Raw genomic sequence first — 72,089 nt, 5'->3', positions numbered from 1 at the left:
GTAAAATATAACACTGCAACATTTCCTACAGTTCATCTTTTGAAATATTCAGTGGCATAAAATACTTCTATTTAGAAAAGCAACTCTGTTTTTTTTCCTTTTTTCTGATTAAAACAATATTTCAAATCCATAATTTCCTTGACACATTATCAAGTCCAGTAATTTTCCCTGTATTTCTCTACAATTTGTATTTGACATTTTGACTTCATGTAAAACATGTTACCCAGAAAATAAATTGTTGCCACCCAAGGCAGCATACCTTTGAAAGACTTGAGAGGACAGAGGGCTGCTTAACTGAATTCATAACAAGAGCTCCTCCTTCTTCTTCAGATAAATTTCAAGGTGGTGCACATCTGTAATCCCAGCTATTTGGGAGGTTGAGGCAAGAGAACTACAAGTTTGAGGCCAGTCTAGTTTTGCAAGGTACTAAGCAACTTGTTTCAAAATAAAAAATAAAAAGGCCTGGGGATGTGGCTCAGTGGTTATTCACTGCTGGGTTCAATCCTTGACCAAAACAAATAAACAAATAAAAAAAGATTTGTGAACTGTTGTTATGGCTCAGTGGTAGAGTATTTGCCTAGCACATGTGAGGCACTGAGTTTGATCCTCAGCACTACATAAAAGTAAATAAATGAAATAAAGAAAATATCTCCATATACAACTAAAAATATTAAGAAAGGTAAAATTTTGGATCTGATTCACTAAAATGCTATAAAAGTGTTAGAATATTCTAAAAATTATATTTTGGCATCTTTAGAATCACAACATGTAAAATTCTTTTTATTTTAGAGAATTTTTTCAAAGTAGTTATAAGGTTACTAGAAACCTCATTTTAAAAACATATTTTTACATATGTATTTTTATGGAGTACATTATAGTAAGTCAGTACATGGATATAAATTGTAGTAATCAGACCATAGTAATAAGGATTTTCATCTGATAATGGTTTTTAATATTGGAAATTTCATTTTAAAACACAATTTAGGTTGTTTTAACTAATAGTTCCCCTACTGGGTCAGGGAAGTACCAGAAGTGATTCCTCCATCCTGTTTTTGGTGCCCCTCACTGAACTCATTCCATGTGTCCTTTGCCTGCTCTTCCCATTCCATGCTGATCACCATTCCATTCTGTTCTTCTATATTTACTTACTGCTTTCTACAAAAGAGTAGGAACATGTGCTGCTTGTCCTTCAGAACGAGGCATGTTTCTCTTAACATAAAGAAAGTCATGGGCCACTTTTTGTTATGGTAAGATGTACATAACAAGAAATTTACCACTTTATCCTTTTTTTATTCCAACAACTTTGTTTTATTTATTTGTTTTGCATTTACATGACAGTTGGTAGTATTTTGACATATTATGCATTCCTGGGTTGCAACCTAAAATAATTTTGGTCCCATTCTCTGGTTGAATATTTTGATCCTTTCTAAGAGTGCAGATCAGATTTATTCCATCAAGAATTTATTTATTTTTGTTTCCAGCTGAATAATATTCCATGGTATGCCAAGGACATGTTTTGCTTTTACATTCATATGCTTTTGGGCATTGAGGTATTTCTGACGTGGGCTACCATTAATAATGCTACTTTGAGCACTAGTGTACATACAGTAACTTGAGTACTTACATTCAGTTATTTTTAAAAGATCGATAAGAGGACAATTGATGAATCAGGGGTAATTTGTGACAATAAATATGTCAATATTTATTGGGAAGAATACAGCTCACTTAAACACTTATTGAAACCTGCTGTATACTCTCAATATGTTCTCAATGACTCACCCAGGCCATGAAGGTCCCATTTCATAACAAGCACTTGCTGACACCAAGCAGATATGTTGGGCCCTTGTGTTAACTCAAAAAGTAAAGAATTGACATTTCTATAAATCTGTTATTCACTTGTTTTAAAGTAACATATTTAACCAAACATGCATTTCTCCATATTAACTTCCTCCAGAAGGCATATATTCTATGCTATAATTTACTGTTCGTAAGCCAGTTTATTGGCATATTAGGAAAACTTATCTATCATCACTAGTAAAGTATGCACTATCCTCACCCACAAAGATTTCAAAAAGTTAATGATTTGTTTTTCAGTGCAGATCAGCAGCATAGGACTGGTTGTGGCATAGCCATTGGCCACCATCATATGGATATGATAATAAACTGGGTCATTGTTCCCTGTAGTTCTTGAGGAGGAGAAGATGCTGTCCAAACAGTACATGAGCACAAATAAACTCATGAGCAACAGGATGGTCCAGGTGGCCCTCTGCACGGGGGATGCCTTTGGAGAAAGCCTGGTGTTGTGAAGGTGCTGGACGTGCCTCCTATGCCTGCACAGGAGGGCCACCATGTACCCACTTGAGAGGGCCATTAACCCTATGAGAAAGACATCCCGGAATACACCTAATACAGAAAATAAATGCCTGAAGAAGTAACTCATTTGAACAATTTTGCAGGGTTCAGTAATAAAGACAATGACATTTGAGGTCACATTGGGAATAGCATTAGAGGACAAGGAGAAGTGAGCACTCAAGGACATGTAGAAGGCCCACAGGAAAACAAGGACACACAGGGTCTGCTGTGGGGATTTATGTTTGAACTTGGCCAAGCAGGAGCTTCTGGGGCTGAGAGTGATGGCCTGGAGGACACTCAGCAGGCAGGTGGCACAAATGGAGAAGCCCCTCAGAAACCTGTGCACGAAGATGACCGATTTACACTTGATATCATCCCAAAAATCCTGAGAAAGAGCAACATCTGTAGCTATGTACCCCAAAATTGTCATCATCCCTATGTGGACTAGGGCCAAGAGACCAATTATCAGGTCAGTGGGCTTGAGCCTGTGCTGGAGGAGGAATGTGAAGATGTGGAAGAGAAGGAGGATGGAGTTGGCTGAGATCCCGAGGCCAACTTCGGAGAAAAATGCATTTCTTATGCCAATATAATCATAGAGTTTGTTGGTGATTTTCATCTTTTGAGCAATGAATCACATAGTATATATCTTAGGAGAAAATGAAGAAGACTTTATTTTGAATAGTATAACACCCATTAATCTCAGCCTCTCCTGTTACCATCAGGACATGTGTGGATTCACCCCAACACACTCTTTTCTCACTTCAGCATTCAAGTTTCTCTGACACTCTCCGGGTGCCATTTTCCTGTTATTACCAAATCATGTCTGGATTGTGTAATGATTTGGGGGCTGTCATCTTTCCTGTGCATTCAGAATTATAATGTGCTACTGAAAATAGTTCTAGTTTATAATATCATCTTGAAGTTTTTGGCATAGTGCCTTAATTGGTTTCTATATCTTCTCAATTCAGCCTCAAGTACATATTAAAAATTGTACAATTATTGATGCATTTAAATGGGAGGCTTGCATAATAATAGAGAATTCCAACTCTCTCAAGAAATATATCTTGATGGAGTAGTTGTATACCTGCTTATATTATTGGAGTTTTATCTTTAGTCTAGTTTATTACCAGACCTAATATCTTTAATACATCAACCAAGCCAACATTAACAACTACACACTGTAAGACATGTTGTTTGAATATGAATTTAAAATTTACCATTTATTTAAGTGTGATCTTGAGAGTCTCTGATGCTTAATTCTTATCATCTCAACTATAAATATGGGCAGGCATATTACCTGAATTCAAGAGCTATTGTGTGTGCAAGAGGGTGAAGTACCAAATGTTGAAGTGTTTTTAACATATAATGACATTAAGAAATATTGACCATTATTTTTAATTATGTGATTCCTCACATGTGACTGGAAGGACATTTCAGTTTTTTAATAATAACTACCTCTGTTGCTGCCTCAAAAGAGTTCCATAATTTTGGAGCATTTTATCACTATCTGTAGAAAATTCTTTGGTGATATTTTAAGACAGTTTTTGAATCACCATTGTACCTATATGTCTTATATACATATTATTATTATCACCAGAATAATTGCCCTAAGTGTCCCATGTCCAATTATCAATTATTATTAGAAATATATTCTATTTTTTTCTACTCAGTCATCTGGAATCAGGGTGGTAATTAAAGTCACAGTGAAAGTGATTCTGAGTCATTCCATTGTAAAGTTTTCATTAAAGTACAAGAAGTTGAACTTAGTCTGAAAGAAGGACCTTCAAAAGAGTCCCATTTGTCATCTCCTAGAATTAAGCAATTTCAGTTCAGAGGCCAAGCATAAACTTGAGACAGAAAATTTGATGTTGATCTACCAATGAAATATTTACTATACAAGGCATGTTTGTGTTTTATTTCAAGTGTCTGAAATTGTAGGTGTATATTTCAAATCATTTCCAGTCATATTTTAAAAAGAAATGTCATTAGAAAATTATGTATGTGAGGCTAAATCATTTCATGACTCTTTAGAACATGTTAATGTATAAGTCAGTATACTAAACATGGGTGCAGTGGGGCACGACTCTAAATCCAGCAGCTTGAGAGGCTGAGAAAGGACAATTTTAAGTTCAAAGCCAGCCTAAGCAGTGGTGAGGTGCTAAGCAACTCAGTAAGACCCTATCTCTAAATAAAATATAAAATATGGCTGGAGATGTTGCTTAGTGGTTAAATTCACCTGAGTTCAATTCCCAGTACTAAGAAAAGAAAAATACTAAGAAACAACAAAAGGTAAACATTCATGAACATAGGATGCCATGTATAAATCCAAGGTTATGTACATAATTGGTTAAAAGTGGCATGCTATTGCTTGTTTTAATTTTTATTTGGAATATACCCTTTGTACTTGGATATGGGGCCCAGTATTACAATTCAACATATGTATTTAGTGCTTTGGGATCAAAGTGTGTCAATTTCCATCTTCCCCAAAGTTCTCATTTTTATGTTGGAAGCTTGCAAACACTTCTGTGGATACTTTAAGTTTTATAAGTAACTACTAAGGACTGTAATCACCCTATTGTGCTACAAGTCCTGGGCCACTTTTCTCTCTTAACTCTTTTTGACACTCCACAACCACCATCTATCTCATTTTCTAATCATATATCTAGAAAACTTTTCTCTTCACAGCTTCTGTGTGATCAACCTTTTCAGGTTCAATGCATGAGTTTTAGCATGCAATATTCGTGGAAAATGAAAACCCTCTACTACAACTAATAAAGGACAATATTTTCCCCAAGTAATGATCAGGTAAAGTGACAAAATTTTCTGCATTCACTCATTCAGTGTTTTGGGGTTGTTCTCATAATAAGTCCAGAAGAAAGATTAGAATATAGAAATAAAATGTCCATATGTTTCCAAACTTTTCTGAATTACATTTGATTATCAGTCCTACATTGTTTGTGACATCAATGGATATACAAATGGCATATGCTCATTCTTATAAATTGATTTCATATAAGTCAAATATTTATGGGTATTTTTATGGTATAATTTTAAATATATTTACATTAGCATGTGATAAATAACTTTTAAAATGTTTTAGGCCAGGGAGAGTAGTCTGAGACAGGAGATTTCCAAGTTAAAACCCAGCCACAGTATCTTAGCAATGCCTTAAGCAACTAAGTGAGACCCTGCCTCAACATAAAAAAAAAATGATTGGGGTTGTGGCTCAGTGTTTAACATTAATGTGAGTTCAATTACTGGTGAAGAAAAAAAATAAAATTGCCCTCTTTCAACAACAATAATAGAGTGTATTACGAAACAAAACGAAACAAAAATGCATTATGTGACATACAGGATCTGCTTTAAAATTATTTAAACATTTGAACCTTGTAAAAAACAAGCATGAAAACACTCATTGAATGAAATGTTTTAATCACCTGTGTCTCAAGGCCATTGGGTGACTTTAAGTTCAGTGTTACTGAGAAATCTGCAGTCCTCCAAACAGAAATAATGAAAATCAGGAGTGTATAGTGCCATGAGTTTGCAATCATACTCAAAAATGCATGGGTTTTTTTGTTCATTGCCTTAAAGCCAGTGGAAACTTGTTTTCTGAAAGTGAATTTCTGTATTAGTAACAGGAAAGCTTAGACTCTTTCCTGATGTCTGCAAGAATTCAAGGGACACAATTTGCTGTAATCCTAAGCACAATTATTCTCTCTCCATGGAGTGCCCAGAGAAACCCCAGAAAAATGCTTTTCTAGTCATCCTGCTGTCTCCAGTTTTGAACCACGATCATATCAGCAAATGCTGCACATCAAGTATATATGATTGAAATTATGTAAGTATATCACAGTGGTAATGTAAAGAATGTTCTATAGTATTGTCCACGCTGATTAGCCATTGTTGTGGGAAAGCATCCTGGGGAATGAGAACCATTCATAAAGGGGAGCTAAGGAAAATCCTGTGGCACCAGGCACCAACCTTCCCTTCTCTGGTCCATCTCAATTACACCTGGCACAGCATACCTTAGGTGATCAGGGGACAGAACACAAGCTTTTTGCCATCATTGGGGTGATTGGAGAACCCCTCATCAATAAGGGTCTTAAGGTTGATGCTGCCAATTTGGTATCTTGATGCCCTCTTGTATCAGCACTAATATTGTACTTTATGCATTTGAGAAATCAAGCTGCCCCCAGACTCGACATTCTCTGGGGAAGGATGTATAAATCACAGTGACTATAACTTGAATTTCTGAAATAGGTCACCCTTGATGAATCCACATCTGGTAAGAGGAAGGAAAATCTAAGTAAGTAGATGAGTAGAGCACATTACACATTTTTTTAAAAAGAAATGTCTACAAATTACAGAACTTCCATTTGTTAGTGCTCATAGTAAAGACTTGGGGTCCCTCAGGTGAAGACTCCCTCTAAGATCCAGATCATGGAAGCAGTCCTGTTAGACAATGTGTAGTCAACAATACCATGGGTGGCTCATGATACATACATCATCATACACGTTCCCTCAAACTAGTGATAACTTCTCAGGCGGTGGATATGAGCTGGAGGTCAGGACAGAAGTGAGAGAATAACAGGAGGAGAGTACCCCTCTGCAAAACTCACTGCAAGTTTGTCTTCTTAGGATGTTCAAGTTCCAGGGTGAAGGATTGAAGGGAGCACACATCTGTTCTCTCCTCTGCAGTGTAAGCATCATCCTGCCTCTCTCTCAGGGGTGAGATGACAGAGGAATCCTTTTACTTACTCACCTCTAAAGATTGCATGAATTTTCATGATCACACAGCTCCACTTCATTGTTGCAATCTTCCCCATCCTCCCTTCTATTCATTAAGGTAAAAATGGATAAAAGGGGATGAAGCAGGTGAGATTAGTCCTGCTTCAAGCAATTGGGTTTGGAGCTGAGGTCAATGTAGGCAGCACTTTCTACCTTGTGGCACTTCTTGTGCTGGAAATCTATGAAGAGCACATGGAGAGATGACTGGCACCTCAGGGAGGGCAAAACCATTGCCCAGCAGATGTTAGTCCTGTGAGCACATCTGCTGTGAGATACAGAGACTCTAGCAACATGATGAGCAAAACCCTGCACAGGGTTTTGGAAAATGGATGTCAGCTCTTTGTGAGAAATAGATATGAGAATCACCAGTTTACTTGTGAATTGTCAGTGTTGTAAAGGACAGCCTGGGATTCACAATTAGAGCTATGGGGTTTATATTACCCCATTTTAATTTTCACCTGAGAAAAGCCACTAGAAGTGAAAGTGTTCTTTTAAACTAAAGAAACAGTAATCCCCAGAGGTGCTTCTTCACAGACCCCAAGCTGTCTGTCACTACTAGAAAACCCAAGCAGTCCTGCAGAAGAGTCCTTCTCCCTGATCGATGTAGTGATGGAAGATTCAAGTCCTGCTTTCCTGCTCTACAGTGTTGGCTTTCCTGTCTGATTTTACCCTTTGAGTTTTAGTAACAAGAAAATGATATAGGTTGAAATTTAAGTAGTCATGCTACAGATATGAAAAAGTGAGTTTTGGAAAAAAATCTAAAATGTAGGTACTGTTATCATGGTAGGGTGGAATTTGACTGACCAAAATGTTCCTCTAAACAAAATTAGATTCAAATGTTTCCAATCTAACAAAAATTGCAAAAGGTATTTCTCTTTAGTGACCAAATCATAAAGGACTCATGAACACAATTATTTTTCCTCCAAACTATTCTGAATTATATTCCTAGGTGTTTTGGAGCCAGTAATGGGAAACAAACAGCATGTTCATTTGATTTTTTTAAATATTTAATGTATATTCAAAACTTATCATCATTGCCCTTTCCTAACTGATAGAGTACAGCATAGGGGAATTTTTAAGTTGTGAAATTAAATTGAATGCAAAGACAAACTGAAAATGTTTAAGTAGATATTTAATACTAGTGTGAGTTTTTCTTCTATAAAATGAAGTTTTGAACATAGTACCTCACTTCCTTCTAAAGATTTTAAAAATTTAAATGATTCAAACTTTGAATGTCACTTGCTGATGCTCTATTTGTTTATGCACATGACAGAAGCAAAGGTATAGATAATAAAATGTCCAATTAAAACTCATGGCTTTCCTGATTTTTTATATATATATATATATATATATATATATATATATATATATATATATCTCAGTAAATAATATATAAAGAATCTAGAATAGATAAGTTGTCACTAGATATCACTAAATTACAAAAATAAATGGAAAAATTAAAATTAATTAATATTCTCTATGAGAAATTGAGTAACTTTAGGAGTATCTAAATTGAAGAAGCAAACATTCTTAGAAGAGAATATCCTCATTGCACCATGAGAACACAGTCCTCTGGGCTCAGTAGGGCTGCTGAGCTGATGTCTCCTGCAGCGACCAGACACTTCACTAAAAGGCACAGATTCCCTCCTCCCACAGCTTTTCTAGGGCCACCCAAACACTAATTCTGTATCTGAGGACACAGAGACACTTACCCAGATGTCTGAGGCTGGGAAGGACTCAGAGAAGTTGAGAAGTGCCGAAAGAGATGTGAGGTTTTAGGAAAGGATGTTTTTAAGTCCTGTCTCTTCAGGGATGTAATTTTAATGTCTGCAAAGGTGACAAGATCCCACTGGAGAACACAGAACTGTGGCTTCCCCAGTGGAACATGTCCCCTGTCTCGTAGTTTTACTTTCTTCTCTGGTGGATAACAACAGTCTTGGGAGAGCTGGGCCCCAAACTTTTCTCTAAGTTCCCTGGACACTTCAGGAGAGAGATCTTGATTGGGTCCATGTCCCCATCATATTGACAGGCCCAGTTACACTCATTCTGATCCTGAGGTCAAATGAGTTCAAACCATTCCACAATTGACCATGCTTCTATTTTGGGCTGATGGATTCCTGGCACCCATCATGGTTTCCCAGTGGCTCTGAGGGTCCTTGCCATACAATGTGTGATGGGCTCTTTCCCCCTGGTTTGTTCCCACATAGAGCACCCTGTTTCTGGGTACTGCTGGTTCTTTGTGCCTTCGTTTTCTGTTAGGCACAGGGTCTCTGTTCTAATGCTTAAGTCCTTGTTCCAACAGTCTGTCATGATATATATTTTTTCATCACAGGTTTTAGTAATTTGAGTTTTTTTCTCTCTTTGTTAGCTTGGCTAAGGGTTTCTCAATTTGGTTAGTTTTTTCACAAACATTTTGTTTTTCAATTTGTTGAATTTTTCTTTTGTTTCAATTTTATTGGTTTCAACTCTGATTTTAATTATTTTGCCTCCTACTGCTGTTGGTGTATATTTGTTCTTTTTTTCTAGGGGTTTGAGATACAATCTTATTTTTTTATTTGGCTATTTTCTATTCTTTTAATGAATGAGCTCAATGCAATAAACTTTTCTCTTAGAACTGCCTTCATAGTGTCCCAGAAATTTTTATATTTTGTATCACTATTCTCATTTCTAAGTATTTTTAAAAATTTTGTCTCTGATTTCTTTTGTCATCCATTGGTCATTCAATAGTGAATCATTTAGTCTCCAGGTGTTAGAATATGTACTATTTTTATTTTACACTTGATTTCTAATTTTGTTCCATTATGATCTGATAAAATGCAGGGTAGTATCTCTGGGATTTTTTGTTTTTCTTTTTTTTTGGTATTTGCTACTATTTGCTTTGTGGCATAACATATAGTTTATTTTGGGGAAGGATCCATGTGCTGCTGAGAAGAAAGGGTGTTTGCTTGTTGATGGAGGGAATATTCTATATGTGTCTGTTAAGTCAACATATTGATTGAATTATTGACTTCTATAGTTTCTTTGTATAGTTTTTGTTGGGAAGATCTATCCAGTGGAGAGAGAGATGTATAAAAGTCACCCAGTGTTATTGTGTTGTGGTCTTTTTTGTTCTTGTATTTGAGAAGGGTTTGTTTGACATAGATGCCCCATTATTTCAAGCATAGATATTTTATGATTGTTATGTCTTGTTGAAGTATGAATTCCTTAAGCAGTATGAAATCTCCTTCTTTATCTCTTTTCACTAGCCTTGGTTTGAAGTCTACTTTATCTGATATGAGGATGGAAAAACCCTGCTTATTTACATGGTGCATGCCAGTGTTGTACTTTTATCCACCCTTTCAGCTTAAATCTGTGGATGTCTTTTCCTGTGTGATGAATATCTTGAAGGGAACATATTGTTGGGTTTTTAAAATCCAATCTGTCAGTCTATGTCTTTTTAAATGTTTTTTTTTTAATTGTCAATAGACCTTTATTTTATTTATTTCTATGTGGTGCTGAGAATCCAAACCAGAGGTTCACATATGCTAGGCACTGAGCCAGAATCCCAGACACAGTCTATGTATTTTAATTGATGAGTTTAGACCATTTACATTTAGGGTTATTATTATTATATGATTTGCATTCCTGAACATTTTGGTTTATTTTTGTTTTTTAACTTGACTTGGTTTCTCTTTGACTTACCTTTCCTTTAATGTGGTTCTGCCTTTGCTAATTTTCATTGTTGTTTTTCATTTCCTCCACCTGGAATATTTTACTGAGCATGCTCTTTAGTGTGAGCTTTCTCACTGTGAATTCTTTTAACTTTTGTTCATCATGAAAGTTTTTTTTTTTTTAAATTTCATCATCAAATCTGAAGCTTAATTTTGCTGAATATAAGAGTCTTGGTTGGCATCCTTTTTTTTCCCCAGAGCTTTGTATATGTTGTTCCACAATCTCCTGGCTTTGAGGGTCTGGGTTGAAAAGCCTGTTGAGATCCATATCGGTATCCCCCTATATGTGATCTGATTCCTCTCTCATGGCCTTTAAGAGTTTATTCTTATTCTATATGCTAGGCATTTTCATTATAATGTACCTTGATATAGATCTGTTTCAATTTTTTCCACATGTATTTGGTTTTCCAATTCATCCTTCATGTTTTAGAAATTTTCTGATATTAACTCATTTAAGAGATTGTGCATTCATCTGGTTTTAAATTCTGTTCCTTCCTCTATCCCAATAACTCTTAGATTTGGTCTTTTGATGCTATCCCATAATTCTTGGATGTTCTGTTCATGATTTATTAGGATCTTCATTGTGTGGTGAAGTATATAATTTTCCAGATTATATAATTTGTCTTTGTTATCTGATGTTCTGTCTTCCACATGATCTAGTATGTTGGTGATGCTTTCTATGAAGTTTTTTATTTTGTTTACTGTTTCCTTCATTTTAAGGATTTCTGAGTTTCTTTTTTCTTTTCAGAATCTCTATCTCTTTCTTGAAATAACCTTTTGCTACCTGTACTTGCTTCCTTATCTCTTTGTTGGAGTGATCATTTTTTTTCCTGTATTTGCTCTAAAAAAATAGGTCATTCTGAAATTCACCCATACACTTTATGTATATTATGAACTCCTTCTCTGACATTTTATTGACTGTGCTGTCCTTGGATATTGTTATAGTATCCTGGTTTGTTTGGTGCACTTTGTTTTCTTGTTTTTTCATGTTGTCTATGCATCTTCCTTTCCTGCAGTGAGGATCTTTGCAGATTATTTGTACCTCACCTTGGTTTTGGGCTTCCAGACCTGGTGGTATCTCATGATGGATGCTACTGCAACTTAAGTTGGTGGTGGCAACAGTGGAGGTAACTCAAGAGAGCAATGGGGTGACCCAAGATGAATTCAAACTCTTACAGAGATGGGGCTGAAAGTGTGGGCTTTACACTGGCTTTGGATGCCTGTTCTGATGCAGCTGCTCTTAGGCCCTGTCTTTCATCACAAGGTGGTTGCTACTGTGTGTTGAGGGCCATGTCCCCAGATGGAGGTAGGTTGGGCCTGGGATCCCAGGTGGATCAAGGGGTGGATCTGCACTTAACCTGGTCCTAGATTCCCCCACAGGTTAGAGGAGATTGTCCTCAGCTTGGAACTGAGCTATGGCATGTTTCTACCTGTTGGCCACTGGGTGAATCCAGGCCACCTGGGCCAGGGCTCCCACACAGGTCAACGAAGGTGGTCCAAGAACCAGGTTTTGGCTCCTTAGTTTTCTCCATTAATATTCTGATTTCAATGTTGTTCAACTTTGTTTTAAATTGTATCACTCTTTTTCTGTTGCTTACTTTGGATTTAAATTGCTTTTCATCTTCTGATTTCCTAAAGTAGGGGTTTAGATGATTGAGTTTAGATTTCCTTTTCCAAAATATAGATTGAGTTCCAAAAATTTACTGTTACTGATTTTATTGCATATCACAATTTTGATAGATTACTTTTCCATTTTCTTTCAGTTAACATTCTTTCTTGATTTGTATTGGTTTGTGCCTTATTCAGAAGTATAAACTCCCCAAGTGTTTGGGGGAGTTGCCCATTATCTCTCTGCTTTCTATCTTAAGTAAATTAGGGTCCTAGAGTGAGTATCACATTATGATTTGTTTAAAGTTTTGGGTAAGTCACGTTTCATGACCTCGTCTTTTAGGATGTGGTCTGACTTGCTGGATGTTTCTTGCAAACTTGAATGTGTGTCCTGACCTTGTTGGAAGAAGTAATGTGTAAACATCAATTAGATCCAGTTGATTGGTGGCACTGGTGAATTTAACTGTGTCTTTACTTATTTTCTGCCTGCTGAATCTGTTCATTCCCCATGAATGGGTGTTGAAATCTCCAGTTATTATATACATCAAACTGTTTCTCATTACAGTTTTATCCATTTTTCACTCTTGTATATTTATATCTTTTGAGGAATGACCCCTTTGTCATTATGTGATGAGCCCTTGGTCCCCGATAATTCCCTTGCTCAAAAATATGTTTTCTTGAAATTAATATAGGTACTTCCACTCTTTTGATTAATGTGAGCATTTTATGTGTCTATCCACCCCTTTACTTTTGATCAAGGTGTTATTATATTTAAAGTAATTTTATCATAAACAGCAGATAGTCAGTTTGTTCTCATTTTTCAGCACCTTATGGAAGCTTCTAAATATTAATATTTTTAGTGAAACATTGGTCATGCTGGGAATGTAGCTCAGTGTTGGAGAACTTACCTAGTATGAATAAAACCAGGGGTCATCAATCCCCAATACCACACACATACACACACAAAAAAACCATAAACATATATCTCTAAAATTCTTATAAACACTTGAATTAATATTTTCTACAGATGCTATTTTGATTTCATTGGATTGTATTCCATACTTTCTCTGCCTTATATAATCTAATTGAGCCATTTACACTATTGCATGTGTCATTTTTTATCAATATTTTTTGATTATTTTTTGTAGCAGAGATTAAACCCTGGGCCACTTTATCACTATACTACATCTCCAGCCATTTTAAGATTTTTTTTAAAATTTTGACACAGGATCTCAACAAGTTACTGAGGCCCTTACTAAGTTGCTGAGGCTGGCCTCTGCATTGTGATCCTTTTGCCTCAGCCTCCAGAGTTATTGGGATTACAGGCATGTGCCACTGCACCTGTTGCAAATACAGTTTTTTCAACTTATTTTACTAGTTGTCAAGGAATTTGAAATATATATTTATAATAAATCCAAGCCCACTTCCAGATAACCACCTATTTTACAAGTACTGCCAGTATCTGAAGTGTTGCTATCATTCATCTTACTTACCCAGTTAGCATTGCATCAATCAATACCATGTGGCTATTTTATTTTTATTCTGGATAAACCGATTCCTTAGTGTTTTCCCCCAATTTCACTGTAATGTACTAAGACATTGTTTTCTTTGTTCTAAATAGACTTCTTCAGATTCACATCATCAGGTTTGGTAAATTTGTCCATTATTTTCTCCTACTATTCCCTGATTTTGGTTCCTTCCTGTGGTTTTAATGACAGATATTTTAGAATAATTAATAGGCCACTTATGTACATTTCACTTTTAAACATTTTTATTATCACCCTCTCTGAGTTTTGATAACTTTTGACTTGTTTTGAGGTATCTTGGAGACTTATTCTGCAGTGTCTAGTCTTCCCCCAGGTCCATCATGAATTTTTACATTGCAGAAGTTACATATTTTTGTCATTGTGTTTTCATTAGATTCTGTTGAAAGTTCCATCTCTCTCCAGAAAAAAAGATAATTTTTACATATTATATCTGTATAAACTTTAATTTTTAAAATTTGTTCTTTTTAGTTATACATGGCAGTAGAGTCCATTTTGATATGTTTATACAAACATGGAGTATATCTTATTCTAATTAGGATCTCAGTCTTGTGGCTGTACATGATGTGGAGTTTCACTGATCATGTATTCATATATGAACAGAGAAAACATATGTCTTATTCATTCCACTGCCCTCCTATTTCCATTATATTTTTCCTCCTCCATTCCCCTTTTTCAAACTCACTGAACTTCTATACCCCCCAATTGTGTGTTAGCACCCACATATGGGAGAGAACATTCATTCTTTGGTGTGTTGCATGTTGATGCGTATTGATAATAGCTGATTTAAAGGATCATCTTCTAATTCCAGTATCAGGGATATCAGTAATTCTCCTTATAATGATGGTACTTCATTTTGATTAGAGATCAAGGGGTACCTCTTGGTCACATATCTAATCATTTTTCATATAAATTTTATAAGGTACATTGGAAACAGAATTTTTTATTGGTTTTTCCCAAGGACAGTGCTTGGTCACATATCTAATCATTTTTCATATAAATTTTATAAGGTACATTGGAAACAGAATTTTATATTGGTTTTGCCCAAGGACAGTGCATGCTGCCTCTGATAAACTGATTCCTTAGTGTTTTCCCCCAATTTCACTGAGACATGGTTTTCTTTGTTCTACATAAAATTCTTCAGATTTCCTTCATCAGGTTTGGTAAGTTTGCACAGATCTCCCCTGAGTACTGTTGTCCAGGAAATAATGTGCCTCGGCTTACCTCAACCACCATGCACTAGCTCTGCCTCAAATTTTCTATACTTTGATTCATTTTAGTATGGAGATTTATTAACTTTTAAAAATTAGAGCATAATGTCTATACAGATTAGTTGAGTTTATCCCAAGAAACTCATAATACTGTTTTATTTCTTATTAAATCCTCTTTTCTTTCTTTCTTTCTTTCTTTCTTTCTTTCTTCCTTCCTTCCTTCCTTCCTTCCTTCCTTCCTTCCTTCCTTCCTTCCTTCCTTTCTTTCTTTCTTTCTTTCTTTCTTTCTTTCTTTCTTTCTTTCCTTTTGGTTCCAAGGATTGAACCAAGGGACACTTAACCACTGAGCCACATTCCCACCCCATTATTAGTTTTGTTTTTGTTTTTGTTTTGAGACAGGATCTCACTGAGTTGTTCACACACTCCCTAATTTGCTGAGGATGGCTTTGAACTCACAATCTTTCTGCTTCAGCCTTCCAAGCTGCTGGTATTACAGGTGTGCACCACCATGCCCAGCTCATCATTAAATTTGATTGGCATCTTGAAACCTGAAGTTGAGAACTTGGAAACCATGGAATACAGGAACCTATAGTACTAGAAACCAGGTACTCTATGTGCCAGTTCTTAAAGAAGAAAATGCCTGTCATACATTGCAGGGAGAGAACCCCCCTTCAGAGCCGCTGGGGGGGCTCAGGTGTGAGGAATCTCACCAGAGTACAGGAATTACAAAGTCTGAAATAAGTTCACACTAATTTAAAGTTGGTATCAAAGTAATAAAATTGGTGTTGACTACATGATCTGACCCTTCAGGTGTTACATGTTTTTGTGTCAGGGTAACTTAGGGGAAGTTTTGAGCACAGCTCTCCCCTGAGTACCATCGTCCAGGAAAGAATAAAGGAAAATTAAGAAACATGTAAATGTCCCACATGGGACACCATGGTTCTCTCCTCCCAGGGAGATCTTATCACACTTATAGAGGCACTAAAATTACCTTCCTGTAGAGAAATAAGCTATGCTGGTTTGTCTGAGGTCATTGCATCCCCTGCAAACCATCTGGTAAGTGCCTCTCTGTTCCAGATGCATATCAGGGGGCAGGCAGGGCCTGAACCAGGGGTCTCCCAGTCATATTTCAGGTTTGGACTAGCAGCCACGTCCAATCACCATCTGCATCTCAAGGGCTGTTTTTCTTTCACTCCATGGAAGAATTTCTTGCTAGCATTCTTATTGCTTTAATTTAGTGACTAATAAAATTAGTAGTTTTTAATATAAAATGCTATTAATAAATTTAGATATGAAATCCTATAATTGATTTCAATTATACATTCCTTTGCTGAAATATAATGACTTTTGTTAACTTAATATCAGTTCTCAAGGAACATGTTATTCTCCTTTCATTTTACAGACTTTTGCTATGAGTTTTCGCTAAATATACTCAATTTTTCTTTTAGCTTCTTTGTAATCTATTAAAGCTTTTAAAAATAAGTGATCTGTAATTTGAGTTTTTAAAAGAATTTTTAAAATGCTTGTGGTAGCTCAGTGGTAGAACACATTTAAGGACCTGGGTTTGATTATCAGTACCACCTAAAAATAAATAAATAAAATATAGTTAATTTAAAAAAAAATTAGTTTGAAGAGATTCTTCATTCAAAGTATCACCTTTGAAAGAATTTAAATATGCTCATTCATACAAGATATGAACCAGCATTTTCTCACAAAAACCTTTTTTGCACTCCTACTAACTTAACAAACATTACATTAGTGGAGACACTACTTCACATGAGCTCTCTCCACTGGGCCATGTCTTATCAGGGGATAATGAAAGATGGACTGTAATTACATCATAAATAAAAGAACCAATGATGGTAGAAATTTTCTTTGCCTTGGTAGAAAAAGGCTTAGAATGTAATTTATCAGAATTTGGTGAGGATGAAGGCTGTCCATGTATTTTTTTGACCATATATTTAAAAATACCTCTTATAATTTCATTAATAGTGGTTATGTCAAACCCATTCATGAGGGTAAAATTTTAAAACAAAACTTGTATTTATTTTATTCATTGGTTATTAATGTATTTAATGGAACTGGGCATAGATAGAGCACTTCTTGAGCACATTCAAGGCACTGGGTTTGATCCTCAGTACTGCATAAAAATAAATAAAATAAAGATAATTTTATTCACCTGTACTACATCCTCACACCTTTTTATTTTTTAGGCATGATCTCCTTAAATTGTCCAGGCTGGCCTCAACCTTGTGATTACGCTGTTTCAGCCTTCAGAGTTGATGGAATTACAAATGTGCCCAGTTACAACAAAATGTTCTCCTCTTCACTGAACTCATGTTTTTGTGTTAGATTTTTGTTGCTTCCCACCTCCTGATAAGTACTTATAAGTACTTAAGATAAATGTGAATAAATCTAGTTTTCTTGGTAATAAAACACAAAGGATATGATGGAAAAGGAAGAGGAAAGTCATTTATTGAGAACATGATGCTGTCTTGTTGCATTATTGGGTTGATCAGAGAGACCTTCTCACAGAGGACACTTAGTATTTCTGAGTGTTGACAGTTCATGTTGTTGAGAAAGCAGCTCTAGGTCTTTTGTGCTTCTTTCCTTTGCGATAGTAATTACCCATTCTTGATAGTTTTCTTAAATTAGGTGTAAAATATTGACACTGTAGATACCCATGTGTAAGCAAGCACTCTAAACTATACTTTAAAAATATTTTAATTTACAACACAGAATATATAATTCGTACTTTTATGTGTGCGTGTATGGGGAGGGAGTTTTGGGGCAAATGGATGCCATTCTTGCCTTCACGTAGTCCTCAGATTTTCTAGTTCATCCTCCCTGACCTCATGAATTTCACAAATGCTGTGTGCTTGATGTAGAACAGATGAGTCTGGACATCTGAGGAATTTTAGGAAGCAATTTTAGTTAAGCTGCAGTGGTTCAGAGGAGCTAATGCTAAAAATCTCTGGACACATGATGTGAAAATTCTTTAGAATTTTCTTTAGTCATGACAATGGGTGGGTACCTAACTGTTACTTTCAAGGGCTGGACTTGTAGCTCAGTGATAGAGCAGTTGCCTAGCACATGTGAGATACTGGTTTTGATCCTGAGCACCACACAAAAATACATAAATGAAATAAAGTTAACTTCAATAAAAAGTAACTCTTTGTCTCATTTTTTAGGTCAGACAGATGTTTCACAACTTTTTCCCAAGAAAAACAAAAATAGTAACCTTTGCACAATAAGAAGCTTGATTACAGACCTACTTATTACAAGGAGAAACTTGCCCTTTACAACCAAGGAATCTTTGACCCACAATAAGCTCTCCACAGAGATCCTGCTGACAGTATTTGTAAAGCTCTTGTTGACTAGGAGAGAAGCTTATAGGTTATAATTGTGATGGGGACTTTGGAAAGCTCAATTATGGTAAGGAGTTTTTTGGTGGGTACCTTGTGGCTGTGTCGTCCTTAGCACCAGCTGTTGAGTTGGTGATGATTCTGCTTTCCCCTGGTTTCATCAGTCTCCCCCGGTTCCCTTTGTTCTTTTCCAACTCAAATTCTGCCAAAAGTTGGGGTTGTTGACCAGTGTAACTCCAGATATAACTCACTCCAGTGTGCATGGTCACTCTCATTTCCTGGAAATTTTCCCCTATTTTTACCTTTGTTTATAAAAAAGAACAATATTAATGGCAATCATGGTGAAGTCAGCTACTATGGTGTAGTGATATCAAGCCAAGCTGTGCTCTTTCAGGTACCTAAGTCACCTGGCTAAAGGGCAGTCATAAATCATCATGCCTCACATTCATCTTGAGAAATATGCAGATTACACTCATGTCATGGACAAAAATGCAATTCCTTCCTCCCTTCCTTTCCTTACCCTGTCATCAGGTCACTGACATAACCATACATACCCACACTCACAGGGGGATTTGCTGAGGACTTTCTTTCTTCCATTGTACTCCCAATTTCTCCTGAGTGCTGGCTCAGGAGCACCAACATGAACATTTTTCACTTATCTCTGGTCAATTTGATGACAGCATAGAGCTCAAGATTGCCTCTGGTCTTAGTAATTGCAAAATAAAACTATGTCTGAAGTGAATGCTTTAAGGATTCAGGTATTAGTAGGTATGTTAATGGTGTTCTCTCTCCTATGGGTTGGCCAGCTTTCACCATGAATGACAAGGTCCTTCAACCTGAGAATAGACAGCATATGTGCAGACTTTTCTCTGAATTTTGTTATTCCATTCACATATTGTTTTTTCACATCACTGCTCATATGGCTTTTCCTTTTTCTTTTTTGTTGTGGGCTTACAACTGTGAACTATTTTAGAGATTTTTCTCCATGTTACTTTCCCTGTGATTTATCTCCTTATTGATCTTCCTCCAGTCTGTCTGAAAGCAACTGGATTTCTCCCATGTGCAAGACAACATTATTGTACTTGGATCATTAGGTGTGTCAGCTCCATTTTGGAATTGTCATTTGTAAGAACCTCTATATTATCCTTCTCTGTGTGGAGAGCATCTGTCCTGTCCCCTGACCCCCTGAACTGTGCAGTCTCCCCCAATGTGAGTGGGATGAGGCATGGGTAGGAAAAGACATGGCAGATTTCTTTTAGCTTGTTGTCATAACATATTGATTTTCTACAGAAAAAAAGTTTGTCTAATACAATGTTCAAAATATCTATCTACCTATCTTTCAGTAATTACATACAGATATAACAATGATACCTGGAGCATGGGCTTCACTAATATAGGTGTGGTATATAAATTTGGAGAGAACTGATGCTTGGTGATAGTTTACATAGTCTTTTGGGGGGCTCCATGCAAGCTAACATCAGGGGTGGCTGGTGGATGCACCTGATGGGGTCACTTTCCTGGATTCATGGCATGGTGAAAGGAGATAGTCTTTTCTGCCTCAAGGAAGATTTGCTGGTTTCAGGTAGTGACCCCCTTACCTCATGACAGTTTTGCAGCATCTGCGTCCATCTGTCTGTGCTCATCCATTTATGTTTGTAGGACTCCAGTACCTCAGTAAATCTGAGAATTATGTAGTCCTATCTCCTCAAATTACAGATTTTTAAAATAGGCTACTACCTGTTTATAAGGTTATGTAGTTTTAAGACTCAATTTTTCAAAAGAGTTTTCAAGGGAAGCCTGAATTTCATGGGAATAACTTGAGAATTCAAGTTGACAGCAGGATTCATCTCATATTATTCTTTTAGGATATGATGTGAAAGGTTTTGCTCATTCATTGATCCTACTCCTTTGAAATATTATCTGGATATATTTTGTAACTTAAATGCAATAGATGTGTAGAGAATGGGTGTATATTGTTTACAAATAAATGAAAGGTTAAGAAGACCATTTGGTGCTGTGTGCTTAAAGACAGTCAATGACTTCATGACAGCCTGTGACTTGTAAAACTCAGAATGGGATGATACCATGAGTATTTTTGATGTCTCTACTTGGCATATCTGAGGTATGAAGCTTAATTATCTGAGTGTGTAAATAGATAAATTTACTTGATTAATATGTTAGAAACCAAACTTTTTCTAATTGTTTTTATGAAATATCTATTTTAACGTCAAAATTTTTGAATTGTTGAGACCTAGAGTCTACCCACCTCTGAAGTTTTACTTGCAGCCACATTTGTGGCACCTGAACAGTGCAGCTGTCCCTCAATAATTGAAGAACTGCATCTCTGTGTGGCTGTGAAAACAGTGTATACTCACAGGTTTAGTTTCAGAAAATAAATCTGTGATAATACATGACAGGAACCTATTTTCCCATGTTCTCTCCCTCATCTTATGGATGAATAAAGGCTTCAGTTAAAGCAAACAGCTGCATGGTGCAGAACATTATTCAACATGGTGGGCACCCCTAAGTTCTGTAATGTGTGGTTTGGATTTGAGGTGTCCTCCAAAAGCTCATGTGTGATGCAAGGCAAGAAGATTTAGATAAAAAGTAATTGGGTTATGAGAGCCTAAATCCAATCAGTGCATTCACTTTGAATCCCTTTATGGATTAGTTGAGTATAAACTGAGGGTGGTGAGGTGTGGCAGGAGGAAATGGGTCATGATTGAGGGTATATATTTTATATCTGGCAAATGGAGCCTCTCTTTGCTTCCTGATAATTTTGTGAGCCACTTCTCTCTGCCACAGTCTTCCACCATAATCTCCTGTTTCATCTCAGGCTTTGAAGAATGGAGCTACCCATCTGTGAACTGAGACCTCTAACCCCCCCCCCCCAACCCCATTAGCCCCCAAAGAATCTTCTTCTCTAAAATAGTTCTTGGCAGGTCTTTTAGTCACAGTAGAACAAAGCTCACTGAAAGACTAGTATAACTTTTACACTAGATTTTCATAACTCTGCAGAGACATTGTTTCTTGCTCTTGGAAGACTTGAAAGCTTGGACTCCCATGGGAAACCACTAACTAAATCCTTAGAAAAGAATCATCCCAGTCCATTAAAATATGTCTGTGTTTATCACTATGATTTCATATGGCTCTGACCTGCTGAAAAAAAGCTTACACTGTGTTTCTGATAATAATTGATAACCGCATTCTGATATGACTAGGTTTTTCTGTTTTGAGTTTCTAAAATATTTAAGACTTAGAGTTACCTCTAATGATTCCAAGAAATGAGTTTTAAATTTGCATGTGTCCAACATTTAGGGATTATTAAAAGTATGCTACTTTCATATTAATTTTTCTTTGATTTTTCAAGCTATAACAGAGCTGGAAATATTTTAAAACTCTCAAGTCATATATGGAGGACTATCTGATAATACCAATAATGGGTGGTATTAGTATCCTGGGCATTATTGGATATTTGATATAATCACACAGACAATAGCTACAAGAAGCAATTGTTGTGATTACCCATTTTTTCAAATAATATTAATGGTCCAGTTGTGTTAGTTGACCTCTCTAGTCCTGAATTTAATAGCATCAGATGGTTTATGTAAAGTCGCTGTTTGTGACTTCAGACACTCCTTAGACACATTTGTGCTCTACCAATAAATAATATTCTAGTCATTAACCAGAACAAAGAAGACCCTCAAATGATACAGGCGTTTGCATGGCTACCCTCTTGGCAGCCATTGCCCATTAGGATCTTATTTCCACGCTGATACAATTTTTTTTGAGAGAGAGAGAGATAGAGAGAATTTTAATATTTATTTATTTATTTATTTATTAGTTTTCAGCGGACACAACTTCTTTGTTTGTATGTGGTGCTGAGGATCGAACCCTGGCAGCATGCATGCCAGGCGAGCATGCTACCGCTTGAGCCACATCCCCAGCCCCCACACTGATACAATTTTTTAACTCAAATTCAATCCTATATTTAGAGCTATTACTTTGAACTGAGGACTTTATCAGTTTTGTAGAGAGGAAGAGGCATTCTGCTTACATTTGAAAAGTCTAACATGGTGGTGTGGAGATGCTGTGGGGTCCGGCAGTGTGTGTGTCCATCCAGCTGTGAGTCTGTCCTGGAGGGCAGGGGAGAGAGAGCTCTGAAGCCTCAGGAGGATGTGGGATTGACTTGGGCTCTGCAGGGAGAAAGAAAGCCTGAGAATGAACCCACACATTTTGCTGATGACCATAGTGTAGGAAGGATTGATGAGGATGGTGATACTCATGGTAAAAATTTTTCTCTCAGATTCTCACCACATGCTGCTTCTTCATGAGGATGAATGGGAACAGTGAAGCTCCCAGCTTTCCTCACCTGAGCACCATGTTTTTCTGTGAAATCAGTGTTGGGATCATAGCCAACACTGCTCTGCTTCTCTCCCACATCCCCACATTTCCTCTCAAGCACAGGCCCAAGCCCACTGACCTGACCATTGGTCACTTAGCTCTTGTCCACCTAGTGATGCTGCTGACTGTGGGGTTTATAACTGCAGACACTTTGGGGTCTCAGGGTTTAAGGGATGACATAATATGTAAGTCAGTTATTTACTTGTACAGGCTGATGGGGGGCCTGTCCTTTTGTACCACCTGCCTGCTGAGTGTCCTCCAGGCTGTCACCCTCAGCCCCAGAAGCTGCTGCTTGACAAAGTTCAAGTGTAACTCCTCACCTCAGAGCCTCTGCTGCTTTTCCTTCTTGTGGGTCTTCAATATGCTCATCAGTGGTCGCTTCTTGATCTCTATTGTTGCCACTCCCAATGTCACCACACACAGTCTCATGTTTGTTACTAAGGCCTGCTCTCTTTTGTCTACAAATTACTTGCTCAGGTATATGTATTTCTCCCTTGTGACTTTCCAGGATGTCTTCCTTATAGGACTCATGGCCCTCTCCAGTGGGTACATGGTGACCCTCTTGTGCAGGCATAAGAGGCAGTGCCAGCACCTTCACAATACCAGCCTGTCTCCAAAAGCATCCCCAGAACAGAGGGCCTCCAGGACCATCCTGCTGCTCATGGGTCTCTTTGTGGTCATGTACTTTTGGGACTTTGCTGTCTCCTCCTCTTCTGCAATGCCATGGAACAATGATCCAGTTCGTTATTATGTCCAGATGCTGGTGGGCAACGGCTATGCCACCCTGAGTCCTTTGGTGTTAATCAGCACCAAGAAACAAATGATGAGGTTCTTAACATCCCTGTGGGGTAAGGATGGCAAATGCTTAATTATTCAGTAGTGGCTTTTTCTTTTAATATAAGTAAATATTTTCACTTTCTGTTAAGTCGCTGAAATTTATTTCTCATATTTCTTTTATGCATGTATTTTTATATAAGTAGCTGACAAGTGGATCAAAGGTTTAAAACACTATCACTCTATGACAAAAATGCAATCTTCTAATTCTAATCATACCCATAAGAACTGTTCTCACCCAGTAGCAGACTGTGAAGAATAAGCACACCACTGTATTTTCTTGGATGGCAATCTTGAAAAAATTGGAAAGACATTAAAACACCATATTCCCAAACAATGACATCCCCAAGCCAAGGGAATGATGAAAATGAACCTGTTGTGAAATATCCAGATCAATATCATCTTGAAAGACACTAGCTTGCTCTCATGCCTACCAGAAGGCAGAGAAAACTTGTGTTACCTGCAGAAATTACTTTCTTGTACATATGACCAGAATTACTGTTCCCAGAATTACTGGTCCCAGTGGAACAGGCCAACTGATCCCAGCACAAGTAGCAGATACAAGCTCAATTCTTCTTGAGTGGGTTCTTAATGCTCCTGTTATCATCAGAGGATATGAAACTCTCCCTTCTTCACTCTTCCAAAGCAAATTCTCCAGAAGCCTCCAGTCTCAGATTAGGATAGCACTTTTGATCCCTCTTGTTCTGGGGCTTCAGCTTCTTAGACTGCACAGGTATTAGTTCCTCCAGCTCTCCAGCATGCAGACAGCCATTGTGGACTACTTAGTTTCTGGTTGCGTAAGCCAACCTAATAAGCCCCTCTTTTATAAGTATACTTCCTATTGATTCTGTTCCTCTAGAGAACACTGACTAATGCACTGACCTATAAAATACGTTGTTTTTTTTTTTGTTTGTTTTTTCTAGTGTAAAGGGTAAATTCTGCTCACGAGGTGCCCACCAGTGGACTTGCAGGTGAAGTGCCCTGAGGGAGGGAGGCACTGCTTGTCCAGCCCTTCACCCTTGAACATCCTCATGAGTACATTTCAATAGACACATGTCTTACATTTTCTTCAGTTTCTCAGCAACCTGTCCCACTACTCTAGCACAACTGTGATGTGGACCTGTCCAGGGGACAGCTCAAGAGGCCAAGAAGAGCAGGGAGAATGGACTAGAAGAATTAACAAAAAGTACTTGGAGGATTATTGTGATTATACTTTTACATGTTTTATATATGCTTATATTTGTTAATTTGTATGTAATAATAGGCACATTATTTGAGTTATACCTCAAGAAACTTACTGAAAACAAATTGAAATGGAGAGATCCTAATACCTTGACAAATAAGTTGGTGACTATAATAACTAATTAAATATTTATACAGTATGTCTATATGGGTACATAGAATATAAGTAACATTTTAATAATTGATGTTCAAACTGTAGCAATGTATAAAGTTTGAAAAGAATTTACAAGTTCCATAAAGTAAAATTATGACTATCTTTATACTCTAGATATAATTTAATAATAATACTAGCAGAAAATGACACAGGATAACAAATTTAATTATCTATTTTCTTTGCAAAATCTATAAGCTGCTATAAAAATCTATAGATTATATAGGTCCTTAACAACTGAGCAACATCCCCAGACCTTTTTAAAAATATTTTCTTTAGAGACAGGATCTCATTGAGTTGCTTTGAACCTCACTAATTTGTTGTGGCTGCCTTTCAACCGTGATCCTCCTGCCCGAGCCTGATGCGTTACTGGAATTACAGGCATATGCCACCACCCCAGCCTATAGATCATATTAAATTAAAAAGTTAAGCTGTCCAGGTATAGGGATGCACACCTGCAATCCAAGTGACTCAGGAACCTGAGGCAGGAGGATTGTGAGTTCAAAGCCAGCCTCAGCAAAAGTGACGTGCTAAACAACTTACCAAGATCTTGTCTCTAAGTAAAAAATAACAAAGTCTGAGGATGTGGCTCAGTGGTTAAGTGCCCCTGTATTCAATTCCCAGAATCATTTTTTAACTATTTTATATATGCTTTGGATACCAGAATATTATAGTTCCAATCATTGCTATACCTTTTAAATAGCATGCTATATCTTTTTAATATATTACAATGAGGAATATTGGTATTTCCATCTAAAAATAATAAAATAATATTGGGATTCTTATTTTTATAGCAAAATAATAGTAGTAACATAGAATTCACATAGACAAAATCAGAATTTCTCAAAAATGCTTTTTTAAAAACAATCTATTATCTATGTCACATGTGTCTGAGAATCTTGTTTCTTAACATGAATGATATGAATATTTTTTTCTGCATATTGTAGGGCAGGATAGTTAGTATGAAGGACTCCTAACTTCTGGATAAATTAAGATAAGAATTAATTTACATATGTAGAAATAATTACAAGAATAGGTATAATCTGAAAGTTCAAATATAAAGGGTTATTTAAAACTAGATTATAAAGCAAATGGAATTCTGTATCCCCCTGTGATAACCCAGATACAAGGTATTCACCTTTTGGGGTGGGACAGATATCTGGTGGAGTGGGACAGTTCACATAATTTTCAACAGCTGATTAGATAAATAGCAGATGGGCTATGGGAAGTGGCAGGCAACTTTAAGAGGGATATTAAAGATGAGAGTAGGGTGGGTGACAGGTGACAGAGGATATAGCTTGGATACAGTGTCAATAAAAGTTTTCCTTAAAGCTCAGTGGTATTTCAAATTTAATTTACACATGACTCAAATATCTGATGTTACTAATTCAAACAGAAAAAAAAGGAAATGAAAATTTACTCTCAAGAATTACCTGGATTTTGGCCCGTGACGTGGCGCCGGCGGTCTCTTGGCCGAGGCTGCGGCGCGGCACGAACCCGCGTCAGCCTCCGCTTCCCCCTCGGCAGCCCTCCTGGGCCCCGAGGCCCTGGGCTGTGGCGGGGAGGGAAGATGCCACAGCCCGAGCGTCGGAAGGCCGCGGCCCTGGGCTGCGCGCATCGCGGAAACTGAAAATGGCCCTTCAGCTATGCTAGGTCTATAATGGGAAGTGTCACACTTCGATGTTTCTGTTATGGGTGCCTTTTTACTTCTCCGGCCTGGACAGTTTTGCTCTTTGTTTACTTTAACTTCAGTGAAGTGACTCAGCCACTTAAGAATGTGCCCATCAAGGGGTCTGGTCCCCACGGACCATTTCCCAAAAAATTCTACCCCCGTTTCACACGAGGTCCAAGCCGAGTGTTAGAGCCACAGTTCAAAGCAAATAGAATTGGTGATGTGCTGGGTAATCACATTGAAGATCCAGAAAAAGACCACCTGGAATTCTCTTCTGAGTTGGGCATGATTTTCAATGAACGTGATCAGGAGCTGAGAGACTTGGGCTATCAGAAACATGCCTTTAATATGCTCAGTAGCAACCGCCTGGGCTACCGCAGAGATGTGCTGGACACCAGGGATGCCGCATGTAAAAAAAAAATCTTACCCAGTCGACCTGCCAGTTGCTAGTGTTGTCATCTGTTTCTACAATGAAGCTTTCTCTGCCCTGCTGCGGACAGTGCACAGCGTGGTGGACCGCACGCCCGCACACCTTCTGCATGAGGTCATCCTTGTGGACGACAACAGCGACTTCGATGATTTAAAAGGAGAATTAGATGAGTATGTACAAAAATACCTCCCTGGAAAAATTAAAGTCATAAGAAATACAAAGCGTGAGGGATTGATTCGCGGACAGATGATTGGTGCAGCGCAGGCCACAGGAGAAGTGCTTGTGTTCCTGGACAGCCACTGTGAAGTGAATGTGATGTGGCTGCAGCCCTTGCTGGCAGTCATCCATGGGGACCCGCATACCGTGGTGTGCCCAGTGATTGACATCATCAGCGCCGACACGCTTGCCTACAGCTCGTCTCCAGTGGTGCGCGGAGGGAGGGTTTAACTGGGGCCTGCATTTCAAGTGGGACCTGGTCCCCCTTGCTGAGCTGGGTGGGGCAGACGGAGCCACTGCACCAATAAGGTCACCTACCATGGCGGGGGGGGGGGACTGTTTGCCATGAATAGACAGTACTTCAATGAGCTTGGACAGTACGACAGTGGCATGGATATCTGGGGAGGAGAAAATTTGGAAATATCATTTCGGATCTGGATGTGTGGCAGTAAGCTCTTCATCATCCCTTGCTCCAGAGTAGGACACATTTTCCGAAAAAGGCGGCCCTACGGGTCTCCTGAAGGCCAGGACACCATGACACACAACTCTCTGCGGCTGGCACACGTCTGGCTGGATGAGTACAAGGAGCAGTATTTCTCCTTGAGGCCTGATCTGAAGACCAAAAGCTATGGAAATATCAGTGAGAGGGTTGAGCTGAGGAAGAGGCTGGGCTGTCAGTCGTTCAGGTGGTACTTGGATCATGTCTACCCAGAGATGCAGATACCTGGGCCCAACGCCAGGCCCCAGCAGCCCATTTTCATCAACAGAGGGCCCAAGTGGCCCCGGGTCCTGCAGCGTGGCAGGCTCTACCACTTCCAGACCAATAAATGTCTGGTGGCCCAGGGCGCCCCAGCCAGAAGGGCAGCCTGGTGGTGCTGAAGGCCTGCGACTACCGGGACCCGACGCAGATCTGGATTTACAATGAAGAGCACGAGTGGGTTTTAAATAACTTCCTTTGTCTAGACATGTCCGAGACCCGCTCCTCAGACCCGCCTCGGCTCATGAAGTGCCACGGGTCGGGTGGATCCCAGCAGTGGAACTTTGGAAAAATAACTGGCTGTACCAGGTGTCCGTCGGACAGTGCCTGAGTGGGGTGGACACCCTGGGTCCCAAGGGCTCCGTAGCCATGGCCATCTGTGATGGCTCCTCCTCACAGCAGTGGCACCTGGAAGGGTGAGGGATGCCACCCAGTCTGCAGGCGACCAGGAGTCTCCACTGAGACATCGCGGCCCCTCTAAGCCGCTCTCAAGGAATTTGTTGCACATGGAGGGCACACAGGGCTGAGCCCGGTGGGTGACATTCTGTTCCTGTTGGTTTGTGCTTCTCTCACCCCTTGGTGATGGAACTTATGATTTCCTGTCTTACAGGACCTCATTCTGTTATCATTTAATATGTTTTAAATCATTTGAAGAAGTTGGTTGAATCCACAATGATTTTTAACTTTGGAAGGCATTTATAATATTTAAGAGGCAGTCAACTATTATAAATTATTTTGATGACTTATGACACTATCCACATTTTAAATAAAGGATCTTTTTGATTAAAAAAAAAGAATTACCTGGATTTTAATTAGTTATATATGGGTGGAGAATTTTACATTATAGAACACTCAAAGCCTATGTTCTGTAGATGTTGATGAAAAAAAAAAAAACATGATCAACACCATTTCAAATATTTTAATAACCACATGAATAATAAACATAGATATTAAACATTTAGGCTATTTTGGTAAATATTTAGAAATATTTATATTTCTAAATGATATAAAATATTTAAGGTTTATTTAAGACTCTCTGGTGTCAAAATCTGAGAGAGGTATCCTGAGTGGTTTTATTTCCCATTTATTTCCTGCTAGCACTTTTATCTTTCCCATGAAGTGGCCTGACAGTGGTAATAGAAACCACATCCTGCTGACCAGACAAAACAGATATTAGGACCTTTGACACGGGAAACTACAGAAGGGAATCCAGAGGAGACAGGATCCTAGAAGTGGAACTCTGGTCTGAGTGGGTGGTTATTCCAGCTCAAGTCACTGTCTGACTCCTGGCACCTGAAGAATGAAACAGAATCCCAAATCCTAGAAGCCTACAGGACGCCGAATGTGCAAAATCATAAGAGATCCACACCTAGACACATTATAATGAAGATGCCCAACATACAGAATAAGGAAAGGCAGCAGAACACATCAAACACTAGTATGGCAATATGTAAAACAGTGGATGTGTATCTGATGGGATTCTGCAATCTGTATAAGGGGTAAAAATGGGAGTTCATAACCCACTTGAATCAAATGTATGAAATATGATATGTCAAGAAGTATGTAATGTTTTGAACAACCAATAATAAAAATAAAAAAATAAAAAAAAATAAAAAAATAAGATAAGATTAAAATTTGTGAAGATAATATGTAATGATTAAATAAGGGTTATGATATATTACTTTTAGGTATTTTTTGTTTTGTTTTGTTTTGGTTTTTACATTTCCCTGATGAGTAATTGATAGCATTTTATTACTCTTTGGGCCATTTATATGCCTTCTTTGTGATAAATGTCTAATCAGGCTCTTTGCCCACTTTGTTATGGCACAAAACCCCTAATTTATTCATGAGTTTATTTTGTCAATACTTATTTCTGATATCCAGAGTCAGGGAAAAGTAAAGGAGAATATGAAAAAAACTGTTGACAAGGAACAAATTTTTATTTAAGGCACAAAAGTAAACACTAAGGTAAAAAAGGAGTGGATTACAAGAACACCTTTCTCAACACTGGGTCTACAGATAAACTATGAGCTTTTCTCTTGAGAAGAAGAGCATAGCCAAAGCTACTGTGTGTGTGTGTGTGTGTGTGTGTATGTTTTTGTTTGGTACTGGGGATTGAACCCAGGGACACTTAACCATTGAATTACATTCCCAACCAATTACTTTTCATTTTGAGACAGAGTCTCAAAAAGTTGCTCAGTGTGGCTTCTAACTTGGAATCCTCCTGTCTCAGCCTCCAGAAGTGATGGATTTACAGGTGTGCACTACCACTTGTGGCTGAATCCACCACCTTAGGATCATGATTTGGCTCTGTCTGTGATCTCTTTAGCTGCCCCTGACATACAAGGTAGGCTCTTGAGAATTTGAGAAATCAACAGGAGAATAATAAGTATTTAAAAATTACGTAGCATGTGTCCTTTTTTTTAGCATTTTACACACATAAATGCATTCAGTCTAGATGATAACACAATAAATTTATAACAATAGGTAATACTTAGGTTAAATATTCTGGTTATATCTTAACAATGAGAAAACTCAGAATAGGGAAATGAAGTACTTTTCTCAAGGTCACATGCCTAATGATTGCCATGGATCATCTGCTATCTGTCTTTGCCCATTTTCAAAGAAGTTATTAGGTTAGTGCCATTAAGTTCTAGGAACTTCCTATGTATTCTGAATGTATTGTTATTGTTATTATTATTATATTATATATTATTATATAATATATTATTATTATATTATATATTATTATTTGCAGTACCAGGATTGAACTCAGGGGTACTCTACCACTGGGCCACATCCCCAGTCTTTAAATATGTGTGTGTGTGTGTGTGTGTGTGTGTGTGTGTATATATATATATATATATATATATATATATAGTTGTAGTTGTACACAATACATTTATATTATTTTTATGTGTTGATGAGTATTGAACCCAGCACTCTGCACATGCTAGGTGAGCACTGTACCACTGAGCCACAACCTTAGCCCTCCAGTCTTTTTTTAATCCTTATTTTGAGACAGGGTCTTGCTAAGTTCCTGAGGCTGGTCTTGAACCTCCTGCCACAGTCACTGGGTTTACAAGTATGCCACCATACCTCTTTTGTTTCTTTTAATACTTTTTCTTAGAATAAACAGAAAATTGGATTGGATTGAGGGTGTAGGTCAGTACTAGAGGGATTAACTAGCATGTGCATAACCCTTGGTTTGAGCCCCAGCACTAAATAAACAAATAAATGAATGTAATATAAAACATAAAATAAATTTTGGATTGACAGATAATAATGACAACTATTTATGGTGTGCAGTTTAATATTTTGATACATGGATACATTGTTTAATTATAAAATCTGTAGTATATCTAACACATTAGTTGTAAAAGGATAAGGAGAGATTGGTAAATGTATCTACTATATTTTCTTCTAGGAGTGTTGTAGATTCAGGTGCCACATTTCAGTCTTTAATCTGATTTGAATTTGTTGCTTAGAATGGTATTAGAAAAAATTTTAATTTCTTCTGTATATGAATATAAAGTTTTCCCAGCACTGTCTGTTGAATAGATCAAAAGAAGTATAAACGACTTAACTTTACCATTATACTTTCTTGACATCTCGTGAAAGGGTGGTTGTATATGTATAAACTTGTTTCTCCACTTTTCCTTCTGTTTCATTGGTCTGCATGTTTACTCTTATTCCAGAATCAAATTCCTCTTATTCCAGAGGACACATTCAAATACTAGTCAGGTGACTTTAGCTTTATATGGAGATTAGGATTGTTTTTCTATTTCTGTAAATTATCCTACTGGAATTTTGATGGTAATTTTATTGAATCTGTAGCTTGCTGTGAGTAGTATGGATATTTTAACCTATTGTTTCTATCAATCCACGAACATGGGATGTTTTCCCAACTATTTGTAACTGCTTTAATTTTCCTCAACATGATATAGTTTTCAGTATTAAAGTCTTCCACTTCCTTTGTTAAGTTTATTTCTATGCATTTGCTCATTTTTCATGCTTAATTTTTTTCACATTTGAGACATTTAGTACTTGGAATTGAACACTGGAATGCTTTACCACTGAGAAACATCTGGAGTATTTTTTAAATTTATATTTTTATTATGGAAAGTACACATGACATATGGATAATACTTTTTTTAAAAAAATATTTTTTTTAGCTTTATGTGGACACAATATCTTTATTTTATTTTCATGTGGTGCTGAGGATCGCACCCAGTGCCTCATGCATGGCAGGTGAGCACTCTACCACTTGAATCACATCCCCAACCCCTACATATGAGTAATACTTTAACAATTAGTGCATTCATTTTATTTTGGAATTACAACAATCAGCCAACCCCAGTGCTTCTTTTGCTTTCAAAATCTAACTCTATCTAGTTAAAAAAAATCCCCATTGTCTTTTTTTTCTGAATCTTTGAAACTTGCCAGTCTGATTTCTAATAAGAAGAACCTAACTCTACCTTCTCACAGTAGATTATGACAATTTTTTTTTCTTCTGTAACACATTTTACTTGATACAGAGTCTTGAAGCTTCTTCTGTGGTGAATGGTGTGCCATGACTTTTTTGTAATTGAAAGCCAAAAATGTCCAGGCCAGATCTTGATTCTAGATTCATCTATCTTATGTACATTGTGTTGTTTTTATCATTGACTATTGTAAATGATGCTATTATGAACATAGGTGTACAAATAATATTTTCATTTTTTTCTGCTGTGCACATAGAAGTATAGTTAATGGATTACATGATAATGTATGGTGATAAATGTTCCCAGATTTTGTTGGGCAAAATACAGATAATTGATACTATTAACTTATAAAATTACTGTACACTATTATGTACGTACCAGCATTAGTTAACTTAAGCCATGAATTTGAGAGCAATCTCTCAGATGTTTTTGGTGAAATCAAGCAGAAATGTAGCAATTATGTGTCATCATATGAGTGATGGCTTGGAGCATCTTCAGCAATTGGCCACAGATGCATGGGTTTATGTCTGGGTTATATACCATTTCCATTGGTGTGTCCTTCTGCCAGTACCACACTGTTTTGATTACTATAACTTTATAGTAAGTTTTGAAATCAGGAAGTATGAGTTCTCTGACTTTCTTTCAAAAACATTTTATTTTTGGTATTTGTGGCCCTTTGCCATTTGGTTTGAATTTGATGATCAGCTTTTCCATTTCTGAAAAAATAAGTGCAGTTGGGATTTTGATAATGATCACATTTTTTTAATCCATTCGTATATTGAAGGGCATCTAGGTTGGTTCCACAGTCTAGCTATTGTGAATTGTGCTGCTATGAACATCGATGTAGCAGTAGTCCTATAGTATGCTCTTTTAAGGTCTTTAGGGAATAGTCCGAGAAGGGGAATAGCTGGGTCAAATGATGGTTCCATTCCTAGCTTTCCAAGGAATCTCCATACTGCTTTCCAAATTGGCTGCACCAATTTGCAGTCTCACCAGCAATGTACAAGTGTACCCTTTTCCCCACATCCTCTCCAGCACTTGTTGTTGTTTGACTTCCTGATGGCTGCCAATCTTACTGGAGTGAGATGGTATCTTAGGGTGGTTTTGATTTGCATTCCTCTGACTGCTAGAGATGATGAGCATTTTTTCATGTACTTGTTGCTTAATTGTATGTCCTTCTCTGAGAAGTGTCTGTTCAGGACCTTGGCCCATTTGTTGATTGGGTTATTTGTTTTCTTATTGTTTAATTTTTTGAGTTCTTTGTATACTCTGGATATTAGGGCTCTATCTGAAGTGTGAGAAGTAAAAATTGGTTCCCAGGATGTAGGCCCCCTATTTACCTCTTTTGTTGTTTCTCTTGCTGAGAAAAAACTTTTTAGTTTGAGTAAGTCCCATTTGTTGATTCTTGTTTTTAACTCTTGTGCTATGGATGTCCTATTAAGGAATTTGGAGCTTGACCCCACAGTATGTAGATCAGAGCCAACTTTTTCTTCTATCAGATGCAGAGTCTCTGTTTAGATATCAAGCTCGTTGATCCATTTTGAGTTAACTTTTATTTTTTTAAAGAGAGAGTGGGAGAGAGAGAGAGAGAGAGAGAGAGAGAGAGAGAGAGAGGAATTTTTTAATATTTATTTTTCAGTTCTCGGCAGACACAACATCTTTGTTTATATGTGGTGCTGAGGATTGAACCCAGGCCACACGCATGCCAGGTGAGCGCACTACCACTTGAGCCACATCCCCAGCCCTTGAATTAACTTTTGTGCATCATGAGAGAAAGGGATTCAGATTCATTTCGTTGCATATGGATTTCCAGTTTTCCCAGCACTATTTGCTGAAGATGCTATCCTTCCTCCATTGCATGCTTTTAACCCCTTTGTCAAAAATAAGATAGTTGTAATTTTGTGGATTGGTCTTTGTGTCCTCTATTCGGTACCATTTGTCCACCCGCCTGTTTTGGTACCAGTACAATGCTGTTTTTGTTAACTATTGCTCTGTAGTATAGTTTGAAGTCTGGTATCATTATATCACCTGATTCACTCTTCCTGCTTAGAAATGCTTTTGCTATTCTAGGTCTTTTATTTTTCCATATGAATTTCATGATTGCTTTATCTATTTCTACAAGAAATGCTATTGGGATTTTTATGGGCATTGCATTAAACCTATAGAGAATTTTTAGTAAAATCATCATTTTGATGATGTTAGTTCTGCCTATCCATGAACAGGGTGTATTTTTCCATCTTCTAAGATCTTCTTATTTTTCTTTCTTTAGGGTTCTGTAGTTTTCATTTTATAAATCTTTCACCTCTTTTGTTAGGTTGATTTCCAAGTATTTTATTTTATTTTTTGAGGACATTGTGAATGGGGTGGTTGTCCTTATTTCCATTTCAGAATATTCGTCGCTGATATACAGGAATGCCTTTGATTTATGTGTGTTGATTTTATATCCTGCCACTTTGCTGAATTCATTTATTAGCTCTAGTAGTTTCTTTGTAGACCCTTTTGGGTCTGCTAGGTATAGAATCATGTCTGCTGCAAATAGTGATAATTTAAGTTCTTCTTTTCCTATTTTTATGCCTTTAATTTCTTTTGTCTGTCTAATTGCTCTGGCCAGTATTTCGAGAACTATATTGAATAGAAGTGGTGATAGAGGGCATCCCTGTCTTGTTCCAGATCTTCGAGGGAATGCTTTCAGTTTTTCTCCATTTAGAATGATGCTAGCCTGAGGATTAGCATAGATAGCTTTTACAATGTCAAGGTAAGTTTCTGTTATCCCTAGTTTTTCTAGTGTTTTGAACATAAGGGGATGCTGTACTTTGTCGAATGCTTTTTCTGCGTCTATCAAAATGATCATATGGTTCTTATCTTTAAGTCTATTGATGTGGTGAATAACATTTATTGATTTCCGTATATTGAACCATCCTTGCATCCCAGGGATGAATCCTACTTGATCATGGTGCACAATTTTTTTGATGTGCCTTTGTATCCGATTTGCCAGAATTTTATTGAGGATTTTTGCATCTAGGTTCATTAGAGATATTGTTCTGTAGTTTTCTTTCTTTGAGGTGTCTTTGTCTGGTTTTGGAATCAGGGTTATGTTGGCCTCATAGAATGAGTTTGGAAGGGCTCCCTCTTTTTCTATTTCCTGAAATAACTTGAAAAGTATTGGTATTAATTCTTCTTTAAAGATTTTGTAAAACTCCGCTGTATACCCATCTGGTCCTGGGCTTTTCTTGGTTGGTAGTCTTTTTATTGCTTCTTCTATTTCATCCATTGATATTGGTCTGTTCAAATTGTGTGTATCCTCCTGACTCAGTCTAGGCAAATCATATGTCTTAAGAAATGGATGGCACTAGAGCAGATTATGCTTAGTGAAGCTAGCCAATCCCTAAAAAACAAATACCAAATGTCTTCTTTGATATAATGAGAGCAACTAAGAATAGAGCAGGGAGGAAGAGCATGAGGAAAAGATTAACATTAATCAGAGACATGAAGTGGGAGGGAAAGGGAGAGAAAAGGGGAATTGCATGGAAATGGAAGGAGACCCTCATTGTTATACAAAATTACATATAAGAGGTTGTGAGGGGAATGGGAAAATAAACAAGGAGAGAAATGAATTACAGTAGATGGGGTAGAGAGAGAAGATGGGAGGGGAGGGGAGGGGGTAGTAGAGGATAGGAAAGGTAGCAGAATACAACAGTTACTAGTATGGTATTATGTAAAAATGTGGATGTGTAACTGATATGATTCTGCAATCTGTGTTTGGGGTAAAAATGGGAGTTCATAACTCACTTGAAGCTTATGTATGAAATATGTTATGTCAAGAGCTTTGTAATGTTTTGAACAACCAATAAAAAAAATAGTAAAAAAAATATAATAAACTCAAAAAAAAAAAAAGAGACCTATGATCAGGTCAGTGGGTTTGAGCCTGTGTGGGAGAAGAAATGTGAAGTTGTTGAAGAGAAAGAGGATGGTATTGGCTGAGATCCCAAGGCCAACTTCTGAGAAAAATGCATTTCTTATGGTAAAAATATCATATAATTGGTTGGTCTTTTTCATCCTTTGGGCAAGGAATCACAGAGTATATATCTTTGGAGGCAAAGAAGAAAATGTCTTTATTTAACTAATATCACCTTCATGAATCTCAGTCTATCCTATTACCATCAGAAAATGTGTGGATTCACCCAAACAAACTCTTTTCCCACTTCAGCACTCAAAATTTTTCTGACACCTGCCAAGTGTCATTTTTTTCTATTATTACCAAATCAGGTCTGAATTGCATAAAATTGTTGAGTTCCCACTGTACATCAGCTTTCCTATCCATCCAGAACTACTATATATTATTTTAAAAAGTTCTCAATTATAATCTTTTCTTGAAGTCTTCTGGAATAGTGTCTTATTGGTTTTTCATCTTTCTCTCCTCAATGAAGTCCCAAGTGCATATTGAAAACTCCACACTTTTGGTGAATTCAAATGGGAGGATTGCATAATAGTAGAGAATACCATCTCTCTCAAGAAATGAATCTCAATGGAGTAGTTTTAGACTATGATATATTATTTTGATGCAATCTTTTTATACTGGTTTATTACCAGACCTAAAATCTTTAATACATCAACTGAGCCAAAATTGAGAATTACACACTGTATGACAAATTGTTTGAATTTGTATCTGTTATCTTCCATTGGTTTCAAGTGTGACCTTGAGCTGTCTTTGATGGTGAATTGTGATCATCTTATCTATGAAACATGGGCAGTCCTATTACGTGAATTCTAAAGGTATTGTGTGTGCAAGAAGATGAAGTACCAAATATGTAAATGTTTCTGACATATAATGCCTTCTAGAAATATTGGCCAATGTGTTTTAATTATGCAGTTTCTCATTTATATGACTTGGAATATGTAATTCATTATTAGTTTTAATAATGTCTATCTCTGTGGCTACCTCAAAATTTTTTCATAATGTTAGAATGTTTTAAACATTTTTGTAGAAAGATCTTTGGTGGCATTTTAGAACTGTGTTTGAATCCCCATTATAGCTATGTATCTTACATACCTGGTACTCTCACCACCAGAATAACTATCATAAGTGAGCCAATTCCAGTTTCCAAATATTAGTAGGAACATATTCTAATGTTTTCTACTAAGACAACTGTAATTAGTATGGTAACTAAAGTCACAGTCAAAATAGATTCCAAATTATTTCATTGTAAGGTTCTCATTAAAGAAATCATCTGAACAAAGCTTGAAGAATGGACCTTTAAAAAAGTCTTGATTATCATGTCAAAGAAGTAAGCAATTTTTCAGTTCAGACACCTAAGCATAAACTTGATACAGAAAATTTGATGTTGATTTACCAATGGAAGTTTGACTATGCAAGGCATGTTTGTGCTTTAATTCAAGTGTCTGCAATAGTAGTACGTATGTATTTTAAATCATTTCTAGCCATATATTGAAAAATAACAGTCATCACAAAATCATGCATGTGTGGCCAAATGGCTTTGTAGTACATATAGATCTATATATAACCCAAGATAAAAGAGAAATCAGAAATATAAAATATTTATGAACATGATCTATCATTTAAAATTCTGTAGAAACTAGGTTAAAACATCAAAGTTTTGATTCTTTATTTTAATTTTAAATTGGAATCTGCTATTTGTACTTAGATATGAGACCCAGCATTATAATCCAAGATGTGTGCAGAGTGTGTTGTGATCAAATCAGGGCAATTTCCATCTTCTCAATTTGTTATCATTTTTATGTTGGAAACCTGCAAACTCTTTGGTTATTTTGAATTTTATAAGTCATCATTATAGCCCCATCATTTTATTTGCTATAATACTTTGCTCTGTTAAATTTTTTTGCACTCCTTACCCACCATCTATCTAATTCCCTTTCTTATTATTGATATAGAAAGTCTTTGTGTTCTTGGCTTCTGTGTGATAAACTTTTTCAGCTTCAAGGCATGAGTGCCAACATGCACTATTTGTGGAAAATGAAAACTCTCTACCACCACTACAAAAATGACAATATTTCAACCAAGTAATGATTAGGTAAAATAAAATTTTTTCCATTCACTCATTCAGAGTTTGGGAGTTGTCTCCCATGATAACTCCATAAAAAAGAAATTTGGGAATCTAATATCTATATGTGTCCCAGCTTTTATGGATCATATTGAATCACTAGAATACAGCTATCTTATTTTGTGACATGTATGTACATATAAATGGCATTTGCCCATTCTTAAAAATGTGTTTTACATAAGTCAAGTATCTATGGGAACTTTATAGTATAAGTTTAAATGGATCCATATTAACATGTGATCTATAACTTCTAAAAATTGTACTAGGCCAGGCACAGGAGTCTGAGACAGTAGGATCACCAGTTAAAGCCAGTCTCAGTAATGTAGCATAGTAGTTCTAGCAAATTTGTGAGACTCTGCCTCAAAATAAAAAATAAATAAAAATAAAATAGTTGGGTATGTTTCTCAGTTGTTAACCCTAGCCCTGGCTTTAATCCCTCATAGAAAAAAAAAATAGAAAAAAGTAACATAACCCTCATTGAATGAAATATTTTAATCACCTGTGTCTCAAGACCTTCGGATGACATTAAGTTAAATGTGATCAAATAGCTGCAGTTCTGCAAACAGGAGTAATGAAAATCAGGAGTGTCCTGTGCCATGTGTTTGCAATCATATTCAGAAATTCATGGGTTTGTTTGTTTATTGCCTTAAGATCAGTGGAAAATTGTTTTTAAAAGTGAATTTCTGTATTAGGAACAGGAAAATCTTAGACTGTTTCCTGATGTATGCATTTAATGTACAATTTTTAAAAATATTTTTGGTTTTTAGTTGTAGTTGGACACAATACCTTTATTTTATTTTTATTTGGTGCTGAGGATTGAACCCAGCAACCCGCATGTGCTAAGCAAGTGCTCTACCACTGAGCCCCTACACCAGCCTCAACAATTTGATATATTCTTAAACAAAACAAATCTTTCTACATGTAATGCCTGGAGAAAACCCAGAAAATACTTTTCTAATCATCCTATTATCTCCAGTTTTGAACCACAAACAATCATATCAGTAAATGCTGCACATCAAATATATATGATTAAAGTATGTAAATATTTAAAACTTATGTTTTCCCTGATACTATGTATACAAATAAATATTATTTAAAATCTCTAGATGACATACTGCATGCAAGTCATGTTACTAGAACTCATTAAATTAAAATAAATTAAAAACCTAAAATCACTTGATATTCCTTATGAAGAAAGTTATGAACTTTAGGAAAATCTAATTTAAAGAATCAAACATTGTTAGAAGAAAATATTCTCATTGCACCATACAGAGCACAGTCCTCTGGGCTCAATATAGCTGTTATAGCTGATGTCTCCTCGGCAGCTACCAGAAATCTCAGTACTAGGCTCAAATTCCCTCCTTCCACACCCTTTTTTTGGACCCACCTGCACTCTGATTATGCACCTAAAGACACAGAGGCACTCATCCAGATAGCTGAGGCAAAGAGGACTCTTTGCAGCTGAAAAGAGCTCAAAACTGTTTGAACTTCTTGAGTTTTAAGGAATGGACATCTTTAAGTTCTTTCTCTGCAGGAGTGTAATTTTAATGTCTGTAGAACAGTGACAAGATCCCACTGGAGAACACAGAAGTGTGGCTTCCCCAGCAGAACATATCCCCTGTCTATAAATTTTACTTTATTCCATGTTGGAATAAAGGGAGAGAAAACTAGGAAGATCTGAGGTCTAAACTTTTTTTCTAAGTTCCTTAGACAAATCTAGAGGGGGATCTTGATTGGAATCATGTCCCCATATTTTTGAAAACTCCAGTTACTCTCATTTCTGATTGTAATTAGTCCAAACTCATTCCATAATTTACAATGCCTCCACTTTGGGCAGAAGGATTCCTGGAACCTATTATGGTTTCCAAGTGGCTCTGGGGTTCTCTCCCCACAGGGTGTGACAGGTCTCTCCTCCCAAGTTTGTTCTTACATGGAGCACCTGGTTTGGGGGTAGTGTTGGTTCTGTACATCATCACTTCCAAACGGGCAGTATTGAGTTTCAAACTCTAAGTAAAACATTAAAATCCATCTGAAATGAAATGGAAAATCAAAAAGTAGAGGCAGAGCTGAAGACCAGAAGTGGAGAAAATCACAGGAGATTGAACTGAGGCAGAACCCAAGCTGGGAGTTTTCTCTAAGGAAACTACCTGATCAGCCTCATTAATAGAGGTAAAGGAGAAGCCTACAATTTCTCTAAGAGAAACCATGTGAAATTAGGCTCCGTTTCCTGTGTATTTTGTATGAAGTCGTATAAAGCATTGAAGACAAATTGGAGCCCTGTGACTTGGAGTCAAAAGAGAGTACAATCATTTCAAGTAGATCCACTGATGCACCAGGTATTGGAATCAGAAGAAACTTTCTTTATCATAACCATTATCAATATGTGAAGAGTTAATGCAGGTATGATAACAAATGGAAAATTAAGTTATTTCTAAAGAGAATTGGAAAGTTGAACTAAGTGGAAATCTGTAAAATGAACACTGTAACCTGTACAGGCTCAAATTCCACATGGTTGACCCTGGGCTAGTTTGGAAACTGTAGAAGAAATTTACAACAAATGCCAAAGCATGAGACTTCAAAAACCATGGGAAAGGGAGATATAAAATAGGAGAAGATTCTAAATAGTTAAGCAAGCATTTTAGCATCTGTGCAATTAGACAAGACATATCTGGGAAGAAGGAGGCTCAGGGATTCATGTACTGTGCAGAGTTTATCCCTACATGCAGCACCCATTCTTTCCTAGGCTCTGCCCTACTCATTGATATAGCATGGCCCATTGATCACTAAGGTGCCTCCTGGAATCCTGTCTCTCTCACTCTCTGGGAAGGTTCTGGAGTAAGCCATGGGAAAGAGTTGGCCAGTGTATTCCCAACTTTTTTTTTGTGGAGACATGATGAGCTCTTTGGAGAGGTATTGAGGTGTAGACACACACCCTGTACTGTTGTGGAATTGCTGTATGCCTTTGGACAAGTGAGTTCAATCTTTTCGTCTATGTTTCCCTGATTTTTACTAGAAAAGCGACTCTAATTGCAAGAATTAGGCAGAAAAACACTGATATGTGGACTGTAGTGCCAACCAGTTTAGTAAGAAACTCTGGAGAGTAGGTCTTATAAAAGCTTTCAAGGATATTATTTTTATGTGTAGTGAGTAGTAAATAATAAATGTTAGTGGACTAAGGTATGGAGTGGATCAGGATGCATTTGAATTATGGCTTTTTATATATTTATAGAGCCTTGAATAGATTTTAACCTCTCAGAGCCTCTGTTTACTCATCTGTAATATGAGGCTGATGCCACTTTCTTCCCAAGGTTATGAGGAAAACTAAATGAAGTCATAGATAGCAGGCACTTGGTTCACAGTGGGTGCTCCCTAATCCAGGGGATTACTGGATTTTCTGTTTTTGATTTACTGATGGACACCCAGAAGTGGATACATGCCTGCTCCATAGTTGGCAATTCAAAGAGATATAAGTAAATATTATCCAAATGAGTGTACTACCAAAAGAAGTAAAATATATGTAAGTAAATAAGTGTAGATGTTATTTTCATAAATATATTCATTACATAAATATGATGATTTAACATCAGTTACTGTGAAGAGAGTTACTTCCTTTTTTATGGCTCTAAAACTACATTTCCCATTTAAAAAAAAAAAAAACTAGAAAAAGAGGCAGCACTTCCAAACTCATTCTGTGAGGCCAATATCACCCTGATCCCAAAACCAGGAAAAGACACATCAAGGAAAGAAATCTTCAGACCAATAACTCTATTGAATATAGATGCAAAAATTCTCAATAAAATTCTGGCAAATTGAATACAAAAACACATCAAAAAGATCATGCACCATGATGAAGGGGGATTCATCCCAGGGATGCAAGTTTGGTTCAACATATGGAAATTAATAAATGCAATTCATTATATCAATAGACTAAAAGATAGAAATCATATGATCATCTCAATAGATGCAGAAAAAGCATTTGACAAAAGACAGCACCTCTTTATGTTCAAAACACTAGAAAAATTAGGGATGATAGGAACTGTCTCAACATTGTAAAAGCTATCTATGCTAAACCCCAGGCCAACATAATTCTAAATGGAGAAAACTTGAAGGCATTCTCTCTAAAAACTGGAACAAGTCAAGGATGCCCTCTTTCACCACTTCTATTCAACATAGTTCTTGAAACACTGCCCAAAGCAATTAGATGAAAGAAATTAAAAAGATATGCATAGGAAAAGAAGAACTCAAATTAGCACTAATTGCTTATGATATGATTCTATTATCCAAAAGATCCAAAAAGTTTTACCAAAAAATCTTTCTAGAACTAGTAAATAAATTCAGCAAAGTAGCAGGATATAAAATCAATCCCCATAAATCAGAGGCATTTCTGTATATCACTGACAAATCCTCAGAAAGGGAAACAAGGAAAACTAATGCATTTACAATAGGTTCAAAAAATACTTGCAAATAAACTTAACAAAAGTGTTGAAAGATCTATACAATGAAAACTACAGAACCCTAAAGAAAAAAATTAAAGATGACCTTATAAGATGAAAAGATTTACCTTGCTCTTGGATAGGCAGAATTAATATTATCAAAATGACTATACTACCAAAAGCACTATACAGATTGAATGCAATTTCAATCAAAATCCTGATGTTGTTACTCAGAAATAGAAAAAGAAGTCATGAAAATCATCTGGAAAAATAAGAGGCCCAGAATAGCTAGCAATCCTCAGTAAGAAGAGTGAAGCAGGTGGCATCACTATACCAGACCTTAAATGATACTACAGAGCAACAGTAACAAAAACAGCATGGTATTGGCACCAAAATAGACCAGTAGTTCAACGGTACAGTATAGAGGACACAGAGACAAACCCACAAAATTCCAATTACCTTATATTAGACAAATGTGCCAAAAACATACACTGCAGAAAACAGAGCCTCTTCAACAAATGGTACTGGGGAAACTGAAAATCCATATGCAACAAAATGAAATTAAACTCCTATCTCTCCCCATCTACAAAACTCAACCCATTTTTAATTAATTAATTTATTTTATTTTATTTATTTTTAATATTTATTTTAGTTGGATACAATACCTTTTATTTTATTTATTTATTTTCATGTGGTGCTGAGGATCAAACCCAGTACCTCACACATGCTTAGGCAAGTGCTCTACCACAAAGCCACAACCCCAGCCCCCATTTTTAATTTTTATTTTGAGACAGGATCTCACTAAGTTGCTTAGGTGCTTGCTAAGTTGCTAAGGTTGACCTTGAATTTGCAATCCTTCTGTCTGAGAATGCTATGTCTGACATGTTATATGCATGTGACACCATGCCAGACTGGTTGTGCAATTTTTTGGATTCAAAACTCTAAAGCCTCTGTGTCTTAAGTGGTATTCATTGACACATAGGTACACAAAGGCTAGAGAGTGCACACGACCTTGGGAAGAAGTAAAAAGGGCACCACACACAAGGTTTAGGGAACCTCAGAGAAGTCAAGAAGCGGGGTACAGGGCTCACAAGGGAACTTGGGTCCATTGGAACATTGTTTGAGACTCTGATAGGGACATGGGTGCAAGGACATGGTGCATGAAGAGGGTACCCAAGACCTAGCCTAAGGCATCCTCCCTGCACAAGTGGGAAAGTGTTTCTGGGTGGCAGGTGGGTGAGGCCAGTCACAGGCAGAACTGCTGCACATAGTTGTGGTAGGAGATGAAAGAATCTGCCTCTTAATCAGATGTGGCACTGAGTCTTACACACCTTGGGGTCTTGGTATTCACTGAAGTAGGGAAATGCACCTCCCCACCCTTGAGGTCCTACACTAAGCTGCTTCTAAGCCACCTTCCCTGAGGGGGACCTCACCTTCTTCTGGCACTGTGTAACCCAAAGTACTGTGCTTCCCAGAGGCCCTGGTGGTTGATCTGTCCTAATGGACAGCTAGCAGGTGGGCTATTCTTAACATGTGATGGTGGTCCAAGTCACATGGCAGTACTGATGGAACAGACAAGCATCTCCTTGTGGCTAGAAGGTGGGGAGGCCAAACTGGGGGTGACAACATCTTGGGTATAGACACTGAGGCTGCTGATTCTAGTTAGGGCCCACCGGGTCCTCTGCAGTTCATAACCACAGGCTGAGCACTGGACCTTCCCCAGCCATGGCTGCCCATCAGTAGCGCTTGCCAGATCCACACTGAAGGAGCTTCCCAGTATTCTAGATCTTTCCTTTGCTAATGCTGCATCTCTGCCTGAAACACCTTCCCCACCAAACCATCACCTTCAACACACAGTGGAAATTGGGAAGACTCACCCTGTTTCCCAGTAGGCAGAGGCCCAGAGAAGGCAATCAAGTGAGGAGTCTATGATCACACATCATTTAGGGAGTCATTCTGGATCTTTCTTGGGATCTCATGGGTGTGTGGTCAGGCCCTTCAGGGAACCAACTGCCAGTGACCAAGAATGAGGTTTGTCAGCCACTGGTGACTTGCAACCCCAGTCAGGACTCAGGCCACCTTGTCACCATGAAGGGAGTATAAGTCTAGAGTACACAAGAGTGATATCTACACTGAGAAAGACAGATATATAAAGAGAGATTTCCTATAGGATTGATATAATCCATGGATCTAATTATGAGTGATTTTCTACTTCTTGGTAGTAGAGGCAGCCAATTTCCAGGGATGCTGAAACCAAGTGGATTTAGGGTTTTGTGACTGATGGCATGAACATGGATAGGCTGGGTAAGCAGTCTGGGGTGTGCACTGAGTCTTGGAGGAGGCATTCATGGACCCTGGAAGGCCCACATATACCAATAACACCTCAGTACTCACATGCTCAGAGTACTTAGTATGGCCAACACTTGTATCCCAGCCACAGGCCTCTGGCCTATCCCTCTGCTCTCAAATGCTCTCATCCTTTTCCCCTCCTCACCTGGTACCTGTATCCCCCACTCCAACACATATGAAAGAACAATAGCTCAACTCGACCATCCCTGCCAGTCCCTTCAACAGCCCATCAAGGGTCATTCAGATCCAGGGTCCATCCTTATTAGCAGCCCACACTGCCATTCCCCCAAAACCTTGCACTGGCTCTGCTACACAGCCACCTCATCTATCATAGCTGGTTGCTTGGGCTCAGCTCCATACAACCCTCTTTTGTTCCATGAGGCCTGAACTATCCCTGGGAGTCATTCAGGATCTTTCTTGGGCTCTCATCGGTGTGTGGTCAGGCCCTGTAGGGAACCAATGGCCATTGATCAAGAGTGAGGTTTGTTACCTACTGGTGACTTGCAGCCCCACATTAAAAAAAAATGTGTTGCCAGCATTTCAAAATGACAGTGTTAAGGCTGGAGGTGCAGTTCAGTGATAGAGCATGGGCTTAACATGTGTGTGGCTCCAGACTCCATACCCAGCACCTAAGTAAATAAAACACAAAGTATCCAGGTGCAATGGCACATCCCTGCAATCCCAGCTGCTTCTGAGACTGAGGCAGGAAGACCCCATGTTAGAGGCCAGCACCAGCAACTTAGGCCCTAAGCAACATAGTGAGTCCCTTTCTCTAATAAATTAAAAGGTTTGGAGATGTTGCTCCGTTGTTAAGCACACCTGGGTTCAGTCCTTCAGTCCCTGGAACCAAAAATGAACAAAACCAATAAACGAAAAGCCCCCCAAAACTACATTCTCCAAAATCCTTTGCAGACAGGAGTAGCTACGATTATGCACTGGCCAATGATATGTCAGTGGAAGCCACTGGGCCTCTAGCTTTTAGTTTTTACTTTCTTCCCTTCCTCTGTTATCTGTCTTGAGAAGACAAAATAGGAATGCAAACTAGAGAGGGTCTGGGGCCTGTTGGCATGCTTGGATAACCATAGAAACCCAGACTACTCAGTTCAGGGCTTTATTCTTTTCAAGTGAAAGGAAGAAATTTAAGTATTTGGCAGGTGTTTTTGTTGTTGTTGTTGTTGTTGTTGTTGTCTTTGTTTTCTAGTAGAGAGAAAAGAGATGCATTGGATTTCCTACTTGTTGACTCTCTTATTCAGAGTCCTTAGGTTCAGGAACAATCTCGGCCAACAGGAATCAAAGGAACCTGTGTCAGCAGTTCCTTTCTCAGGTCTCTTGGGAAGGCAGACTGTACAGGTTTCCTGTACAGTCCCTAATCTGAGCCCTTGGGCAGCCAGAGCCCTGAGTCCTCTCCAGAATACATCACCCTTCCCAGAAGTTCACAGAGGAGGATTCTCTTTACTCTTGATGTCAACACTCAAGTCCCATATCTCAAGGCCTCAATGACTCTCCTGAGCACTGTATCCACAACAGGCAGACGCTGCTCCAAATCTCAATTCCTGCCCTGATTGACCACATGGAAAGTGACTTTGAGCAAGCCTTTTTCCTATGTTCAAAGTGAGGCTGTGAAAACTGAAGACTTGAATCCAAATGAACAAGAGGAAGAAGGAAGAAAGGAAGTAGGCAGGGTCCCAGGATGGGAGGTGTGCATAATCATGTAGATTCAAGACTGCTTTTCTCAATGCTTCTCCAGCTGTACAGCCGTTCACAATGCTGTACCCACGTTGGGAACATTGTGTTGGTTTGGTGATTCTAACAAAGGCACCAAAGTGAAGAAGGATGTAAATATTAGGAGACACTTACACTTAGGTCAGGCATGAATTCCTTTCTTTCTTTTTCATTTTCTATCCTTTTACCTTGAGAGATGACCAATCCTCATGAGTGATACAGATGCCTCTGTACTGAGAATTAATATCATAGCACTACAGCCCTTTCTTCTGTTTGCCATGTTTCCTTTGAGATTTTTATGGTCTTTTCCTACCATCAGGTCAACCAAATCCACTCTTACAATACTCACCTTCTTTATGAAGACCAGTGGAAAAAAAACCTTAGGCAGTAAATGAGTACCTTGAATGCCCAAGGAAACTCACACACCCTCACATCCTTATACCAAGAATCTGTCTCTCTGTTTCCTAACAAGTGACTCCTTCATATTAAAACAAAAATTGACCTAATGGTATTTTACTCCATCTATGCTTCAGGAAATAGTGATCTAAGATGGGTTTTTCATAGTCCACCTCACTTCTCTCATGTTACCCATTAAATGAAAATACTTTGCCTGTCAATATTTGGTGAGATTCTGCAAATAAACACATGCAAAGAGGAGTAGGGTGCACATTGTAGGATAAATACATGAAGCTCATATGGTTGTGAGACAGTGTTCTCAGTGAGCACAGCAGTAGGCATTTGGCTTGCCCCATGTAACAGGAAAATCATTCTCTTTTGTAATTTCTGAAACTGTGAAGAAGCAAGTCCTAATCCAAATTTCTCACACCAACCTGCTCATGGCTAAGCTCAAATTCACACTGGCTGGAGAAATGACTTTCTAGCTCAGGTGGGACCAGAAATGTTCCAAGAGGACTCTGTATTTAAACCTGAGAATAGATCCAGTCCATATCCAAGCATGACTCAGGTGATAGGTATATATTTCCTTCTCTCAACAAAGGGATTTATTTGTTTTGGTACCAGGGATTGAACCCAGGGGTGCTTAACCACAGAGACACATTCCCAAGCCTTTTTAAAAATTTTAATTATTATTATTTTTTTTATTTTGAGAAAAGGTCTCTCTTAGTTGCTTAGAGTCTTGCTATGTTGTTGTGGCTGGCTCTAAACTTTGATATTCCTGACTCAGTTTCCCAACTCACAGGGTTTACTGGCTCAAAGTATGTAGAAATCAAATTTGAGAGGCAAATTTATTGATATATGAATGTCATGGCTATCAGTTTTTTTTCCAGCACACAGACCTGAGAAATCCATCTTCTTAATTTATATTTCTTCATATCTAACACTCTAGTTTTCATAATTTGTTCTTTTCTGCCAGGCTGTACCCCATTTGGATCCATGTTAGTGAGCTAAGATATGTTTTCTATGACTGGTATCCATCAAAACCTGTCACTTTGGAAGATGAGAGCTACACATGCAAAAAGTTTTCATCCAGATGGGGCTTGTTTACCATTGTCTGAGAATGGAAGTAGTAGTTTTCCTTTCCTTTGAGGATACCTTCTCTAATTTTGCAAGACAGCTGCTGTCAGACTTCAGATGCAACAAGATTAGTAGTCTATTGAGAGATGAGCTTAAGCTATGTGCTCCATATAACCTCATCTTGGAAGCCACAGCTGAAAATCTGAGTGGAAGAGAAGGAAGGGGAAGCTCATAGTTACTAACTGGAGGAATGCATTGTTACATCTGACTCTTGCCACATCATAACCAGGACAGAGGTACTTTTCCTAATGTGCTACAGGACCTCTTTACATTTAAGGCAGGTAGTAATTTTCTTGTAATAGTTAGGATTTTATTTTGTTTTATTATAAACATTTATAATATTATATGTATTATCTTACATGAGTGATTTTAAAGTATAAGGACTCATGAGGAATAATAATTCAAAGTCCAACAATTTCTATCTTTACATATATTTATAGAACTTAAAATGTTTCAAATCTTCATATATTTATTGACAATTTATATTTCTTCTTATGTGAAGTGCCTGTTCACTTCCTTTGACTATTTATTAATTGGACTATCTGTTTTTTAAAAATATTTTTATTACTTTATATGTCCTTATGATTAGTGCTCTCTCTTTGAGGTGCAAGTTGAAAAGGCTGTCTCTTCACATCTTGCTTGTTTTCTTTTATGTAAAGAAACTTTGTAATTTGATACCATCCCATGAATTTACTCTTTTTTTTTTTTTTGGTGGGAGGGGTAGGGGTTAATGTGTATTAAACTCAGGAACACACAACCACTTATTCACATCCACAGCACCATTTTGTATTTAATTTAATAGAGGGTTATAATTTTTCATTTTAAAAGTATTGTTGAGGAAGTCAGTTGGAGATTTGAGCCTACATTTTCATGTAGTAGGTGCAATTTCTCGGGTCTAATGCTTAGATCCTTGATCCACATTGAACTAAATTTTGAGCAGCATTGGAGATAGGAGTCTAATTTTATTTTATTACACATTGATTTCCAGTTTTTCCAGCAACTTTTTTTGAAAAGAGTATCATTTCTTCAATGTATGTTTATGGTGCCTTTGTCTCCTATGAGATCACTGCATTCATGTGGTTTCCTTCTCTTTATCTTCTATTCTGTGTCATTTGTCTTCAAGCCTGTTTTGGTGCCAATATCATGCTGTTCTGTTACTATAGCTCTGTAATATAAGTTAAGGTTTGGTATGGTGATGCCTCCTATTTTACTTTTCTTGCTGAGGATTGCTTTGTGTATTCTGGGTCTCTTATTATTCCAAATGAATTTCATGACTGCCTTTTCTGTTTCTATAAGAACAACATTAGGACCTTAATGGGAATTACACTGAATATGTGTGGTGCTTTTGGTCATGTGACCATTTTGACCATATTAATACTGCCTATCCAACCGCACAGGAGATATTTCCATCTACTAAGGTCTTTTTCAATTTTTCTCTTTAGTGTGATGTAGATTTCATGGTGGAGGACATTCTCCTCTTTTGTTCAATTAATTCACAAATATTTTATTTTCTTTGAGGCTATTGTGGCTGAAATAGTTTTCCTAATTTCTCTTTCAGTTGATTCACTCCTGATGTATAAGAACACAATTAATTTGCAGGTGCTAATTTCATATTCTGCTACTGTGCAGGATATGTGTTCAATAAGTTTTCTGGTGGAAAAAGTCTCTCCAAGTCTCTCCATAGCCCCAGTTTTCTCCATGAAGGTCCGAAGAACAAAGGGCCACTCACACCATCCTGTTGCTCATCAGCTGCTTTGAGATCCTGTATTGTGTGGACTGCATCATCTCCCTCTTCACAGGCATAGTGTGTACCAGTGACCCCATCCTGCTTGGTCTCCAAATGCTCTTAGCCAATGGCTATGGCACAATCAGTCCTTTGGTGCTGATCAGTGGTGGTGACACTCAAATAATTAAAAGTCTGAAAACTAAGTGGAGAAACAAAGATCAGTTTCTGCCTAAATTAATCTAAAGCAACGTTGACACACTCCTTAATTTTTTTCTCTAATTCATGACATTTCTCCTCTGACAAAAAAAAAATCATTAAGATAGGATTAAAATAGTATCTTAAAATAAATTAAATAGTTATAAATACTTTGTGGATTTTTTCCTGTATAGGCATCCGGGTTTTGTTCAATGGTTTTAGTAATTTTCACTATATCTGGCTTCATTTGTATACTATAAAGTATTAGTTGACATTGCATCTCAGACCTTAATACTGGGTCAGTTTTCTTTCTTCCAGCTTTACAGTTCTTAAAATTTCTTTCAGTGAAATTCTATTAGAGGCACATTGATGTCTTTCTCTCTCTCTCTCTCTCTCTCTTTTTCTGTCTAACAATAGATACATACTTATATTCAAGTGACTCAGGAGACTAAGGCAAAAGGATTGCAAGTTTGAGGGCATCCTGGGAAATTTAGTGAGACTCTGTCCCTATATAAAAAATGGCAGAAGATCAGTGGTGAACCACCTTGGAGTTTGTTTCCCTGTACCAGAACCATTACAACAGTAACAACAACAAAACCCATCAAGTACCATGTAATAGCATGGTAGTCATTCATCACCAATAGAATGACTTCATTTAAAAAAGGGGGAATAATAACTGTTGGTAATTATGTGAGGAAATTAGAACCCCACAGAGTTATGGTAAGAATATAAAATGATATAGAAAGTATAGAAAATAATTTGATGTTTGCTAATTATTAAACATAGAATTACCCTTTAATCTACTAATTCCATTCCTAGCTGTAGTCCCCCAAGAATTGAAAACAGATACTTAAACACTTGTACATGAATGTTAATGGCATCACTATTCACACGAGGACAGAGGTGAAAACCCAAGTGTCCATTAAGAGAAGAATGGATAAACAAATGTGTATGTATTTGTATGTTTGCTTGCCTGAGTAAGCACAGGTACATATAGATATATTCATGTAAGCAAATATAGAACTATATATATCATCCAGATGTATGTTTGAATATTACTCTGCCATAAAAATGAAGTATTGACACAGGCTGCAACATGAATGAACCTCAAAAATGAGAAGTGAAGTAAATAAAATCAAACATGAAAATTCTCATGTGCTGTAACTACATTCATATGCTATGTCCAACAATTGGAAATCTTAGAATAAGGAAGGAGAAAGGTGATTGCCAGGACCTTGGAGGGCATGGGAGTCAGTATCTGCTCATCAGATACTTGGTTTTCTTCCAGGCAGGGATTAAATGTGTGAAACAAGGTGAATGGGGTAATTTTACTGCAACATTGTAAATGTAACTACATCACACATTATATACTGGGCTATCTTGTGAGAATTCAACCTCAATAAAATAAAAATGAAAAATAATACTGAAAACACTAAAGTCTGTTCAAATATAGCTCAAGGTGACAGAAAGGAACCAATGAAATCAGACATGACTTTCCTAAACCTGTATTTGAATATATGACCAAGGTAACTTCACATCATGTGCAACCACAAGAATAAGATTCTCATTAGAATAAATTATACTCCAAGCATGGATAATTTGCCAAAATATATTCTACTGTCATGTATATCTAAAAAGAACAATAAAATAAAAAAAGAAAGGAACTATAGAGTTACAGACTCTCACATGTACTTTGCCTCACAAACAATACATAGATTGTAGCACTAAATTCAAGAAATTGAGAGCCTCAACTGTGTCAGGCACCATTCTTGGTTCAGTATTTACTTTGTTCTTACCTTTAAAGGATTTTGAGTCCTGGTTGGAAGAATTCTGATCTTAAAGATGCATAAACAAGCCTGAAAGATAACTAATTGTTTCAAGATCACCTGCCATGCAGTCTAAGGCTCTAATGATTGCATTGTGTGAATTCCAGTTTCCTATGTAAATGTCACAAAAATACAGTCATTTGTTGGGGGCCGCCATGAGCATGAGCTAACCACCTCCCTCAGCCTTTGGTAATGTGGATACTGGATAGGCATCACATGCAACACACTGTGCAAAGCTAGGAACCTTTACCTCCGCTTGGCAAAGAAGTGCCTCAGATCTGGGCTTGGGTGTTAACTAATGGGATTGAGCAATGCCTCTTTTGAAACACTATCCTCTGCCTTATTTTGTGATAGTAGGAGCAAATGTGACTCCATTTTGTTTTATGACTTCATCCTGTAAAACAACCATGCCAAGTAGAAGAGTCATGACTGGGGCAAAATGTTCTTTTCCTTTTGCTATAGAAACCTGTAAGAACACGGAACTACCTAATGGGGTATTGTTTCTGTAACTAGAGTTACGGGGCTCTGTTTCTGTAACTGGGGTGACTGGGCTAACTGTGATTGGCTAGGCTTCCCTCTGCTTGACTGCACTGTCCCGCTTCCGTAACCTGGCTTGCTTGCATTGGCTAGACTCCCTGAACATCCCTTTTGCAGTTTTCAGGCTTATAAGGAGCGCCCTTGCAATTGTTCGGGGCTGATCAGGGGAACAGCTTTATGTTCTGGTCAGCCGCCACCGGTGTGCTTCAATAAAGGCTTGATTCGATTATATGTGAGTGGTCTGGAAGTCAGTTTATGAAACCCTGGGACAAAGCTTTAACTATAACATTTGGGGGCTCGCCATGGATCCATTTCTTCCCTACCCTCAAGCCAAATTTGCCTCCAATGATGGTCCTTTGGACCTCAGGCCCGAAGTAGAGGGGAGCTCCTGAGAGACGTTCCTCAGCCTCATTCTGAAGAGGACTCCAATCTGTCCTAGGACACTCTGAAAAGCCTCCTGCCGGCTGTCAGTTCTGGTGAGTCAACTTCTCTGGGGGAAAAGGTCAGATTGGATGCAGTCCCTTACACCTTCCCCTGGACAGGAGGAGAAGTTGTCACTGTCTGTCTCCCTGGAGGTCTCCCTATGTGACCTCATCTGTCTGTATTTGGGGCCCACTGGAGGCCTCCCTGGGAGGCCTCATCTGTATGGGGGCAAGATGAGACGTGGTCTCTGCCCCATTAGAGGTCTCCCAGTGTGACTTCAGCGATTGTTGCTTGTCCTGTGCCTGTTCTGCTGTTTGTCATTTCTCCAGTGTCTTCTGCTGTTGGTCATTTGTCCAGTGTCAGTTCGCCGGCCATTTGTTCTGTTTGCGGGGTCTCTGCCTCATTAGAGGACTCCTTGTGTGACCTCAGCGATTGTTGCTTGTCCTGTGCCTGTTCTGCTGTTTGTAGTTTCTCCAACGTCTTCTTGCTGTTTGTCATTTGTCCTGTGTGGGTTTGCCGGCCATTTGTCTTGTGTTTTTCTGTCCCTGTGTTGTGCGTGGGCCCTTTTCTTGTTCTCATAACTGCTCTTCTTTCATCAGGACTCCTTCACTCCACCGACATCATGAGACAAGGAAGGTCTCTACCTGGACCCCTTTAACTTGTTTTCTTAACAATTTTCAGGACTTTGTCTGTTGTTTGTTTTTGTTTGTTCCCTTTGTGTTCTATGTTAATTTCTACCTCAGTTTGTTTCTAATGGAAAAAAAATGGTTAAAACGGTTTGAACTGTGCTCACTACAGCTTGCATTAAAATGTAAAGTGCTGCCAACAGGAGTAAAAAGAATTGTCAAAAGTAAAGGCTAAAGGTAAAAAGAAAAAGACATTCTAGATATTGTCTTCATTTAGGAACTGGGCCAGGTGGCCATTTGGGTAAATCATGTCAGTTCCTATAGAGAATAGATTAAAACTAAAGTGTTTTATAAAATGATTATTCCTAAATTGTATAACAAAAAGGATAATTTTGTCTAGAAAATTTGGCTTTTGTCTCTCAGTATTTGCAAGCATCAATAACTCCCAACTATTAAAAATGGTCTAAAGACTTTTCAATGTCAGGCTGAAAGTTGGTGGTCACTATCCGAGAAACCAGAAAAACAGTTTAGAATGGGACCCCAACCTGGGGGACTCTCCCAAGGAGACCAATGAAGCTGCATCTTTGGGAAGTTCCTCCAGGGAAAATAAGCCCCCTTCGTTTGTCTATGTTCCCTCAACTCTTTTCAGATTTCATGAACAGGACCACCTCAGAAAAAAAAGGTCAGAAAACTTTCAAAATTCTATATTTGTTAAACTCATAATTTTGATCCATTATGCCTAAGTTAATACGTTTTTCTGATTATGCTCTGCTTTATTCTAAGGCCAATTTACAAGGGTTAACTCTCAATCTAATAGGTTTTAAAAAATAAGCTACAAGGCTTTTATTTTTCTGTTTGCTTTGTGTGGGTGCACCAGTGTACTGTCTGTCTACATGTATTGCCATGTCTACATATACTTTGTACAAAAAATTGACATATGAGCTCATAAATTAAAATTTTAAAAAAATGTCTATAAAATGTCTGATATCCATTGTCTCTAGGATTTTGATTAAACAACAACAACAAAAGATTACTAATACTATTCAATACACTTGTGTGATACCTTGTTTTTTAAAAAAGATATGTAAATTTCATCTAAACGTATATGAAATTAATCATGGATTTGTTTGTTAGAGATATCTAATTGGTTTACAAAGTTAAAATTCTGACTGTTAAATATAATATCAAGTACTATTAACTCCTTAAATTCCATAAGTTAAAATACTTAAACAATGTTGGTGTTTTCATAAATTGGTAAACTAAAAAAGAAATTTGAAATTATTTTGTGTTATTATAAACACAAGGTTACTCTAAATTACAAAGTCACAACAGGTATAATTCTACATACAAGAAGTCAAGAAGTTTCAACTGTATTTTAATTAAAGTACTATAAATAACAAATATTTCATCTTATTAAAATGGATTAATTTATCTAAATTCAAAAATTTATAAGAGTTATTTCAAGGTACAAACAAAAAAAGATCAATGGGTTAAAAAATTATTAAAAAGTTCTAAATATAAAAATATATTTAATAAAAAACATTTTCAGGTAAAAAGTCTTTATGTGATAAAATATAATTATAATACATTTAAGTAAACAACAAATGGGTCTAATTAAGTAATGTAAAGGTCTATAAATAAAAGACAAATATTAAAAGGTTTATATGTAACTAAGTTGGTTGTATATGTAACACAAATATTTAAAACTATTCAAGGTTGTTCCCTAAGGACAAATAATAATGTACTGATATATTTATATGTTAAAATGACAAAAACTTTTAAAAATATTAAATACATTATGTCTTGTTAAGTTTTATCCCCTAGAACAAGTAATCTTAGAGAAATTAAGGTTTGTACATCTGTGGCTAAATAGCAACTGTTATTTTAAAGTATTGTCTTACATTACAAAGTCTAGATTTTCCTTTAAAAGCTAACCTTGGTTAATATAAAAACATCAATAAAAATGTGGTACATTACTCTTCTTTACAGATTAAATGTGTTCATATCTTTCAGGTATACAAGTCTTTGAGGTAAAAGGTTTAAAGTAACATTTTATTAAGGTGGTATTCTCCAAACTAAAATTGTCTGTAATCGTAATTTAAACTTATAACGATAATACATTTTATTGGAGAATTATTTATATCAATTGATGTTTTGTAACAAATCTTATGCTACCTTTTACCCTAAATTTAAAAAGTAATGAGAGCCTAATCTATCTAAAGGTTAAATATTATAAAACATTCTGCCACTTTTCCACATTAAAAAAAAATATATTAAGGGCTCTCAGCCTTTCCTTAATTAATGTTCAGTTGTATGTCATATTGTGCTACTAACATTCATACAGAGTCAAAAACAATATATATAAACTTTATTGTAAAATGATATCTAAAAAGAGAGACAAAGATCAGCTTTAGAACTAAAACACTTTACCTAAGATTTGTAAAGAGCCCTGCCTTACCTGAGATAAGGCTCTTTCTCCCACCTTACAGCATGTCAGAATAACTTCAAAGTAGGCCAGATTTCAGTTAATTTAAAGTTATATTCAAAGATTAATTTATTGAAAAGATTACTGTGATCTCAAATAGATAATATAGTGTATAACTCAGCCAAGGTTCAAAATTCTATACAAGCTAAATATGTTTTTATTATTGTTAATTTCACTTTGTATTTTCATTATATCTAAAAAAATGTGACCACTACACTCAGAGCAACCAAGAGACCTTTACTGTGACAGTGTCTGATTAACAGAAAGAGGGAAGTGCAAGAGAGAGAGAGGGAGAGAGAGAGAGAGAGAGAGAGAGAGAGAGAGAGAGAGAGAGAGAGAGGTGAAAGGGAGAATGAGAGACAGGGAAAGTGAGAGAAAAAGGAGAGAGCAAGAGAGGAGGACCTGGCAAGAGAGAGTTTTTATAGCCAATATCTAATGTGGTCTCTGGATCTGTAAGCTGCCTTGTTGGTGTACAGTGATTGGATCATACAATAGATGCTAAGGTGTCATCTTCTGCCTTCAGGAAGATCTTCAGCATTACATAAATTAATAAATAAAATAAGGATATTGTGTTATGTAAAAATTAACTGTAAAGTTATGAAGATTAAAGTTAGAGCCCAGCATTCTTACTTTAAAACTGGTAAAACTGACTTGCTAGATGTTTAAGGCCAAATTTAAATATTAAGGTTAAAATAAAGGGGCCAAAGAAACCAATATTTGGCTCTTGCCCTCTAAGTCAACCTGAACCCAGGACAGGGGGAAAAGCTTTGCAACTCCAGGCCACATAACCTCCCAATAAGGGAGATTAATGAGAACACTGGAGAACAAAAATCCAATGAGTGTACATGCTGCAAAAGAGGAGGGTCATTGAAAAAGGGGAGACATGCCTGACGCTTCCAAGGGAAGCCATATGGTCAGCAAGACCTTGACCCATCCTAATGCAGATGACACTAACAGAGCTAAAATGCTGCTCACAAGTTCCCCAAGAATGTCCTCCAAGGAAACTCAGCTGACTCTTACCAATAGATAGGAATAAGGTCAGTTTGACCAGCTTGGTCTTAAACACCTAGCAAAAACAGTTAAAACCAAAGCACAGCCATTCCTGGACATTTAAAAAGAAACAACAGTTATTTTAATGTAACTTAAAATGTACACCAGTGTTAACATCCCCCCAAATAAGTAAAACTCAAGGCAACAAAAGAAAATTTCTTAGACAAAAATGCCTGATAACTATCAATAAAAAACTGCCAGAAGTTTTTAGTCAGTTTAAGGCCTATAGATCTTCCTAACTTCCTACATAGGTAGATGTAATCAATGTTTATTAATATAATTATATAGCCCTAAGTAACAAGAGGATCTTCACTGAACACAGAGGTCATGCTAAAAAGGTATTTTTACAAAAATCAGATGACATTAACTAATTTAACTAAATGTTGTGTCTACATTCCTGATAATTCTGACAATGTTAAAGACTTATGTTCCCTAAAAAGTGCCTTATTGGGCTTTGTTAGGCTTTGTTATGGGGATATTTTCTTAGGTCTTCTGCCTCCTGGTAAACAATTATTAATTTCTGTCATTTTCATTATATTCATGGACAGGTTCCCGATGCTACAACTGCTATTTTGTATTTTCTTACTTCAGCACTCATGTCTTTTTGTTTCTCTCATAGAAGTGCCCACCCCAGGTGAATTTACATCCTGTTCTTCCTGAGCCAGATTTTTACCATGGACTCCTTGACCCACTCAGTTTCTAAAAAGGGACTTCAAACTGCTTGCCCACTGCACATTGCCCCCTTTCTGCTGGAAGTAACAAGAACGGTCATCGCCCTTTTCCCTTAAGGCAGTTGGCGGTCCCTAATATTAGAGGAAAAATTACGGTCAATATAGATGTTCACCACCAATATGTCTAACTCAGGAAGATGTACCTGGGAAACTGCTTTCAAGATCACCCTGGGTGATCTCCCAGAAAGAGACACTGGCTTCCACAACCCAACTTATAAGTGGAGAAAACTCCCTGTTCACCAAAAATTGTGCTTCCCGGGTCCCACTTTGAACTCCTTGACTAAATCTCCAACCTTTCAATAACTCTGAACTATGTAACCTACTATTTTGATGGAGTAAAGGGAAAAGAAAACCTGGACTTATTAAAAGGCCAGGCCCCACTGATTTATCAACATAGACTGGGTGCTCCCATTTTAGTTCCCCTCCTAACTGGTTTGGAAATAGCTGGATATACTGCTTTAGGAACTGCAGGTCTTATCACAAGCTCTAAAAATTTTAAGTCCCTCAGTCATCAAATCAGTATAGATTTAGTAAAACTAGAAAGGTCAATCTCCAAACTAGAGGTTTCACTAGACTCTCTGACAGAAATAGTCTTACAAAACAGATGAGGTCTAGATGGTCTCTTTCGGAAACAAGGAGGACTTTGTATGGCTCCAGGAGAAACTTTTTTCTATGCAAACCATTCTGGGATAATAAAGGACAGTTTGGCACTTGTGAGAAACAAGTTAAAGGAAAGAGATGAAGCACTAGAAACTTCAGGCCATTGGTTCCAAAACCTATTCTCATGGTCCCCTTGGTTGACTACCATCAGTTAAGCTGTAGTTGGGTCCCTAGTCCCTTCTCCTGATTGGTATTACTGTAGGACCCTGCCTCTTAAAAACCTTCCTAAACCATATACACAAAAGAATGTAGATGAGGTCAGACTTATGGTCTTGCGAGCCCAGTATAGTCCCTTAGACACAGAAGGATGGAACAATGTCTAATGATGTGCAAGATTGACATCAAACCTACTAAAACCAGTGGGGAATGTGATAGTAGGAGCAAATGTGACTCCATTTTGTTTTATGACTTCATCCTGTGAAACAACCATGTCAAGTAGAAGAGTCATGATTGGGGCAAAATATTCTTTTCCTTTTGCTATAGAAACCATTAAGAACATGAAACTACCTAATGGGATATTGTTTCTGTAACTAGAGTAATGGGGCTCTGTTTCTGTAACTGGGGTGACTGGGCTAACTGTGATTGGCAAGGCTTCCCTCCACTTGACTGCATTGTCCTGCTTCTGTAACCTGGCTTGCTTATTGGCTAGACCCCCTGAACATCCATTTTGTGGTTTTTAGGCTTATAAGGAGCACCCTTGCTATTGTTCGGGGCTGATCAGGGGAACAGCTTTATGTTCTGGTCAGCCACCACCAGTGTGCTTCAATAAAGGCTTGATTCAATTATATGTGAGTGGTCTGGAAGTCAGTTTATGAAACCCCGGGACAAAGCTTTAACTATAACAATTTGGGTAAACTATTGCATGTCTTTTCCCTAACAAATAGAGGGGTTCCTTGTGCACCCTCTCTCCAGCTCTCTTGCCTTCTGGCATGGAGGAGGACCCCTGATGTTGTAGATTTGTCCGCAATCCCCTCTTTGTAAAAATAGTACATCTGTGTTTCTGTGGTCTTTTCATTGCCAGCATAAGCCACACAGAGTGATCTCGATTCCATTGTCCCCACGGGATGTGGACAATAGGTAGCACATGGAACAGGGACCACTGGCCTACTGGACTCAAGATACCTAATGGGTGTGGCTTTCTCTCCAATACAAAAAAGTGTGCTTATATATTCAGAGAATTGAGGATTGGTTCTTGAAAGTACCAGGAGAGAGGAAAGTGAGTCAGATGTTTAAAAAAGTAAAATAAAATATGTAGAATCCTTTGTCTTCCAAGAGAGCAATCTATTTCATGATTCCTAAGATAATAATTAGGCAAAAAGTAAAGGAGATCTGAAGAGTTCAGCTCACTCAGTTTCTAGAAATAATTAGGGACACTTGTCCATGGTTCTGTGAGGAGGAATCAGTTAATTTGCATACTTGGGAGAGTCTCAGTAGGAGACTATTGGAAGGTTGCATTTCAGATACTAGCCTAGAAGTATGATTGAGAACATAAAAAGGTTGTGGACAGCAGCAAAAATGTGTTTACATTTGGACCAAGATTTTGGCCAGGGGTCATCAGAAGACTTACACATTGGACGTAGAGATGCAGCCATAAGCACAGGACCTGGCAAGCAGCCTTGCCCATCTCCAAGAAAGATTTCTCTATCTGTAGCTAATGTGGTGTACCAAAGGCAGGAATAAAGATTAAGGGCAGAACAAAGTCATGCCCAATTTGTAACTGGTAAACCTCAGAGAGAAAGCCTCCAGGCAAAATCTAAACTGGTCCCATTGTTGGCAGGCCAGAATCAAGGAAGAGAGTTAAAAATGCACAAGGAAAATTCATTGATAGGGATGCCTGCTCTGCAGGGAAATAGCCCAGATCAAATTTCAATGAGATGAAGGGGAAAGGCTGTACCAGGAGATTCAGAGGAGGAGGCTAAGTCAGAGGAGGAGTCTGGGTTGAAAGTGAATCTCAGCAATTTACATTTAAATAGTCCTTCCCCAGCTATTTGGGGTTCCCCCTCTCCCTTAAGGGAGACTGAGGCTTGATTTCTCTGCATTGACAATCACAAACCTTTGTCCACTCCAAGGTGGTCGCAGGACTGCCTTATAGGAAGGAGAAGCTATTGTAGGATTTAAACTCTTTCCAGTTTTTTTAAACATTTTTTTAAGTTGTTGATAGACCTTTATTTTATTTATTTATATGCAGTGCTGAGAATTGAACCCAGGGCCTCACACATGCCAGGCAAGTGGATAGAAATGAGTCCCAGCCCGTGCCCAAACTCTTTTCAATTTTTGAACAGATAAATGATCAAAGCCAATGAGTGTCAATTAATGCTGCTGTTCCTTTTAATACGTTAAAGGAATTAAAATTTGCCAGTTCCATGTAGGGCCCCACCTTGCCTTTTGTTCAAAGTCTTGTTGATCTGTAGTGAGGCTCTGCCTCCCCATGACTAGGTCACACTAGCTAAAGGATGTCTTTCTAGAGGTGATTACTTGCTGTGGAGATCTAATTGGATGGATCTCTGCACTGAGCAGGCAGAAAGTAACTGGAGACATGGGACTGATATTACAGCAGAGATATTAACAGTGTCAGGACAATTTACTGATTTGGAACAGCAGTCAATAATGAGAACAAATCCCTCCACATTCAAACAGGACTCGAGTGACAGGTGGTGGAGAACAGTGACATGGGGACTCCTGGAATAACAAGACTGATTGACAGAAGTAATAAACACTACCATGAAGAAATAAAGGGCACACTCAGGAAGGAGGCCCTTTATCTCTCTTCCAGCCCACTGGTAGAAGTTCCATTTGTCTTAGAATTTCTTGTTCCTTTTATCATTTTATTTTCTCCATCTTTCTTTTTTTAAATTAATTATATTTTTAGTTGTAGTTGGAGACAAATACATTTTGTTTTATTTATTTTATTTTTATGCAGTGCTGGGGATTGAACCCAGCACCTCACATGTGCTAGGTGAGCACTCTACTGCTGAGCCAAAATCCCAGCCCCTCCTCCATTTTTCTTATCTCCCAATGTCACCCCTTTTCTTTCCAGTACAGGAGGTCTGGTTCACTTTTCTGTATTTTCCTTTTCACCACCAAGAAAGTTAGAAATCAAATCTCATATGGAGATATATATATATATATATATATATATATATATATATATATATAGAGAGAGAGAGAGAGAGAGAGATAGATAGATGGATAGATTATAATTCTCATAAGATGGAGTATTTATTTATCAACTCTCCTGATGAATTCAAACATAAATAATTCTAATGCCTTTACCAGGTGTGCAGCATAAGGATCTTCTACTCTCATGGGGTAAATGACACATGTTTTTATTCTCCTTGGAAACCAACAGTCCCTATGGTGTGGAGGGTATGGAAATCTACTCACCTCATCAAGCAGAGAACATAGTGATCCATCCCCATATGAGCAGAAGACACGTAGTTCTAATTCATATGTATGTGCTTCCATACACATATACATACTCATCTGTATATTCATATGCACATCCATGTACACCTTCACTTATATATTCACATACATGTTTCTACACATATCACAAACACATTCATATTCATGCATATATTTGCACATATTTATATTAATGCTCAATATACATTTTTTCTACATATTCATATTTCTGTAAATATATGTACATATTTTTATACCTGTACATGTTCATGAACATGTGCATATATTCATAAACAGTTTATATTGATATAAAAATACAAGTACCCATATTCACAGTCATTCATGTATGTCCATATTCTTACTTACACATACATTTATATGTATAATAAGGTAGGTGTACATATTCATTCTCATGCATCCTCATAGTAATATTCATGTACATGTTCATATTGAACTACATGTACATGTAAAATACAACCCCATATTTATACATGTCCATATTATATTACATTAGTACACATTTGTGTCTTATTTATAATCACTTTAATACATATTTATATCTTATTTATATTCACATTAATACATATTTGTACCTTATTACATATTCACATATACATACATATGCTCATATTTATATACATCTTTATTATATTTATGTAAATATTCATATTCATATTAATGTATGTATTAATATGTATTCATATCCATTTTCATGTATATCATGTGCATATGCAAATTCATATTTATGTGAATGACCATATTTCATATATGCATATACATATTTATGACTTCTCCAGTTCACACTTTGAGGTTACAGCTGGAGTGATCTGGGTTGAAAAACTATAAAAAGGACTTTACAGAGATTGACTTCCCTGATCCAGTGGGTTATACACATTTCTATACCCTCCCCAAGTGGAAGCCAAGGAAAACTAGATCCCCTCAAGATGTGAAAAATCTGGGTCCTAGTCCCCCTAAAAAGAACTACTATCTTGTGGAAGGGCAGAAGATGTACTCCCTTGTCTAGAGGAGAAATAGGTGTTCCATTCCCCATACTGAGTGGGTGGCATTGGGGTGTATTTCACCTATCATCTATAGATTCATTTATATAGATTTATCTACCTAGATACAACCATCAAAAAATATTCATCTGTAGCATCTGGCCCATTTTCATACTTTTAGGGTTTGACTAGAATATTGTGGAATGGAATCTCATCAGATGGAGTATTTATTGATCAACTCCCCTGATCAGACCAAAGATAAATGATTCAAAAACACTCACCAGGTGTAGGGCATAGAATATTCTCCTTTCACCAGGTAAAGAACACTGGAACCCATTCTTTCTGGGGACCAAGAGCCTGCATGGTGTGCAGGGTGTGGAGATGTAGTCATCTCATCTAGCAGAGAGCATGGTGATCCATTCCCCATAGGAGCAAAAGGAAATAGGTTCTAATTCATATACATATGCTTCCATATACATGTGCATGCTCATTTGTATATTTATATGCACATTTGTGTACCATTTCACATATATATTCATATGTATGTTCATATACTTCATATACATAAAAATCATATTCATATTAATGCAAATATTCATGTATTCATATATATTCATGTTAACACACATACAACAATTTTTTGTATATACAAATTTATGTACATATTTCTGAAAATATGAATATTCAGGTACATGATCATGTTCATATTTGTGTGCTTATGTATATATTTATATTTCTCTACTTTTCATGCACATGTACATACCCATATTTATACACACTGATATCCACATTTCTACATATGTACACATGTACATTCATATTCAAATACATGTACATATTCATACAGATTTATACTCATAAACATGTACATGTATATATGCAGACTCATAAACATCCTCATATTTATGTTTGTGTACATGTAAACATTCAACTTTATGTACATATACACACTGATATTTAAGCACACATTGATATCCATTTTCACATACATGTACATATTCATTTTCATTTAGTGATCCTAACCAACATGACCTACTCCTCTCAAGGGGCAATGACCTAAAGATCTCCTCTTCTCATCTAGCACAGGGCACAGTAATCCATTCTTCATACTGAGAAGATGGCCTATACTCTGTATATGAGTATATGCATACATATATGACTTCTTCAGTTTTGTACATCATGATTGAAGTGGAATATTCTAGAAAGAGAACTCATCAGAAAGAGACTACAGGGACTAACTTTCTGTTCAGGTCAAGGATGCATAATTTTAATTCACACATCATGTGGAGGGCATTGTAATCTACTCTCCTTGCAAGGCAAATAGAAGGACACAGGGGACCTACTATTTCCATGAGGATCAACACCCATCATGGTCTGGAGGGTGTGAAGATCAACTCAAATCATCTGGAGGAAATGGTGATCCATTCTGCACACTATGCAGAGGTACTGGCATCTATTCATATATATCTCATATACATTATATATATTTACATACATATTCATATACATATGCATATGTTAATTCATATATTCCTATTGTGCACATATTTATATATACATTTATGTATTTTCATGTTTTGTTATTAATATTCATATTCATATACATAGTCATATTCATATAATATACATTTTATGTAGATATTCATATTATATTCATGGAAACACATTCATATACATACTCATGTACATATTAATAATATCTTATTAATATACATATTCATGTACATGTTCACATACATTTTAACTTTCATATTTATATCAGCACACCTACTCATGTTCATACTCATATAAATATTAGTCTTCACAGTTATATTCATCTACATATTTTTATTTATTTATTTATTTATTTATTTTATTTTATTTTTTTTATTGTTGGTCGTTCAAAACATTACATAGTTCTTAATACATCATATTTCACTGTTTGATTCAAGTGGGTTATGAACTCCCAATTTTACCCCATATACAGATTGCTGTATCACATCAGTTACCCTTCCATTGATTGACATATTGCCTTTCTAGTGTCTGATGTATTCTGCTGTCTGTCCTATTCTCTACTATCCCCCCTCCCCTCCCCTCCCCTCCCCTTTTCTCTCTCTACCCCTTCTACTGTAAATCATTTCTTCCATTTGTATTATCTTGTCTTACCCCTCCTTTCCTCTTATATGTCATTTTGTAAAACCCTGAGGATCGGCTTCCATTTCCATGCGATTTCCCTTCTCACTTCCTTTCCCTCCCACCTCTCATCCCTGTTATGTATGTATATTTATGTATGTTATTTATGTATACAAAAATTCATATTCATACACATGCTCATATTCATATTCATCCAAATGTTTATATTCATATGCATAGACTTATACATATATTCATATTAATCTAAATATTTATATTTATATGCATACCCATATATGCATATTCATATTTACATTTATTTACATACCATATTTACCAGACTTATATATATATATGATCATATACATATTCACAAACATACTAATGGGAGTAGATCTGGAATTTTCTGGAATTGGAAATCATTAGATGGCGGAAACAGATTAACTCCTCTGAACAGGTGGAGGATGCATGGTTCTCCACAACTTACCAGGGAGAAGGTCTGTGGATCTGGGCCCTCAGATATGATGAGTAGAGGCACTTACTCCACACATGGAGAACTGCTCCCCTCACCTGCTGGAGGATGTGGAGATCTACTTCCAGCACTTAGGAGAGGGCACAGTGATCTGTTACCCAGGTTGAACAGAAGGCACTGGGGTCCATTTCATCATCTCTAGATACATCTGTAGATTTATTTGTACATTCTTCTGGAGATACTTTGGGGTTTATATTTTGTATCTGGTGAGTGGAGATTCTCTCTGTTTCATAATCATCACGTGAGTATCTCCTCTTTGCCATGATCTTTCTCATCTTGAACTCCAAGGAATGGAGCCAGCTCTGTATGGATTGAGACCTCCAAAACTGTGAGGACCCAAATAAAACTTTCATCTCCTAAAATTGTTCCTATTAGGTCTTTTACTCATAGCAGTGAAACTGCTGAGTAAAACAAATATGTATATGAATATACACATGAATATATACATAATCATGCCATAAATAAGTATGTAAATATGAATATATCAATATGAATATGTATATGGATATAAACATGAATATAAACATGAATAGGTATAAATAGCAATGTGACTTTTTATGTAACTTGAATATTCATGTGGATATGAGTATGTATATATCAGAATGCATATGTACATGAATATTTAAATGAATATATATGTATATGTATATCCATATGAATATGGATATATATGTATATATATGGATTACATTTTACATATGAATATATGTGAATATATGTTTAAGTATATATGAGTGTATATAAATACATGAATGTATATATAAATACATATATGGACATATATTTATAAAATTAGATTCTCATGCCTTCTGGTCAGTATGGAAATGGATCATCACACCCTTTGCTATATGAGGTGAGTAGAACCTGACACCCTTTGCACCATGATGTGAGAAGGTCACAATTGGGGAGTAGATCTCCCCATGCTCTCCCCACAGTGGGAGGACTAGAACCATGTCTCCTTTATCTGAGCAGGAAAGTTAATTTCTGTACCTGCATCTAATTAGCTGTCATTACAGAACTTTCCAGTTTAACCCCAAAGTACAAAACTCAAGAAGACTTTTTTTAATATTTATTTTTTAGTTGTACACAATACCTTTATTGTATTTATTTATTTTTATGTGGTGCTGAGGATCAAATGCAGGGCCTTGAATGTGCTAGGTGAGTGCCCTACTGCTGAGCCACTACCCCATTCCTCAAGAAGACTTTTTTATTTGGATATATCTCTGACTACAAGCCTGAATACATGTGTGAATATATATGCAACTATAGTTCTCCATGCCTTCCACTCCTTATGCAGAATGGATCACTATGCCACTGCTACATGAGAGGAGATCTTCATACCCTCAGGCTAGTGATGAGTATAGATCTCCTTTGGGGGTGTAAGTCACTGTGTTCTTCACCCTTTGAAGAAAGTAGATCTTAATCCCATCTACCTGACGAGAGGATTAGAATAACATATTATCCACATGATCAGGGGAGGTAATCCCTTTGCCCTCCTTCTGATCAGTTCCCATCCAGAAAAATTCTGTTCAATTCTCAAAGTACAAAACTAGAGAAGACATACAGATATAAATACAGATATGAGAATATGTACATGGATATATATTAATTGTATATAACTATATAAAAATATATGTGAATATGAACATGGTAAAAATATGAATGTGAATATGTGCATTAACATGTAAATATGAATATATGTATATATATGCATATATGTATATGTATTTATGAATATATAAGAATGTGTATGCATATGTATGAATATGCACATGAACTTCCATTCCAGAACATTACCTCCTTTCCTCCCTATCTCTCTTTCCTTTCCTCTAATTTATGAAACTCCCTTCAATTTTCAACAGATGTTGTCCCCACTCTTCTTTTTCTTTTTTCAATATTTTAAAGTTGTTGATGGAACTTTATTTTTATTTATTTGTATGTGGTGCCAAGAATTGAAACCAGTGCCTCATGCATGCCAGGAAAGCATGCTATCCCATCCCATTTATTTTCCTTTTTATGTCTAATTTCCACATATGGAACAAGAATATTCAATAATCAGACTTTTAAGGTAATGGACCCCAATTAAAGCCTTGGTTATCTGTAAAGACTACACCATCATACTAACCTGTGGAAACATTAATGGGCCTTATCATGTCCTTTCCCAAATATGAAGACCAAGAGACTCACCTATGAGAACATTCAGCCAATTCATTTGGCCCAGAGTGATGGGAAAATAGATGGCAGGAGTGACCCAGAATAGGGGTTATAGGATCAATTAGAACTCAAAGGCTAAAGAAACAGCCAACAGTCTTTACACTTTTTAAATACTTGGTTAACAGATTTTGGTCAATGCTCATACTCCCAAACTCTATAATCCTGTAGGATAGCACACCAAAACAGGTTTTCCTACTCTCATGTCCCCTCCTGAACCCTGGGAGCACTATTTCTTCTCACTTTAATAAATCTACTACTTTTTAAATTCTCTTCTGTTACCGTCTGTGAATTTTATTCTTTAAATTTGCAAGATAAGAACCCAAAAGAAAATTGGCAACACCCTCACCATGTGAAAACCCCATCTGCTAAGAAAATCAGGGGACCTAGGTTCATTTCAAAACTCCTGTTTCAATATAAGAGAAAACATTTGAACATTGATCATCTGATTTTGGCTTATTTTGCTTGATGTGATGTTTTCAAATTCCATCCATTTTAGCCTGCAAATGACATAATTGCATTTTCTTTATGCCTGACTATAACTCCATTTTGTACATATACCATATTTTCTTTATCCTTTCATTCACTGATGGACACCTAGGCTGGTTTCATGGATTGGCGATTGTGAATTGTGCTGCTATAAACATGGCTAATTCATATAGCACTACATTTTGATTACTTTATTTCTTTAGGATAAATACCAAGGAGTGGTATAGCTGGGTCACATTGCAATTCAAATTCCTAGTATTTTGGAGAATCTCCATATTAATTTCCAGAGTGGCTGCACTCATTTACAATACCACTAATTATGTAAAAGTGATCCTTTTTTCTCCACATCCACTCCAGCAAAGGAGAAACAAAATCTAAATGAGAAATACAAGACACGAACAGACCCTTCACAAAGAAGACATAGGAAAATATGCTTAACATCACATTTTATTAGAAAAAGATAGCAGTACCCTTCATTAAAATGAAATTAACCCACACAAAACCAACACTAATGCTGGTGGGTACACACAGCACAGAGATTTTTACTGATTCTCAGTGAGATGCCACATGATACTAATTTTGGGGAATGCAACACTGCAATTGTGATCCTTAACATAGAATTATGATATGGTCCAACAGTCACACCTTTAAGATTACCCTAACTCTGAAAATTTATGCTCCAACTGTGCATATAATGTTAATAGGAGGTCTACCCATGATGGTGACAAATTGGAAAGAAAGTGGAATGCTATCCAATTTGTCAATCTCTGATTGTTGATGGTAGTCTTTCACATCTCTTATAATATCAGTTGTAATTTTTATTTTTTATTATTGTGTCATTCTTATTCATTCTACCTAAGGGTTTGTCAAAATTGTTTACCTTTCTAAAACATGAACTCTGAATTTGGTCGATTTTTTACTGGTGTTTTGCTGTTTCCTTTTTATTCATTTCCTCTCTGGTCCTTGTTTTATATATATCTATTTGTTGTAGGTGGACACCATACCTGTATTTTATTCTTATGTGGTGCGGAGGATCCAACCCAGTGAGTCACATATGCCAGGCAAGTGCTCTATCACTGAACCAAAAGCCCAGCCTGATTTGTTTCTTTTTTAAATATCATTTTGTTGCTCTGAACTTCTATTACTACTCTTACTACATCCCACAAAGTTTGATATACATCACCCATCTCATTTTTTTTCCTCAGAAAATTCTCTGAGTCTAGTGATGATTTTGTCCCTGTTTTGGGGTTGTTCTCAATGCAACCTATCTGTGAGTGTCCATTTTCCTAATGTAATTTATTATTAGTCTCATTCTTTTGTGACACTTGATATGACTGCAATATCCTCAAGTTTGTAAGTTTGTTTCATGTTGTAACATGTGCTCTTTCTTGAGCTCTATTCTGTGTGTACTCTGTGGTTGTCACTATCTCCTATGGGTTAGGGTGTTCTTTATTTTTCTTCCAGGTTCACTTGGTTGTTATTTTGGTCTTTGGTTTCCTTGTGGTCACTAACTACATATATAAAAAACATACAAGTTGATAAATCTCTACATATGTAACATTGAAAATATAATAACAACAACTCCCCAAATATTCTTGCTCTACCTTCGTTTTATGACTTTTTTCCACTTTTCTCTTGATCTCTTTATTCCCATGTTAGATCTACCTCCCATTTTTTCAAGGGCAGTAGGACCAACTTGTCAAAGACTAAAAATATTGCTCAAGATGGCATTGCAAGACATACCATGCATTAAAACTTGCTTACAAGAGAGGGTCATCATTATACAAAATACGTGTATGAAGATGTGAATTTGGCATCAACATACCTTATGTACAAACAGAGATGTGATAAATAGTGGTATAAAGGTATATTAAGAATTGTAAGCAAAAAAATTAAGAGAGCTCATATATAATGGCATAATTTGGTGTGAACACACGTTATATACAAAGTTATATACAAAGTTACAAAAAATTGTGCTGTGAATAGATAATTATGAATGCAATGCACTCCACTGTTGTCATGGATGTAAGAAATAAATTTAAAAAGAAAAAAAAAGAAAGTTGCAGTGGCAAAGGCAGGACCAGGAACACCTTTGTCTTTTATAGTATTTTGACAGATAATCTAGAGGTGGCCACCTGGACATGTGGCATTGAACTTCTTGACAGTTTTTACACAATTTATGTAAATGACATGTCATTGGATAATTAAGCACTTACTGAGCTTGCCCCACAAGGATCTCGAGAACTTTCTCATTTGTTTTTCAGTACCAATGAGGACCAAAGAACTCAACGTGGCATAGCCATTGCCCACCAGCATCTGAACACAGTGATGAATATTGTCACTGTTCCACAACATCCCAGAAGAGGAAGAAATGGCAAAGTCCAAAACGTACATGACCACAAAAAACCCCATGAGCAGCAGGATGGTCCTGGTGGCCCTGTGTTCTGGGGATGCTTTTGGAGAGAGGCTGGTGCTATGAAGGTGCTGGCACTGCCTCTTATGCCTGCACAAGAGTGTCACCATGTACCCACTGGAGAGGGCCATGAGCCCTATAAAAGATACATCCCGAAAGGTGACCAGTGAGAAAAATATGTACCTGAACAAGTAACCAATGGGCTGAAGAGAGCAGGATTTAGTGACAAACATGAGACTGAGTGTGGTGACGTTGGGGGTGGCAATGATGGCAATCAAGAAGCGACCACTGATGAGCATATTAAAGACCCAGAAGAAGAGAAAGCAGCACATGCTCTGAGGTGAGGAGTTTCCTTTGAACTTGGCCAAGCAGGAGTTTCTGGGGCTGAGGGTGACAGCCTGGAGGACACTCAGCAGGCAGGTGGTACAGATGGAGAGGCCCCTCATCAATCTGTGCAAGGAAACAACTGATTTACATGAGAAGTCATTGCCCAAATCCTGGTACCCAAAAATGTCTGCAGCTATGAAGCCCACAGTCAGCAGCATCACCACATGAACAAGGGCCAAATGGCTTATGGTCAGGTCAATGGGCTTGAGCCTGTGCTTGAGAAGGAACGTGAGGATGTGGAAGAGAAGCAGAGCAGTATTGGCTCCAATCCCAATGCTGACTTCAGAGAAAAGCATGTTTCTAATGTGAGTGAAGTTGAAAGCTTGGCTGTTCTTATTTATCCTCATGGGGGAAGAAGCATATAGGAATAATCTGAGAGAAAAGGAAGAAAAATCTTT

General features: G+C 37.1%; 3 protein-coding genes and 1 pseudogene across 3 annotated transcripts; 2 read left to right on the top strand and 2 right to left on the bottom strand.

Annotated features, from left to right (window-relative positions):
* Positions 1–2,008: 2,008 nt before the first annotated feature.
* LOC144249382 (vomeronasal type-1 receptor 90-like) lies at positions 2,009–2,968 on the bottom strand. The gene has a single exon (XM_077791608.1). It carries the CDS (start codon positions 2,966–2,968, stop codon positions 2,009–2,011), a length of 960 nt encoding a protein of 319 aa, XP_077647734.1.
* A 19,946-nt stretch (positions 2,969–22,914) lies between these two features.
* On the top strand, positions 22,915–23,862 carry LOC113177985 (vomeronasal type-1 receptor 90-like). Its single transcript, XM_026382465.2, has one exon. The coding sequence runs from the start codon at positions 22,915–22,917 to the stop codon at positions 23,860–23,862; it is 948 nt and encodes a 315-aa protein (XP_026238250.2).
* Positions 23,863–26,778: 2,916 nt separating this feature from the next.
* LOC144257391 (polypeptide N-acetylgalactosaminyltransferase 11 pseudogene) lies at positions 26,779–28,704 on the top strand (annotated as a pseudogene).
* A 42,380-nt stretch (positions 28,705–71,084) lies between these two features.
* Positions 71,085–72,038, bottom strand: LOC144249381 (vomeronasal type-1 receptor 90-like). The gene has a single exon (XM_077791607.1). The coding sequence runs from the start codon at positions 72,036–72,038 to the stop codon at positions 71,085–71,087; it is 954 nt and encodes a 317-aa protein (XP_077647733.1).
* Positions 72,039–72,089: the final 51 nt, after the last annotated feature.

The sequence above is a fragment of the Urocitellus parryii genome, chromosome 11, assembly GCF_045843805.1.
Source record: "Urocitellus parryii isolate mUroPar1 chromosome 11, mUroPar1.hap1, whole genome shotgun sequence".
Classification (NCBI taxonomy): Eukaryota; Metazoa; Chordata; class Mammalia; order Rodentia; family Sciuridae; genus Urocitellus; species Urocitellus parryii.
The sequence above is the reverse complement of the archived record's forward strand: the minus strand, read 5'-3'. Positions and strand labels throughout refer to the sequence as shown.

Coding starts and splice junctions, on each gene's coding strand:
- LOC144249381 (XM_077791607.1), bottom strand. CDS start 72,038: ATGAGGATAAATAAGAACAGCCAAGCTTTCAACTTCACTCACATTAGA.
- LOC144249382 (XM_077791608.1), bottom strand. CDS start 2,968: ATGAAAATCACCAACAAACTCTATGATTATATTGGCATAAGAAATGCA.
- LOC113177985 (XM_026382465.2), top strand. CDS start 22,915: ATGAATGGGAACAGTGAAGCTCCCAGCTTTCCTCACCTGAGCACCATG.